This window comes from Ascidiella aspersa, chromosome 5 (assembly GCF_963924565.1).
Source record: "Ascidiella aspersa chromosome 5, kaAscAspe10.2, whole genome shotgun sequence".
NCBI lineage: Eukaryota > Metazoa > Chordata > Ascidiacea > Phlebobranchia > Ascidiidae > Ascidiella > Ascidiella aspersa.
This window is the reverse complement of record NC_139451.1, coordinates 15,111,609-15,183,697: the sequence shown is the minus strand read 5'-3', so window position 1 is coordinate 15,183,697 and position 72,089 is coordinate 15,111,609. Positions and strand designations below refer to the sequence as shown.

At 36.5% G+C, this 72,089-nt stretch overlaps 2 protein-coding genes across 2 annotated transcripts; both read right to left on the bottom strand.

Moving 5' to 3' along the window:
• Nucleotides 1–37,484: 37,484 nt before the first annotated feature.
• Nucleotides 37,485–58,299, bottom strand: LOC146145067 (uncharacterized). The gene is made up of 6 exons (XM_083390475.1): nucleotides 58,077–58,299; nucleotides 56,356–56,464; nucleotides 56,173–56,274; nucleotides 55,989–56,110; nucleotides 55,795–55,920; nucleotides 37,485–37,597 (listed from the first exon to the last, which is right to left on the bottom strand). The coding sequence occupies exons 1-6, from the start codon at nucleotides 58,297–58,299 to the stop codon at nucleotides 37,485–37,487; spliced, it is 795 nt and encodes a 264-aa protein (XP_083246601.1).
• Nucleotides 58,300–63,649: 5,350 nt separating this feature from the next.
• On the bottom strand, nucleotides 63,650–64,291 carry LOC146145066 (zinc finger protein 862-like). Its single transcript, XM_083390474.1, has one exon. It carries the CDS (start codon nucleotides 64,262–64,264, stop codon nucleotides 63,650–63,652), a length of 615 nt encoding a protein of 204 aa, XP_083246600.1. The 5' UTR covers nucleotides 64,265–64,291.
• Between the last annotated feature and the right edge of the window lie 7,798 nt (nucleotides 64,292–72,089).

Sequence of the window (72,089 nt, the reverse complement as noted above, 5' to 3'; positions counted from 1 at the left end):
GGAGCATGCAGTGAATTTTATGGGCTACAATTGGCTGGTGGTAATCGACGCATACTCTAAGTATCCGTGCATTCACCGAACGCAATCCATGTCAACCAAAACTACTATGGAATTTCTAGAACAGGATTTTGCGCATTTCGGGTACCCGCACACACTATTGTCTCGGATAATGCTCAAGCATTTCTTTCGGCAGAATTTCAAGAGTTCTGCAAACAAAGGGGAATTATACATTTAACAGGTGCTCCTTATCACCCTGCTACAAACGGTGCTGCCGAGAGGCTTGTGCAGACTTTCAAGAAAGCTCTCCGTAAGTCATCGAAGTCTCCCCACGAAGCGCTATTGGAGTTCTTAATCCAGTACCGACGTACACCTGACAGCAACGGTTTCTCTCCGAGTGAGTTGTTAAACGGACGTCAAATTCGTGCTCGGATCGACACCTTGTTTCCCACGCCAGCTCACGTAAAGCAACGCGAGCAGATGAAATGTGCATCGAAAGATTATCCTCGAAGGGAAATCATTCACAAACTACGACACTCGTTTAAAGTTGGCGATCCCTGTTATGCGTTATACTTTGGTCCAAAGCGAGACAAAGATGGACGTTGGGTCCCAGCTATTATAACCAAACGACATGGCAGTCGAAGTGTAAATGTCAAGGTGATTCCCCGTGGTCCGATATGGAGGCGCCATATCGACCAACTTCAATTTCGCTACACCAGCGACGAGGACGCTGATCCAGGAGAAAATAACTTTCCGGCTCCTCGACCCTCAACGAATTCTACGCGGCCAACCTTGGTTCTGCCAAATCCCAATTTGGCCACAGCCAATCAAGATGAGTACGGACCTCACAATCCACGACGCTCGAAACGCCCACGTAAGCCTCGACAGCTATATTGCTGTTAACGAGGCGTTTCTTTCAAATGGAGGTGTCATGGAGTGTTCACGTGGTTCTCCTGAGAGAGGTTGCCCGCGGCCCCTGAGCCGCGTGCTCTAGTCACGTGTTTTGTAATCATTGCTTGTGTTGTACGTTAATTGTATCGCAATGTAAATTACGCGACTACTCGCCTATAAATGCTCGTGCCCTTCTTGTGTTATTTCCATTCGAATTAAACCAGTTACTTACTTGGGCTCTGTTTACTATTCTTGCAAGGCAAACAAAGGTTAGAAACACAACAATCTTTGTTTTAGGATTAAACTCATCAACAACTAAAACATGAGTAAAGCACGAGTAGCTGAAAAAGCCTCCCAAGCAATTCAACCTATTGAAATTTTAGCGGTTGAAGTGTTGGCAGCTGTTTTTGCAAGTGCGTTGACGATATTTCCAAACGGAACACGTCAAACCACACTTTTGATTTAAATCAAAGAGCAAAAGTCGTTCAACTTCTTGACGAAATAAATCTATAAATTAAAAACAGAAGTGACCAAGTTTCCGAGCTACAATGTGCGCTTGACAAATCTGAAGAAAACCTTGGAAACTTGTCACAGTTTTTGTTTGATAGCGATAATGCAGATTCCGACATGACGATGCAAGAGAAAACGGTAGTGACGTTTACAAGATCAACATAAAAACGGAAGAAGCAAGCTCTCCCAAAATGGCGGAACAATCATGCACGCGTCAAGCGCACCACCATAATGAACCATTTTTTTTATAAACATTTATTAGCTTTTACTATGTATATTTTTAAATCAAATTTATCTGTTTTAACGTGTACAATATGTTTTTCAGAAATTATTACGCTGAAATAATTTGATATTTAACAAGAGTCACAATCCATCCTACTTTTAAACCAGGTTAGTTTTTTGTTTACATAAATATGTTGGTTACACTAATACTTATTTATTAATATTTTATAAGCTACGCGTTTTGCATGCAGTATTCATCTTAAAATAAATATATTGTGTTACTTTAGCACTAACAAATATCTATGGAACATAATAAAAGCTCCTATAAAATATTTGCAAAAATGGAAACTACTATTTTTGGTGAGTTAAATGTTGAGCCTCTTATCGGATTAGCGTTGGATTGGTAAAAGGAGAGCTGAAAGTGCAAAATTAACAGAATATTCGAGTATGGGGGAAACCATTTTTAACAACCTTGGCACAAAAATTGAAGAATTAGAAAAAACGAACAGTGAGCAACATGAAGCAGTTGTTTTACTGTCATAAGGGCAACAAGACAGAGATCAAAGTTTAAACTAACGAACTATTATTAAAACATATTTGTGTAGCGTTATTGGTTTATGTATTGTAATTTTCATGTCGTGTTGTCACCAACTCTGTTTTTAGATATTAGAGAAAACGAGTTTTACTGTAATCGTATCAATTCTGCACAACTTAGTGCAGAAGTATCTCCTTCAGCTGAACCAGGTAAACTTCTTACTTAATTTGGGTAAAGTTTTTCTGTTGCTAGTTACATCAATACTGTTTTCTTTAAAACGTCTATAACGTTCGTTTTATGGCCCCGGTCTATGCGCAGAACGGTATATGAGGCTAAGTCCTTGTAGCGAAACGCGTCTCCTCCTGTTACAGCCTATTAACAACCCCACACACAGTTTTAATTTGAAGCTTGTTGTTGAAATGAGGAAAGTCAAAAGAAGCTGGCACAATACAAGAAAGGGACGGTTTCTACGATTAATTCGTGGTACGAATTCAAATATTATGCTCAAGTAATCAGCGTCACTTACTTTTCAAACGCCTAAATAAAACAAGCAATTTAACAAACAAGACGTTTCATTTTTGAATGACCATTTTAATCAATAATTTGACGCCATTCATGAGACCAGGCTCTTTATATCAATACAAAATTTGTTTATTTACCAAATTGCGTAAACGAATTGAACGTCAAAAGGAACCTTATAATGCGTTTTACATTGTTAAACATCATCTAGATTTGCGTCATTTATTTATTTGATTTTACCGCGAGAAAACGCCACATACTATAAGAAAAATTCTCAACTTCTTGAAGAAAAATACAAACAGATTTGTCAACCTACAAAAGAAAACTTGTTATTGCTGATTCTTCCTTTCGAGTACAATCGCGTTACACGTTCGACTTTGAATTACGAAAAAAAGGGGAAACGAGTGAATGCCGACAATTCCTTATATTGAAATCGCGTTTCACTTCTGACTTGTAATTTCTAAGAAAAAGAATTCCTGAATCTTAGAAGCGCAAGAAGCATTTAAAAGATGTTGCGTCTAAACGGTATCACACAAACGAGTCACCAAAAAAACTTCAAGGATCCTTCAGTATAAAGAAAATAAACAATATTTAAAATTACATAATAAGTGTTTGCAAAATTAAAAAAAAAAATTGCAGTTTGCTGCTTATGTTGGAGAATATTTTTTTAAAAGCAAGTATTAATATTCCAATTGGATTTGTCATGCTTGCTCCCGACATTTAAACAAACGGCAAAGTTCCACCACAATTGTCTTGACCTAAAGGAAATACCTGAACAATTTAATAACATGAACAATCTTGAACGACATCTAATTTCTAAAGTTCTCCTTTTTATGAAAATTGTTCAACTACCTAAAGGATTCCAAAAGGTATAAGTGATTTGTGTACTACAATCAGATCTAAAGAAAATGGACTACCTCGACAATTATTAGAAAGCAGACGTTTGATTAAAGTCAAGAGAAATATTTCATACAAAGGCCACCACCCATATTTTTTCAAACTGTAAATCCTCAGAAGGTATTTTCAGCAGCAATTCAATATTTAAAGGAGAATCACCAACAATACAAGGGTATGACGATTTAATAAGATTAAAAACAAAGGTCACATAATCATATAACAAATACATTTTTCTAGACTTTACGGTTCAAAAGCCATATATCTTGACAATGAGAAAAACTAACAGTTTATTGATGCAGAAAATATAAAGGTAAATAAATATCATAAATGCATTTTTATAAAGAGGTAATGTCTTACAATTTCATAATTAATTAACGGAACAACTACTCAGAAATCGAGACCAATAAACCAACCAACGAAGATGAGTGATTTTGGTCTAAGTTCAATTATCATAAATATAGCCAAACCCACGAGCGTCCGCATAACAACCGTGCTTCACCGGGCAGAATAATAATTAACCAAGATACAACTTTTTATGATATTTTGATTTAACTGGTTGCATGCTTTCAACCTGTGAATTTATGATTAGCGCTAGGAGAAGGTATCACCCCACGAAAATTGTCCAATCTGAGAGTAGTTGCTTCCCTACACTCTTTCCAGACGGCAACACGTTCACACAAGAAAGAAATACCAATACGTCAACTGTCGTTTTATGTCTGCAGACGCACGATTCGCAGAGTTTGTCTTTTGGGTGCATACTAACAGTAGCTTCATCGATGTCAATTGCACTACGAAAACACGAGCCAGGTAACTCGAAAAATGCTACTTGACAAAGATTATCGTTCTCTGCGGAGCGTTAGGGGGAGTCCACCGTATTGGGAAAGCACCATGCGAGATTTGTTTGCAATGATTCGACAACTCGGTATTCAAACTTTTTTTGCAAGTTGTTTAGCTACAGACAGGGCCTGAGCTGGTCCAAGCCATTTTTTGTAAACAACAATGGAAGGATGTTCCTAAAGAATTTAACTGGGAAATATATTGCAAACTAATCGCAAGTAACCCAATAACTGCCGCCCGTATGTTTGATCAACGAGTTCATCATTTTTTTCAACGACGTCCGAATCACAAACAATCGGAGAAACTATTCATTTTTTCTATCGTACTGAGCTTTACCATGACTAAATATAATATTGTGCGTTTTACTTTAATAAATATTAAATAATGTACGTGGGGTGGCGTACTTCAAAATTATGAAGAAGAAAGGAACACAACTTCCAATCAAAAACTATAGATGCTGATTTTATTTTAAATGTTATCAATGTTATTCTTTGCAAAGCAGAACGTTGATTATAGTAATGTTACACTGAAATATAACAAATAATTTAAATTTTAGGAAGCTGGAGTAATATTTTCAGCGAGTTTTCTATGAATATACTCACTAAAAAGGAGACTATAATTTTAAAGCGTGATCCGTTAGAATAATGCTGGGTTAACGCTTACAATCTCCAGAAGAGTTGCTTCGAGCTTGGAACGGCAAGATGGACATTCAATATATTACAGACCCCTACAGGCTGCGTTATGTACATTATCTCGTACGTAACAAAAGCTGAAAACAAACCCAAAATGAGGCAAAGGAAGATAATTTGGATGCAATTACTAAACTTCGTACTCTTGGCAACAATAAGTCAGTATTATGAAAGCTTACAATCTCCAGAAGAGTTGCTTCGAGCTTGGAACGGCCCATTCAATATATTACAGACCCCTACAGAGCTGCGTTATGTGCATTATCATCTCGTACGTAACGAAAGCTGAAAGCAAGCCCAAAAAGAGGCAAATTAAGATAATTTGGATGCAATTACTGAACTTCGTACTCTTGGCAACAAATACCGGACGTACAGGGTCGGTCATAGGTTTGCATCTTCAGCAATCCTCAAGGATGGTTGTGGCTACGGATTCTGGTTGTGTACGACGGTATCATCCAATCAGGGTCACACAAGGTTTTCAACTTCAAAATGGATTAGCATCAGTTAAAAAAAGATAAAAGGCTGTAATAAGATTTCCCAAATTCCACAAAGACAAAGAGATCCGGAAAAGTATTATTTGAATTTACTTCGCCTTTACTTACCTCATCGCGGCTTGGTTCTGCCAACCCAATATAATTTATACGAAGAGTTTTTTCACTCCGGTGGCATTGTTATCGATGAAAAATCAGTTGCAATTTCACAATTCGTCATGATGAAATTCCCAAATACAACGCATTAACTAACGTAAAGTAATCCTAAATCAATTCATCCATATGTTTATTACTGGAGGAGCAGGTATTGTTGACGACCATCCCATGTATATCATGATCAGGAAAAAGCCAGTTGATAAAATGCATACATATATCACGAAAGTCAACAGTTGTTGTTCAGCCACATGGTTGAGTTTCCAGATACAGCAAAACTGTACTTTGTTGACTGTTTTTACAGGAACAGCAGCTTTTAATATGGAACTCTATAGTAATTCCTTAAATTTAAACCAATTGTGAAAGTATTTTTCCCTAGCATTTGCAATAGGCGGTATCTATTTCACTAATAAGTGCAATTTACTTCAGGGGGAACAATAATTCATTGAATAACAAAGCCAGGTCCACAGTATCAACAACCTCTTGGAGAGCAAAAATTAACTGATTTGCGACGAAATTTTGTTCTTTGCAAATCATAATTATAGATGAGGTAAAAACACTGTACGAAATGTTTCTGCTTGATGTTTGCTGGCAGATACCTTGGAAAAAATCTACTAGATGACAACGCAGCCCTTCCTCCGGATATCTGGATTAATTTAAAAAAAGTGGAACTCACAGAAATTAAGCGCCAGAAGGATGACCAATTCACCCTTATTTTAAACAGGTTACGGACCAAGATAAAAAGAGAGAATGTGAGTTGTCCACTGACCAAAGGAGAAGCCGTCAGTATCATCCTTCATATCAAAAAAAAATGTTTACACATTTTTAGTACAAACGCAGGGGTTGATAAACATAATCGAAAAATGCTTGACCAACAACTTTCTTCAAAGCAAATGTCTTGTAAAATACTACAAATATGAAAGGCCCCCATTACCTGATAGCGTTACCCTTCTTGGAGCACGTGTAATGATAGTTTGCAACATTGACGTCAATGATGGCTTGGTTAACGGTGTTATGGGCACTGTTGTGAAAATTGATTTGCCTGAATTAGTAGAATTTTTTTTTGACAATAGCAAAGTAGGTTTATACAAAAAAAACTAATTCAACAACGGTAAAACTGGAATATGGCAGGGATTTGTAAGGAATGGGATGTAGCCTTAAGCAGAGTAACTATCATAAACGGGCTTTTCATCAAAACCTTTTTGACCCCTCTACGATTTACACCAGTGCAGATATTTTTGTAATTCTCTTGATATAATAGCATGGAAGTTCTTAATATTTATGAACCTTTCAATGACGTTCACGGCGTTCATTTCAAAGTTCCTCATCACTACTCAATCCCTAGTAAAACATTTCAACGAATTTCGAAACACCAGTATTCGTGGCTATCTGATAACATTTCACTCGAACTTTCAAGACTCGTCAGGATCAGAATTCATTCTAAATTGTGTTGTGAATAAACCTTCAAGAGTTTTTCCACTAAAAGAAGCAAAAAGTTGTTGTTTTGGGTGATTTTAATGAAGATGTTTTGTCACAAACAACCACGACGCATCCATTTAACTCAGCTTTTAAAAGTCACAAGTATGAACAACACATCACACAACCACTGACGGAACCTTGCTTGACCACACATATAATATACCCTCAACATTGATCGAGCTCACACCGGTGTTCTCTCAACTTTCTACAGCTACCACGACCCTACATTTATCACGATATGCCTAAGCGAAAGTAACTGCGCGTTTAACCCGACACCACGCAAGTAATAGTGATTGCCTGATAAACTATAGTATTATGTTGTGCAACATGCCTGGAAAAATAAGTAATTAGAAATGTACGAGATAGTAAAACCATAAAACTGCTTTTTCCGTGACAAGTGCAACACTTTCGTCTAATGGTGTGTTCAAAACTTTATCACAAATTTCGTTTCGGGACATATCTTGTTTAGATTTTTGTCCGAAGCTTTATAGAAAAAGTATACATCGTAGAATTCTCAAAATTTTAGACAAGACATAGAGTACCCCACACAAAGAACAGTTTTTACAAAACTATACCCCGTGTATATACTGTGGCAGAAATAAATGCATCATACATATCTTCTGCCCAGCTGATGGTTGTGCTCTCTTCCGGCGTTGGATTTAATGCCCCGAAGAGTGGAGATCTCCTGTTTAGTCTCCTCCGTAAAGTTCGATCGACGAGATGCAGGGGCTCGAGCGATTGAACTACATTTCGTCTGAGGAGTAGAATCTTCGGTGTAGTCCGTAAGAGTGGCGAAGCCCCTCGACTCAAAAACAGCAAAAAGAAATGCTTGCAGGAGGAGCAAATCGCCTGCCTGTGGGAGACTGATTTCGAAAACGAAACGGCTGTGCGGCGCTTGGCACACCTCAAGCGACGCCTTGAACGAGATGTTGGACTGAAGGAAAGTTACGTGAATACGGTGCAGTCATATATCGATAAAGGGTATGCTAAAAAAATTCCCCAGGAAGAGGGGAAGAACGGTTGTGATGCGGTGGTTTTTGCCGGCTAAGCATAAGGGGACTTTTCTGAACGACGAACTAATGCAGGGCCCGGATCTTGTAAACAGCTTAATCGGCGGCGTCCTTACTCGGTTTCGTAAGGAACGATTTGCCTTGGTGGCCGATATAGAATCTATTTCATCAGGTTCGTGTTGCACCAAAAAGCCTTAGAATTTCTGTGGTGGCCGGGTGGAGATTTGACGAAGGATCCCATCACGCACCAACCAAATGACTGTCCACCTGTTCGGAGCTACGTCATCCCCAAGTTGTGCGAGCTTTTGCTTAAAACAGACAGCTAAAGATTTCGGTGACAATTTCGATTCTCAAACGTCTGCCATGGTAAAGAAAACATTTTACGTTGATGATTATTGCTTAACGTCAGCTGGAGGAAGGAATCCGGTTGTCGAAGCAGCTATCAGAGTTGCTGTCCCGTGGAGGACCACTTGACGAAATGGTTAAGCAACACCAAGAGATTCAATCCCAAATTCCGGACGAAGAGAAGTCAAAGGTTGTACGAAATCAAGGCTTCTTTAATGACGACGTGAGTATAATCGCGTTCTTGGAGTTCACTGGAACGTGCAAGAAGATATACTACCCGTTGTTACCCCGTTAACTCGTCGTGAAATTTTGTCGGCATTAAGCTCACTTTACGGCCCGCTTGGATTTGCGGCACCGTGCACACTCGGCGCTAAACTTCTGCTTCAGAACCTGTGTAAAAGAGGTCTTGGTTGGGACGATCGCATTTCAGATTTAGAGGAGGCACACATTGGAAAGAGTGGCTCTCGTGTTGCTTCGAGCCATCCGAAATTGGTGAAGTGAAAGGCTGGGAATTGCACCACTTCGCAGACGCATCTTCGGTGGCGTACGGTGCCGTTACCTCAGACTAACAGATGTGTATTGCGTGTTTCTTGTTCTCGACATTAAAGACTGCGTCGATCCCTCGGTTGGAATTGACAGCCGCTGTTTCTCTGTAAAGCCGGATAAAATGATGCGACGAGAGCTCGATTTGCCATTAAGCCTAACGGTGTTTTGGACTCGACTGCTGTACTGCAAACTATTCGCAATTCGCAGAAAAGATTTTTTCTACTTTTGTTGCTAATCGAGTTGCAAAAATTGAAAGACATAGTGATTTATCAAACTGGAGGAACACGTTCCCTCGAAACTAAATCCAGCAGACGAAGCGTCGCGTGGTTTGACGGCAGAGGCTTTGTTGACGTCTGGCCGCTGGTAACCATGGTCCACAATTTTTGTGGGAACATGAAAAAAAGACACTGGCCAGAAAGTCCAGTCGTTTCTCATGACTTACCGACCGACTTTAACGCTGTAAGGAAACATGAGGTGTCCGTTAATTTGGTTGTGGAAAAGCGATATGTTGTGGACAGGATCATTAATAAATATTCCTCGTTGCACGGTCTGAAAAAAAGCATTGCATGGTTGCTTCGGTACAAGCGGTATCTTCTGTCGCGTGTTCGACGTGACGACATCGTCATTGCAAAATATGGATTGTCGGTGGACGAATTGAACGGTGCTGAGGAAGTGATCAAATATACGTGCAGCGGAAGCATTTCAGTCCCGAGCTCGCTGCATTAGAAAAGGGGTCAAAAATGTCATATGTTCAAGCTGAACCCCCAATTCTCATTGATTCTGTGCTTCGAGTTGGAGGTCGGCTGGAAAGGGCACTGATTCCGCTTGATGCTCACCGACCTTATAATCAAAAGGCACCATGGCCTTGTCTGTCATTCTAGAATGGGACACACCTGGTGTTCGTTACGCCAGAAGTTCTGGATTATTAAAGGCGGCGTTGCTGTACGCCGTGTAATTGGCAATTGTCTTCTGTAAGCGACGGAATGCTGCTGTTGGAGTGCAAATAATGGCCGACTTGCCGTCGGCGTGGACTATTTCGGGCCCTTTCCAGTGAAGCAAGGGCGAAGCATTGTCAAGCGATACGGAGTGGTGTTCACCTGTTTGACAATTCGCGCTGTTATCATCGAAGTCCCACACAGCCTATCGACAGACTCGTTTATTGACGCACTTCGTCGTTTCATTGGTCGGCGAGGGAGTCCTGTTCGAATTTACTCAATTTTGAGAGGATCTATCGAGTCATGGAATCGTTGCCAGATAGAAGGCGACCTCCGGCAACGTGGAATTCATTGGTCATTCAATCCTCCGATGGCCAGCCACATGGGTGGCGCATGGTGCGCGTTCGATTCGGAAAATCCTGACTTCCTTGATGACTCAGCAAATTGTTTCTGATGAAACGCTGATGACGAGCCGATCACACCTATCCATCTCTTTGCTCATGAGATCGAACTCGAATTTACCTCCCGGAATGTTCGACAAAAAGGACTGCTACGTACGACGTAGATATGGGCGCAGGTTCAGTACTTGGCGAACCAGTTCCTGGTTCGCTGGGTACGAAAGTGCATCATCACCTGCCGAGCATCATTTCCAGACAGAAGTGGTTCGTGGAAAGGAGGGACTTCCAGATCAATGGCAGCCATATATCTCGCAGCCATGTTCCAGGTGAGAATGGGTCGCGTTGCGAATACGTTTCCCGACAAAACGGAAAATGTTCGTTCGGTGCTCGTTCAGACGCGGCACAGCCGTATGAAACAGCCAATCGCAAAACTCTGTTTGATTGTCGCCGCTGACTCCGACGAGTAATTGAATCGTTACCTTTGAAATGTATTTTTATCCTGGTACATACATTTAGGTGGGGGTATGTTACATCTCCACGTTCATGTTATAGCAGTCTTGTTGTTTACTAGCCTACGTAACAGTAACCCGACGTAATAATGGTTTCGGAATTGTCTTTGTTATCTCAATTGCTATGTTTGCCGTTCACTTGCCAAATAAGTTTGTTAAGTAAGCTGTGCTGTACCTTTGCTAAGTTACTAATTGTTGAAATATGTGTTAAAAAAGTATAACTGTAAAATAAAGACTGAAATTGAATAGACCTGTGTCGCAAAAATAAATGCTAAGTTTTAATTTACTCTGTAAATGCGTTTATGTGCGTTGCTTTGAAGTTGACTTTCTTGCTTAGAAACCGTGCTTCGTCCTTTGATGCTACGTGAAAGTGCTTCGTTTCTACTTGTGTACTGAATGAACTAGGCGTCATTAAACAAGATTTGAAGACTTTTCGTCTCTGTGCGTTAGGGCAAGGTGCGAGTTTCAACTGTGCTTACTGTGACGAACAGAGTCTATTATGACGTAGATTAACACAGTTAAGCAGCATATTGTGTTCACATAAAGCTAACTTTAAGTAGTATAGTAAGTAGACGTTCCCATTTAAACTTTGAGCAGTTAGTTTACGTGTTATAATTATCAAATATAAAAGAGCCATTTTCATCCACTTTTCATCCCCCAAATGAGCAAGTGGCGCCCTTTGAGAACCACTGCACTACCATCTGGGAGACGGCGACGACGCACAACGAGAGGTATGAAACAATTACCATACATAAAAAATCAACTTAAATAAATAGTTTTCGTTTTAAGTTGTAAAGGATGATCCTAAACAAAACCTGCTCATATATGAACTAAAAACTATCAAAATTTTAATTTTAGTTTCATTAGAAATTTACGTCGATGAAAATGGCTCACCTTTTATTATTTGATATTTAACACGAATAACTAACTTATATGTGAAGACAATATGCTGCTTTAACTGTGTTAACCAACTTTATAAAAGACTCTTGTTTTTTAATTGTACCCTACTTTTGTAATGTAGTGTTATCTGAGATAAATTATAAATACGCACCTTGCACATCATATCCATATAAGCTGAGAAACACTTTTAGGGAAACTGACAACACAAGACAGATACAAATTACGACCTCTCTCTTACGTTTAGAACGGTTTCAACTGAAGAAGAAGAAAAGGCTGGAATTTCTCGATGTCAATCATATTATGACAAAAAGCTCACCAAAAGGTTTTATTATAAGATAACCGACGGCAAGCGCGCATTTCGTTAACCCAAAAGGATAAAGCGATGGAGAGCCCTTTGCCTGCAACGCATACGTTTTCTCACAAATTTTAAAGGATGGCAATAAAATTAATTCTTAGAGTTCATGTGGTCTTTGTGGCAGTTTTGGAAAACACCAAACCATGGTAGTAGTACCACACACTCCGTTTTAAGTACACCTACAGGTAGTGTGCAGCTACGTCAAAATTTGACGTGTGATTTATGTGGCCCCACCACCTGCAATAAGTGTGACAAGCAGTATGTCGGTCAAACTAAAACCAAGTTTTCAACGCGATGTAAATGCTCATCGAGCAACAACTTGGAAGACATTTGATTATTTGGCCAACAACGACCGAGCTGCGCTCTTACGGCACTCTATGCAGATGGGTCAACAACATACTACCACATTGCAAAGAAAGCCGCCCTTACACCAATGTTTTTGTTGTTGTATTTGTACAAATGCCGCCGTCAGTCTTTTGGATGTTTTTGAAGATAAATGTCTTAATAAAATCAAAGCCGAAATAAATATCCAAACAATGATACTACCACGCGTGAGGTAATGTTTTTGCTCGGGGCTTGCTCTGCGACAGCGTTTGATAACATACTTGGCAGTTTCGTGCTTTTTTATCTTTCTTTCCGTTTTTTCACGTTTTCGCTTGATGCTAATTGTTACTTTTACATCTGACGTGTGACGTCTGCAGGTGTATTATGATTTTAGACCTATATACGCAATCCTACAATTTTTAATTTTATATATTTTACTTCTTAACTACTACCAATATCGGCATTTTTACTTGTTTGTTTTTTGTGCAGAAACTGACGTATAGGCGTAATATATTTCTGAAAGATTTTATGTTTTATCTGTTTCAATAAAATATTAAAGAAAAGTCCACAAATAAATCAAACTTTACTACCTATTCGATCTATGCGACACTTTAATGCGGAAAATTTTAAAGCAGACAAGTTTATCTCACTTAACAAAACAAGACCTTGATAAGAATTTCCACATCATTCATTAATATATTCACAAGTACTCTCACTGAACATGCTCCTTTAAGATCATTTACCAGAAGTGAAAAAAACTTAAACAAAAGCCCTGGATAACTAAAGCAATACTTAATTTTCGAGAGTGCTACAGATGCAAAATACAAAAAGTATAGCAAAAAATTAACTCAAATTAAACAAATAACAAACAACAGTACTTAAAAACAACTACAAGAAAGTAAATCATCAACACAGACTTGGTCAACCATAAAAATAATTAACAAAACACATAAACAGCATTACACAAGATGGGAAGCTAATTACAGACCACCAGGAAATAGCAGAGCAAATGAACAAACACTTCTCAACTATTGGGAAAACTTTGGCAGACAATATTGAACCGACACAACAACATTTTAGTGATTTTTTACAACATTCCCTACTCAAACTCCCTTTTCCTTGCCCCTATAACAGAACTTGATGAATACAGATAAAACAACTTAATAATAAAAAATCAGAGGGCCCGCACCACATTCCAGTACGATTTATAAAAATGGCTGTTGAAGTTATAACACCACATTTAACTGCTGCTCTATACAATGACTGCGTCATTTTGTTCTACTTTCCTCAAACACCAATACTTAAGATTACAACCCCTAATAAATGTTCTGATTTTCGACCTATTTGAAAAAATTCTACTACAACAAATGTTAAGTTTTCTAAAGAGAAATAAAACAGTAACAAAGTACCAATTTGGGTTTCGCCAAAAACATTCCACAGATATTCTCATAGCAGACTTTTATGAAAATATTTTACACAGCCTACCTAGACAGACAAACATATCACTGCACCGTATTTATGGACTTATCAAAAGCTTTTGACACAATAAACCATCAAATTCTGGAACACAAATTACAAAACTATGGCCTTAGGGGTGGACCATTGGAACTGCTAATTCGTTTTATTTCTGGAAGAAAACAATGCACAAAAGTTAATGGAATAATATCAAAACCCAGAACACCAACCTATGGCTTGCCACAGGGCAGTATTTTATCTCCACTTTTATTTCAACTATATGTTAATGACTTACCAGAAACAAATCCTTTACAATGTACAAACAAAAATAATTACCAAAACAGGCGTTACTAAATATCTTGGACTTTAGACTTAATATAGATGAAAAACTAACTTGGAAAAACCTCATATCATATTTATGTGAATTATATTTTTACGGCCACGCAGATAAATGCGATAATTTACAACACGCTATTCTATTAAATGCCACTCTTAAACAGAAAGGAAGCCTTCAGTTCACCGATTTTAGGTAAGTGTGTGTGTGATGCAATTTTTGCTTCTAGCGTGCTGCAGTGAGCTTTCTTGCCTTGAAACTAGGAAGTAAACGGTCGCCAAACAATAGCGGCGTCCAACTGCGTGCATTTTTCTCCACGGGGCGCGCGCGACTTCCCAGTATGAACCAGGGAGTCCAACCGTTTGACTTTTTCGGTTCGGGTTCAAGGCGTTTTTCGGAAAACGGTACAGTTCCGGTTCAGCTCTCCCGTTCAGCTCCCGTTCGACCATCGTTATTTCAAAACCGGTTCATAAAGTTCCGGTTTCATATTAAGTCATTCAATCGAAGTTACGTGACGTTTTAAAAAAACAGCAACTCATTGAAATATCTAAAAAATAAAAAAATAAACGTTTTTTTAATCAATATTCAAATTTGTTCATAAAATTTTAAACATCGCATAACTCGACTATTTAAAATACAAGTTGTGACGTCATGCTGGAGTGAACCGCTTTTGTTAACCTCAAATTATTTGGTTCAGATCCGGTTCAGCTCCTTAAAATCGTTCCAAAACCGGTTTATAAAGTTCCGGTTAGACTCCCGGGTTTAAGCAGTAAACAATTTTCATTTCAAACGGGTTTGTTGAACGCAACTTTTGCTTAACTGTATAATCAAATTAAAATCATCACTTTTTTCAAGTTACGACCTGTATGCTCTGTGTTTTCAGAACAGTGTGAAATTATAAAGAAATCAGAAATTGGCTTGTTAGTGACGACTTTTCTAAAGAAATTCATATTGTAGTCATGTTTGAATGCTGCGTATAGGCCTTTAAAATCGCCTTTAGCATGTTTACGCTGATATTATGTTAAATAAATTACGATTTTCCGAACGTGTTCGCCATGTTGCAAGGCGTCTTAATTTTGGTTTTGATAAAAAATTTTTGTAAGCTGTATTTAAAAGTTTTTTAAATTCTTAAAAAAAATTGTTTTTTTTGTTTATAGTCGATCAGTTGGTTTAAAAAGAACAAGCAAAGTAAAGGAAAAACAAGCCGCGATATCATCTGATACATTATTAACTAGGTTATGCTGGCCGTACGCCACCATGTTTTGCCTTTTTCTCCTCTGGTTGAGATGTTTTTCTATTATTACGTCATGATGTGTCGCAATAGTCAATTTTGTAACTTCCCGCCTTTTTTAGTTAAGCGCTAAAAGGAGTTAACAGGCATAGTTGATGTATTGACACAAATAAGCAACTAAAGCAGTTCGCAGTCAGTCTAAATATTGTGTAGTAAAAAACATTGTGCATGTAATTAGAGAATCCTGTTGTTTTTAGGTTAATCAGCATCTTTACCAGTGTTGTCAATCGGTCCTTGTGTCTATAACTCTATATTGTGGTACTTTTGTATCATGTCGTAATGCCAGAAAGGACTTCAAGTATTCTTTAAGAAAATGCATACTGGCAGAGGAGACTTCAAATCTTGATTCAAATGAGGATAAAGATGTGAGGAAAAGAAAGAGGCCGGCCGGCCCGTTTTTTAACTGAAGAATGTGACATTTCACCTTGTCTTCAAAAGAGTGGCATGCAAAAACAGATTAAACCTTATAACAATATCAAAGCCCATGCAGAAGTAGGTATCATTTTGGACGTTTCGAATAACTCTTTATTCATTCTCAACATGTTGAAAATGAATAAAGAGTTATTCGAAACGTCCAAAATGATACATACCTACTTCTGTATGGGCTTTGATATTCTTATTACGTCTTACTACAACCTCCAACCATTATGCTCCAAAGATTAAACCTTAATATAGTTTTAGGTATCAATTTGTGTAACATGTTTTGTATTTACCTTACACAAAGGTGGCATTTGATTCACTGTTAAGGTCAAAACTATATTTTAATTATTATAATATTTAACTTTACTTGGTCAAACTTATTTGTGATTTACCTTTTTTATATTTGATTTTCAGATGGAACTCAAGAGCCTATGGAGGGGCAAAGTGTTTCCACAACTATGACAGGTGTGATAACATTAGTTTATGGAATTGTTGCCACATCTTAACTGTTTATAAATTTTGTGTCAATTAAGCTTGATTATTGCAGAGGCAGGACCTTCAACAAAATGGAAAGAAGATAGTTTAGAAATCGGAAAAGGTAGGTTGGAGATGCTCTATTTATGATATTTTAAAACTAAAATAAAACCCAACTAAGTTTTTGGTCCCCTATGGACACATAAAATATTGGTTGGAATTATTAAATAAAACTTTCACATTTGAAATGATTTGTCATTTAACCTAGATATTACGAAAAAAATTAACGCATCAAAAGAAAGCACTTGGAAACAGCAAACAAACTATTTCCCGACGCCTAATTCGCATTGCGACAGGAATTCGTGGAAAAATGTAAGGAATATTTTGAAGCCGATATTACAACACTAGATTTTAGCGGTGATGCTGCAAATTCTAGATCTGAAATTAACCAATGGGTATAGACGCAAACACGAAACAAGATTAAGGATCTAATGTTTATGACTTGTCATTAGTTTCTGTTAACTGCACAGACTTATGTAGCAAGTGGGTAGATTAATGAGTCTCAATTAAATGTCCTCTTGCCCCGATCAATCTCCTACTTTTTCTACAATGGGTGTTGTGCTGTAGTCTGATTACAAATCCACACAGTTTTTGTTGGCTGGAAACAAACTGATTATGTTGATATAACGCGCTGCTTATACAAGGTGATAAATTGCATGAAAAAATGCGACATTTTACAGCGGCCTACTTCTCAAAAGGTGCGGATGTTTTACCTGGCGATTACTCATATCGTTTGTTTACAGTAGTATATGGCGAAACAGCACATCTATCGTGTGGACTGTGCGGTGGCTGTTTCACAGGTGAAAAACGGAAGCTTTGGTAAGCGATGTCGCTAAAAGGTTTTTTTATAGATTATTCGTGACAAGGGCAATAGAACGCTAAAAGTTGTGCATGTACAATAAATATATTTCACTACACGTGATTATACATTAATGACGCTACAGTTACCTTGCTGCCCCAACCAACCCCATTGGTAAATTTTTTAAACGATTTCCAAATTTGTTGATATCTACCCATTTTATATAACATGTCATTTTGCTGGGTTTAATAACCCCCTGCAATCACATTGTTAATTTTGGGCCTCTTCCTGAATAGGAACCATATTATTTTTACTATGTTTGTCAGATTTGGGTGAAACTTTTACCTCTGGCAGAAGTGGTCATGAAGTTGTATCATCTGTTGTGTTTAATCTTGTAGCTGCAAAATTGCTCGATTACCCCCTAAAATGGGTCAAAATATAAGTTTAATATCAGTGTTCTATCAAAAACACTGTTTTGCCATATGAAGTACATCTCTTACAAATATTGATTTAAAGTGCAACAAAAACATGCCTAAGATCACACTATTTCCAAGTTTGGTATAGAAAGATATGTTTCCACAGAAACAATCATCTACATAATAAAAGAGAAGATTTGTGAGATGTCTGTAACATGTTCGCCCGGTCGGTCGCTGGCAAAGCAACGTCGCCGTCGACTAACAAAAGGACCGGCGACTCCCCGTGGTTTGCTCGCTTCTCCAAATATAAATTTTAATGTTTTCAACTTGATGTATGACGTGTTTAGCCGTTGGGTATTTAATCCTTGCAGCGGTTTTAATAGTAACCCATTGTCAGTTTTAAGCGAGATTTTACCTATGTTGGAAGAAATATGGTACTAGGATTACGTAAAATGCACATCATATGTTAATAATTCATGTTAGCATACGTGTGCAACGTTCCAAGTAACGACTTAAGTTCGCGTTTGTTGTCGCAGTACGAAATAAAAAAATAAAATTAGGTATATTTCCTTAATAAAGTACAATTTTATTGTTTATGTTTAGGAACTTATTGATGTCTGTTACCGCGTAAAATTTAGGAAGAGTTCGCAAAATTACGAAGAACTGAATTTAGTATCGGTATGGTACCGGGATTACGTAAAAAGCACATCGTATGGTCCATGTTAACAAACGTGTGCAAAGTTCGAAGTAAAGACTTAAGTTTAGCAATGCCAAATTTAGGCAGAGTTCGCAAAATATCGCGATTGTTGTCGCAGTTTGAACAGTAAACAATTTATATTTTCAACGGGTTAAGAGGGTTTGTCCGACGTTGGACGCACCTTAATTTGGCATTTAGTGCAAAGGTTTAGCATTTTTTTTAAACATACTTAAAGCAGCAGAACAGTAGGCATTTGATACTTCCGACGTTTGACTGTATATCACGCTATTAAGCAGATCTAAACAATTGCTACTACAACCTAAAGTTTTACGTCTGAGAGTTATTCTCAATTGACAAATGTTACTGGGTTTCGTTACTTAAAATGTATCACATGCTTACCCAAGTGATGTGTGCATCACACAGCATTGCAAAAGGGCGCGAGTACGACTTCTCGCAAAACATATAGACGTATAAGGGTAAAAAACGCTTCCAAACATTTATAAGGCAATAACCTGCGTGACCGCAAAAATCAAGTCAAATACATAATCATTGCCTTGGTAATCTTTATGTTTTATAGCTTTTTGCAGTTTGTTTAACACGTAAATGGAGCCTACGTTCGCATAATATTGCGGGTATTGCAGCGTTTTCCTTAACATTTCTTTTTCATAAGACAACGTACAGCAACCCTAACCGAGTATAAACTACGCAACATTTGGACTGAGTTTGCATAATATCGCATTTATTGCAGCGGTTTGCACAGTAAGCAAATTTACTTTTCAAACGGGATTTTTTTTTCGTTGGATGCAGTGTGATATCTACCGGGATTACGTATTTGCTTTAATTTCGCGCAATTGAATTATTGCTTCTACGACATACGGTTTTACGTTTGTTAGTGATTTTTGATCGATATAAGTTACGGGTTTCCATTACATAAAATATGCGAGACGTATTTATAGCTAAGGTTGTCGGTTTAGTAGCTCCATTTTAAAAAACACACATCGTTGCAATTTGGTTTGAAGTTAAATATATTTTTTTAAATTATCGGCTGTAACATGCGCCTTCAGGAAAAAGGTTATATATACAATGCTGGTAACACGTGATTAGTGATTAAATGGTCAGCAGACCTAAAACGGCCTTTTATACGTTAAGTTTTCATTTTTACACTGTTTTAACCAAATGTAAAAATTATTGGGAGTTTACAGAAGCCAAGAATTAAATCTTTAGAGCCACGCAGATAAGTCACACAATTAAACACGTCATTGCATTAATGCCACTTTCACACAGGATGTGGGGTGTTAGTCTGATTGTGGAAAGCATTTACGTTAAGTTTTCATTTTTACACTGTTTTAACCAAATGTAAAATTTATTGGGAGTTTACAGAAGCCAAGAATTAAATCTTTAGAGCCAGGTCACACAGTTAAACACGTCATTGCATTAATGCCACTTTCACACAGGATGTGGGGTGTTACTCTGATTGTGGAAAGCATTAGGTTAACCGACTGACACACATTATGACATGATTTGAAATTTGTATTTACTGACGCGTGCAAACGTTTAGGCATAAGCAAATTTCTTATGACATTAAATTAATATATCAGGTTTGTAGAGCTCTTCTGGCAAATGTAATTTTTTATTCCGACGTTTCGACGTCCTATACAGGTCGTCTTCATCATGGTAAATAACACTGAATGCGACTAGTACACGATAAACAAAGCAAAACGGAAAAAGAATGGAACGCAAGCACGTTACAACGCAACGCAAACACCGCGCGATAACGAATGAATGGGCCTTTAATCTTTAAGCAGATGCCTGTAGCACGCTGAAAGTCTGTTTCACGTCTGTTTTGATGTTCATTGTGTTACCCCGTTGGTGAATATTCCATGACTCAAGAAATAGTCTTTTCTAGTCAGGCTCCCGGGCCACAACAGACGCCGCATTGAAATTGGCCTTGTGATACCGCGTGATTGGAGAGGGCCGACTTCGCGTCGCTGTTGGCAACATCCCGTTGATGTTCTTTTCGACGTTGAGTGACCTTCCAGTCTCCCCGATATGTATTAACTAACGGACACTCGGCGCAGGGAATAGAATATATACAATTGGATCTTTCGGGTGACTCAGTAGCTTGCGGAGAGTATTGGCAGGTCGGACGCCAACCGCTACACCAAAGTCACGCAACATACGCCGCAGAATATCTGTCAGTTTTGGTATGTACGGAAGTGTCACAAAACCCTTTGTTTTTGGATGAGTTGCCCGTTGGGGTAGCCATTATATTTCAAGGCCTTGCGAACGTGTTTGCCAGTTCCGCCTCGCAGTCGTCGCTATGTGTGCACAAGCGTCGTGCCCGATCTTTTCTGGTATGTGGGGTGATGAGATCGAAAATTGAGATACCTGTCGGTACTCGTTGGCTTGTGGTACACTTTCGAGTACAAGACACCGTCCGTCATCGGTTCTTGTGACCTGAACATCTAAAACACAAAGTATATTCTGTATTATTTTACCATATTATTATAAATAGGGATGTTAATTTTGTTGTTTATATCGGGTAGTTGTAACCTATATAAATTTTGTTTGGAAAAGCGCTTTTCAGAAGGCCCTATGTGACGTATTTGGACTGACCGCGCGGTTCGACTTTGGACTCATGGTAGTCGTAAAATACGCTGACTTAGCAGCAACTTAGAGCGTTTTTTAGACGGCCGTGTGTGACGTATTATACGCTGACTTAGCAACTTGACGTTTCAGTTGGTGCTAAGGAACTTTGTATCGCCATAGACATAGTTCTTATGCAAAAGCGAAAGCCTGTAAAGAGCCGGTAGACATTTTAAAATGGTGGCATGCCAACGAAAATGGAAAGCCAAACCTAAAACAATTTGCCAAAATATATATACCTTGTATTACCAGCCTCCTCTGCGTCATGAGAACGTTAATTTTCAAGTGCTCACCTAAACGTTCAGAGTAAGCTACGTTCAGTGCTTACTGGAAAACATTTAAATGCTTTGCAACAAATTTTTAATGTAGATGGCATTCTTTTTCCTCAATGCATTTAATACTTTTTGATTTTTGTTTATTATTATGTTTTGTTTTTTAATAATATATTCAATTATTTCAAATAAAATGGTGTCCTTTAAATTGTTGTCTTGCCATGCAGGTGCCAAATATTCATGAATAGTAAAAATTCCTCAACATATTTATTACATAAGAATATTCTGGATTCGTTATTCTAGATTCAAAATCTACTATTCTAGAATACCTTGGGATTACTTTAAACCACTTATTTTATATATCCCCTAATGATAATAAAGTCATTAAATTCTTGGCAAGTATGGGAGGCTCCTCAGTCGGAGAAAGAGTAAGAAGGATGATGACGGTAATCGGGACTAACAAAATGTGGTCCGTCTACAGCTTCAAGGGACGGAAAGGAAAAGTTGCCTTTTGCAAGACACGAACCAATAAGGCAATATTAAGTAAGTGTGTGGTGACATCCCAAATATAACTGCATTTGTCGAAAAGAACTGTTTTGTATCAGAGGCAAGTCTGCGAAGCTGCAATACTGCCAATGTAAAAAGTGTTGAACGAGAAATAGGAGAATTTTTAAAACATGCTCCACGGAGAGAAGGTGGTGAACATTACAAGGTAACAGCACAAACTTTATAAATTTTATATCAGTTGTTCTTGACCATCTGTATTGATAATCCAAATACCAGGGGCAACCAGCTCTTACCCTATGACCAGGTTGGGTTTCTTTAAACGAGCTATTTTTCTTGCATATCTGTTTTAAGCAAGAAAAGTTGTTTAAATATCTTAATTTTACCACATAATGCATATCGAAAGTTGTTTGCTTCTAAATTCTTACCCATTTGGTCCTTGAATAATTACTAAAAAAGTAAGCCGGCCATACAAGTTGCTTTTATGGGTGGATACAATGCAAAGTATTTTATGACATTGTTCAGACCAAATATATATTAAAGTTTGAAAAGTACAACGAACTGCTTGTACACATAACAGGTGTTCATTTTAGGCAGTCAATTTGGCATTTCTACTAAATTGAACGACAAATGATAGTCTCAACATGTTTGCTATTTTGCCATATAAAAGATCGTTATTGCAATTTATTTATTAAGTCTTTGGAACCATAGCGGGTCAACAAACAAGATTATTTTTACATTGTACGGAAAAACTGCGGCGCGCGACATACGGCTGCAAAGGGACGACGACCAGTGCCTTTGCTGTTTTACAATAGTCTATAACAAAAATGCCTCTCTAGTTATATTATCAGAATAAGTGTAATAATAATAAATAGAACATAATAAAACACTTTTGGTAAAAAGTTGCAACTGTTTTGATTTCGTTGACAGGGTGAACCTTCAAAAAGCTTACTCGACGACGTACACACGTCCGATTCGGAGTAAATTTTCGATTCGTGTTTATTACCATATGCACTGTTTTACGCAAGGCCTTCCTTGTCTTTCCACCTCAATATATTATTTTCATAATTCCCTGACATGGTAAATTGATTGCAATGTTTTTGCATTAGTAAAAAGCGCTTTTGAAGTAGGTTCGGTAGAACAAGTGTAGAAAGCTTACAGCCAGTTATGTCACAGCAAGTATACGTGTTGCATGCGTTGTTATGATGGTATTTGTTAGTTGTGCGTTAATAGAAGTATTAGTATTATTACGAATGTAACTTGTAACGTCATTGCGAAACGCAATTGTTACGCATGAAGACAAAACAATTATGCATAAATAACGTTCAAATAAACGTGTCCAATAACAATTTTGAACGTCGCATATACGCCGTCCTGATTGCCCCACTTTTACGTAAAAATAACGTGTCTGTAAATGTATAAATAACGTGGTCGTACAAGGTAACTTTCAACGTCGAGAATGTACACTGTCCGGAACCACATAACGTCGCTGAACATCGTAATTTACAACGTCGAATCTAAGTTTAACAGTTTTACCCGAGTGTTTAGTGGTGCGGGCCAAAAACCAAAGCACACCGCGGGCCGCAGGTTGCACGCCCCTGCCTTAGGGGCTAAACATCGTGAGGGAACCCTAAAGTACAATCACTCTACAACCGGCCCCTAAACAGTTATCCAAGTTTTTACAACTATACTTCGTTGAGACACAGGCACAGAGTTTTCTCCTTGATAACTACAATTACAAGAGATACGTGAAGTTTCAAGTGTTCAATGGAACACACTCTGTAGTCGTGTTGTCTTCAATGCACACAAGTGGCCTTCTGGCGATAACTCTCGATGTTTTAATAATGCACCAGAATGCAGTGAGGTCGATATTTTCATTTGTATGTTTTCCTTGTAATATTGTACGAGCGTTTGGTGTCATTCACCGCCGAAACGACCTGGGCGAACTCGGCGCGCCGGATTGTTTTCGAGAAATATCTCTGAAAGTTGTGACGATACAGTTAAGATTTCTACACAACCCTTTTATATTGTTTACATCTTTCCAACAACAGCAAAAAATATTAATATTCATTTTAATTGTCGACCTTTCTCGCTGATTTTTCACGGCATAAACTACACGACACACTCTTCAAAAAGAGCCATCGCTTATAGTCAATATCAATCGGGCCATGGTAATATGCGATCAAAAATTTCGTAACTGCTGAATGAAGTTCAACATATATGGCCTTTCGATTAAATGCCTCAAATAGCATTTAATATTTCACCTTAGAGATCTAAAATTTTTACACCCGCCTTGTTTAAGCATTCAGCAACCACACTTTTAGAAAAACGGTTAGAGTAGGGCGGCGCAAGTCGTCAACGTTATCAATGAACAAATGGTATATATCCATCGGTTAACCGAGACTCAAACCATGCTCTTTAAGAAACATTGTATTTATCAAATTCTTGTCAGCTTCTTACTTGCTTGAACATTTTAAAAAAATAGGATGAACTCGTCTCAATTTACCAAGGTAAGTGCTAAGTAGTAATGTTTGTTTGTTTTAGGGTCTTTGTGTGTTTTGAATCTTTGTGCGTGTAAAAATAAATTTATTTATTTACTAATTAGGTTGGAGTGCCCCCTTAAGGAGCGCTTGAAGCCTTTGCTTTTCACCCACCGACGGCACCCGACGAGTTTTCCAGAAAAGCTTCCAGGCGTTTTACGCAGTGACGTGCGGTGAGGTTCCTAGATGGTGAGGCACAATTTTTTCAAGTCACGTTTTTCTTTTAACAACCACAAAAACGAACTTTTTTTTGTTTAGCTTTTGCCATTGTATGAACTGCGTATCGAACACAAATACATATGCTAGCAAACCGTTTCGAGCAGCAACTGACTGAGTTTTAGCGCAATACTTAAAAAACATTCAGTACAGAGAGCAAAAACAAAATAACAACTACATTAGTATAGCAAACGTAATAATGACTACATCGTTTGTGACGTAACAGTGCATGACAATTGAAGGTGTGGCATGCCTGTGATCGACTGTTGTGGAGAGCTACAAAACAAATTATTAGTACAATATTTATAAATTTTTGGGTGGCCATGGCCCCCCTGGCTACGCCTATTCCACCCCCACATCCACTTTTTTTTTGTACAGTCGTCTGATGCAAAACTTTTAAATTTGCAACAGGTCTGCCTTTATTTATGATTTCAACTTTAGTGTACAATTGTACACGCACTATGCGGGCATTCAAACTGGACAAAGAAAGGTTTCATGGCGTGGACGTCATAATTGAGGCATGCCTCAAATCATAGCTAAATCGTTCATCATGTTTTCCGAGAGAATTTGCGAAAGAAAAAGGAACGCATAATAATGCAGTGTATGGCACTTTTGTGATCGAAGAGAGAGGCACGGCTTGGCGCTGCCTCTCTTCGCGTATTTCAATGATTTTAACCGCTTGAACGCTTGGTATGAATACCGCAACAGAAATATAGGAAAAATAAAGCATGCTACGTAAAATTTTCGGTAGAAATATAACTGATATAAGTTTTAATAAGAATATCAAAGCCCATACAGAAGTAGGTATCATTTTGGACGTTTCGAATAACTCTTTATTCATTTTCAACATAGAGAGAAGTCACTGATGGAAGTGTATATATAGTGCAAAGGCAGACATCAGAAAGAAGGAAACGTGGATAGACACATAATCTAAACCGGATGTGAGGCGATTAGAAGGTAGGTCGCCGATAGCAGATAAGGCCATCCACGTGATCAGATGTTGAAAAGATAGAGTGGTATAGAAGCTTGGTCTGCGTTAATTTCCGGGTTGTGCCGTGTTATTTCAACGGTTTCCAAGACGACGCCAACACCGACTGTCGCAAGAATCTTGGGGTTTTTAAAATCGATTTTGTGACCAGGATTTTGATGCAAATGCCTTACCACGTCTGTGTCCTGCGTGGACCGTGATGAAGGGTCGTGGTTGTCCATACGCACTTGTAGGTTACGCTTGGTTTGTCCAATATAAGTAGATCCGCACGAACATTGCACTTTGTATATAACTCCTGAACGACGTAACACATGCTGGTGGTCCTTGTGTATAAAAAACGAACTGATAGGTGTGGTTTCGTGGCTGAAAATAAATTTGACTTTATTTTCGGTGTTGCGCGCTACGCTACGAAGGTAGTAAGTTCTTTGCATATGTTCATCGATGTTTTACCAATAAACGGGAGCTTCATAGTGATGGTATACAACGTTTTGTTTTCTTCATGCTCTACCATTTTGTTTTGCACGTCCTTGTGTTTTTGGTCAAGAAACCTGTAAATGGCAGTATCAATAAACTGCTTGGGGTAACCATTCATCATCAACATTTTTGAAATTCGTGGTGCATCCCCATGTAAGTGTTACAAATTCTGTAAGCCCGGTGTAATAGGCTATTTATCAGGTTGCGCTTGTATTTAAATGGCACAAAACTTGACCATCTTGTTAGGAGGCCTGTATGGGTAGGCTTGCGATATACGTGAGTGCTGTGTCCATTAGGCATTTTCTTAACCAGTACATCCAGAAAGGGCAGATTATTTTCCTTTTCCCACTCACAGGTAAACTGGATATTTGGATGGATGCCATTTAGAGTGCAGAGAAAAGCTTCAATTTCATCACTGTTGTAGAATACGGCAAAAATGTCATCTACATAGCGGCATAAAAGATGGGGTTGTGCTGGGTTTTCCACGGTTTGATCAATTAACCAGTTCATGAAAACATCAGCAAGCAGAGGGGCGATCGGGGAACCCATTGCGACGCCGTCGATCTGTGTGTAAAATTTTTGCCTAAATTGAAAAGTGATGTCATTGCAGGTCCAATTTAACATTTTCTTGAACTCAGATTTCTTGAGTCCATGAAACAGCTTAACACCTTCCTTGTATATGTTGTTGAGAATCAGGTTGGTGGTAAATTCAACTGGAATGTTAGTGAACAGGCTTTTTACATCGTAAGATACCATGACCTTGTCATACAGTTGTGTGTGGTTAACACGGTTCACAAAATCAAAGGTATCTTTTATATTGGTGGGATGTGCGCGCAGTGGTTGTAGAACTTCACACAGCCATTCGGCACAGTCATAGCAAAAACATCCACGCGAGTCTAGAATTGGTCGAAGTGGTACGTTGACCTTATGTACTTTAGGAACGCCATACAATGTAGGGGTACGGGCAGCGGTTGGTCTAATTCTGGCGTACACATCATCTTCCAGTTTATCATTCTTGTGTAAACGATAAAGAAACCCTTGAAAACGACTAAGCTTGGAGAGATTGTTGTCTTCCTGGGTGGTGACAAACTTGCTTGAGTCGTTTAAAACGGAATAAATCTTCTCTTCATAATCCTGGCTGTCGAGAATAACAACACCATTTCCTTTGTCTGGCTTGCAGATGGTGATGGTCTTGTCCAGACTGAGATTATGAAGGGCCGTACGTTGTTCATCGGTGATGTCCATCTCAGTGTGACGCCTTTCATGGAAGAAGGAAGATTTATATTTGCTATATAAATTCATCAGCATACGTTTGCAGTCGATTTTCTTAGCAAATCCAAGCATCGGCCTTAATTGCTGGTAAAAGTTCTCAAATTCCGTTTGTACATGGGTGTAATTGAATTTAGTAGGAAAAATACCAAAATTCAATCCTTTATTAAGTACCGTTTTTTCCACAGACGATAAGTTCTTCTTGGATAGATTAATTATGACTGCAGGCTGTGTGTCATCAAAATTGGTGACAAGTCCGAGATTTTTTAGTTTCTTGTTGTGGATGGTTCTTGTGAAAGCAACTTGTTCCCGAGAACGAACGTCTAAGAATCTGTTGACGTAGACACGCGATAAAGCCCCAATCTGTTGGTTAAGTATTAGACGAATATCTTGCTCTTCGTGCAAAAGCATGTCTATTCGTCTATGGTGCGCTTTAATCTCATTGGTCAATAAGTTCTTTCGGAAGGTGGCTGTTCTTTCACAGTGTGCAAGTTGACGTTTGTACAGCTTGAATCGTACAAACTTCGGTGTAAGATTGTAGCGTAGGCAAGTCCGTAGAAAAGATACGTCCTCGCGCTTTTTGGCAAGCTTGCGGATGGTACTCTCCAGCTTGCGAAGAGTTCTTCTCGTCTTTTCTCCATAGTGGCTGACAATAAACTTTGGAGCATAATGGTTAGAGGTTGTAGTAAGACGTAATGAGAATATACGTAATAAGAATAGTCGGTGTTGGCGTCGTCTTTTGATTAAGGAAACCGTTGAAATAACACGGCACAACCCGGAAATTAACGCAGACCAAGCTTCTATACCACTCTATCTTTTCAACATCTGATCACGTGGATGGCCTTATCTGCTATCGGCGACCTCCCTTCTAATCGCCGCACATCCGGTTTAGATTATGTGTCTATCCACGTTTCCTTCTTTCTGATGTCTGCCTTTGCACTATATATACACTTCCATCAGTGACTTCTCTCTATGTTGAAAATGAATAAAGAGTTATTCGAAACGTCCAAAATGATACCTACTTCTGTATGGGCTTTGATATTCTTATTACGTCTTACTACAACCTCCAACCATTATGCTCCAAAGATATAAGTTTTGTTTGATGAATCTTTTGCTTTGCCAGATGTTGTCAGGTGAGGCACTACCTCTTTATGAGCTGTTCTTAATCCTAAAAGAACCCATTGGGACAAACGCGACATTAAGGAACTTTTTAAATGACGATGAAACCTTTCTACGAGGCCGTTGGCTTGTGGGTGAAAAGCGGTGGTTCGGTGCAGGTTGATACTGCGGGGGGGCCGCGATCTGCCAAATCGTGCTACCCAGTTGCAAACAAATATCTTTGTTGAGACCGTGCCATACAAATTTGAAAGCCACGAGTCTGCGGGTTGTCCGGATTGAGGGATGAGACAATCCGTGGACGACGTCAAAAACCTTTCGGCGCCAAGATTGTGTGGTACTACTATTGGTCGTGGGTTGCCCATGGAGGTGTCGCAAAGAAGCGTAGTGCCATTTGGCCCGATGGCGACATCCTCTAGTTTTAGGGCTGAAACTGCGGTTCGATAAACCTGAACTTCATGTACCTGTTGCGCCTTAGCAAGCTCGCTGTGTAGTCCAAGTCTATAGTGGCGCTGTGTACATTGCTGATTGTGGCGCGTGAAAGTGCGTCCGCAACATGGTTTTGTACTTTCCTTTGATGTGTTGAACGTCCGTCGTAAACTCCGATATGGCGTTGTTGACGACCGGACCATGGATCTGAAATATTTGCGAATGCGAACGTTAAAGGTTTATATGATCCGTGTACGCGGTAAAGATTCGACCTTCGAGGAAATACCGAAAATGTGTGATAGCTAAATGCAAAGCTAACAGCTCACGGTCGAAAGCGTTGTATTTAATTTCGGGTGTTACTAAAAAACGCCAATATGAACTGCTCGAGTACCCCACCGATTGCAGTTTCCGAAGCGTCGACCGTTAAAGCCGTTTTAGTATATGCTGTTGAGAGAGTGATTAAGTAAGGCCGTAGCCAACGCAACTTTAGCTGCCCCAGTCAAAAATTTATCTTTGGCCCTTACTTTATTTATGATTGATTACACAGGCCAACAAAAATTTTTTTTTTAAAGGCATGATATATTAGATCGATTTAGGGGTGTGTATATGAGGGGCTCTGAGTCCGAAAATGCCATTACTTTTTCCTATATACCATGAAAAATCTATGCTAGTGAGCAACGAGTTAATAAAAGCTGAAGCCATGTGAAGCAGTTATTTACTTTTGCCTTAATGTTAAGATGTCTGGTACAAATGTCTCGCTTGGGAGGTAAAACTGGACTTAGAATACTCTCTCTCTCTCCCATACGTGAGCCTAAAGAATCACCATGATGCAGTTTTTATCCTAAGAAGATTTTTTCTGTATTGTAATAACATCGAAGGACTTCGTTTATCTATGGGTCTACTTGAATGTAAAACAGAAGAATGAAGGTTATTCTTTCATTGACAGCTCCAAAAAAGTTTGAAATGTGTGATCAACGGAAATAAGTTCGCCTGTGTTCCAATTGGCCATATAATCGTTTTAAAGGAGCAATCAATCTACCAAAGTGTAAAGATGCTCCTGAAGAATTTCTTATAGTGAGCATAACGGTCAACTTTCTCTTAGGACATCAAGGCGGCTACCAAGTATCCCTGCTTTATTTGTTACTGGGATAGTCGGATCGCTGTTCAACACTGGATTAAAAAGGAATGGCCTATATATGTAATAGCTTGTGCATGGAGAACTGTTTTTTTTTTACAAATTGTTGTCTTTCTTGTGTAGGCTTAGAGGCATACTGGTGGTGTATAGGAAGATTAGTAGGAGCAGTGTTTTTGTGTTCAATATGTTGAAAAGAATAGATATATGTAGCACTTCTTCATCTAGGTATCACATTGTGTCTATCTTTCGCTCATTCCTCGGTAATTATTTTGTTAACACGATAAGCGAGTGGATTTACATGGTTCGGTGAAAACGGGTTAGGGAAAAAATGTTAAGCGAAAATGTCTGTGAACGCTAGCGTTGTGTGTTGGTTCTTAATGATTAGGCCCTATAAGAATTTCACCAAAAAAAGAATCTTTTAATTGTAATCACAGTAGTGCACGCATTGTAGTGGAAAATGCATTTTGAAAGCTGAAGACCCGGTGGCGCATACTAAGGAAGATTGAAGCATGCATAGATTTTGCACTAACAATAATTGGAGCTTGCTGTATTTTACATAATTTGTGTGAATTGTTAAATCGAAGCAGTGACATTCGGCCATCATAATCTACCAGCCTGCCAGTAGGATGGTGTGCATCAACGTGATATCTTGATGCAATTAGCAAACATCTGCCCCAAAGACAGTCAAGTCGGTTTTAGGCCTGTTTTTTGCAATTTTTTCTATTGTTGTGCATTTATAAAAAAACACAGTCAACTACATTTTGTTTTATGAAACATAGAAAGTTATGTTCAGTATTGTATTTTATCTGAAATCTTGAAAAAAGTAAAAGTGCATATACGTAGAACAGTAAGGTGCATATTAAGCACAGTAGTTAAATTAACTTGATATAAAAATAATTGCCACTAAAGAATCTTAAAAAAATAAAAACAGAAATGAAAGGATATTATGTACAGTAGTTCAACTGAATAGCCAAAACACAGTGCAATGTTAATCTCAAAAAAGGAAAAGTGCATATATGTAAAACAGTAAGGTAGATGATAACAAAGGTGAAAATTACAACAAAAAATATAAAGATATGCAGGCCTACAGCAGTTAAAGCTGTTCTTCATCTGATGGGTTGTTTTGTGGAACCATGACCTGGAGTTCCATGGGTGGTTGTGGAGACAGTTTAGGTTGTTGAAAATCCGTTCATGTTTTCCATCAGCACTCAATCTTTTTCAGAGTTGTTATTAAAGATTTTTCAAATGATGAATCAGTTAACTCTGTAAAGCCATACTAGTATTATAAAATTGTTTTAAATATAGATATTTATTTTAAATTAGAAAAATTTTCCTCAAGGCATTCATTGTACATACACAAGGGTGGCAAAGCTCACCTTTGTTTACAAGCCGGCGTCTCTTTGGTGGTCTGGGTCTTATGTTGCTGCTGGTACAAGGTTGATGGTCTGCAAAAGTACAAACGTTGTGAAATACAGTGTATCATAAAATGTACACTATTTAGCGGTCTACAATCAAAAGTTAATTACGCTAAACCACAATAAAACTATTCATCTTCTCACCTATGTTTGGTAATTCCTGCCTGCTCTTGTGGGGTTCGGCCAAATGATCAAATATTGGTTTATTTCTTTTGTTTTCGGCCATCTATCTGCCTAACGATATCTTTTTTGGCAATTAAATCAACTAAAAGCATGGCATCGTGATGGGTCCACAGGATGCCCGGGATGTAATCTGCTCCTTTTTCATACTTAAAAAAAACAACCTAAAACACTCTTTATAGATTATTACCATTATAATAAACCCAGATTAAATTAAGCTAGTAAAGTTACATTTGCTTTGCGTTGTCCAAATGTTATGCACAGAATTAAACCACGGCCTAGACTTCGAACAAAGAAATCGTAACCCACTAAACAAGTGCGTAACCTACCTGTTACGAGCGGGTTAACCCACTTAATTTCACCATGTAAAGAGGCTTAATGTTGGTCAGTAGCTCGAAGTTGTCGGCCACCATCCGTTGAATTGCTCTTTTTATTGCCAAGGCAATCTTTTCACATGCAACAATTCTAAACAACGCAAGAGTAACGTGTAAAAAATGATTTTTTACTGTAGTTTGTAATATACTCGATACACTTATTACATAAATACACTAGTGCAACGCAGTATGGCAGAATGCTGGCGACTATATCGGCCGAAGAATCAGCCAGAAAACCGAAGAAATTGGTGCAAAAAAAAAAAAAAAAAAAATTATTTTCCAACATCCAATTTACAAAATAAATACCTTGTGGTTGTTTCCACACATATTTATTTAATCACATCTATTTTTGAACAGCGGAAATATGTAATAACATTACATACTACAATATTAATTTTGTTTGTGTCATTTTGAAAAAAGTTATGGCAGTGTAAGGCATATATAGACTGTTTATTATTTCAAAAAGTACACACTTTTGATCATACTATTGTTACGTGTTGGCAGTTTTACTTACGTTTGAGTTGATTACATTGAGTTGAATTCCCCATTCCTGTTAAATGTACAGGTATAACATTTGCATCAGCATATTAAGGATCTAGCAGGCTATGCTTCTCCCCTAAAGTATATTTTTGGTTGTTTACAAAGAATATTTTTTCGTGCTTTTCAATCTGGTTTTGAGCAGCACGTTTTCACACAGGTTTGCCTGAAAACAGCAATCTATGTAACACTCTTAAAGCAAGAAAAGCAATCATGTGTACACACACGTACATCCCCAGGCCCCAGGTTGTACCTTCACATGTCCCTTTCTTGTGTACTACTCTTGTTAATAATGTCACAAACATTTTTTGTTGTCTAATTTACTTGGCAAGGTTCATAGATTCCTCAGGCGAACACATCAGGGTCACTTTAAGCTTGCACGTTCGCTGATAAAGGAGGCGAGGTACAATATTAGTTGCACCATCTTGAAATTTAACACACAAAAACCTCTTCATTCTTAATTAGCTATATATTTCTAAATGCACATAAATATACATTAGTGAAGCATAAGACACACAACAAAAACATCTTCATATGGAAAAATAACAGACTTTTTAACATTATTTTCAATCTGCACAGCAACACACTATATTCAGCATCAAGGACTGGAACTTTCCAAATTCTAACTTCTGTAGAGCAGCATATCGGCTCTTCAAAAAAGGTTCCATCTTTAGGAATTTTCGAACAATGAAAAACATAGCTGCTGTTTGACAATATCAAAAACTTTGTAAAATACACTGTTCAGAAAAATTGTTGATCGGCACATGTATTTGGTTTAAAGACACACACTTGGATGAAAAAGTTTCTGATACAAATGAAACTGTTTGATATAATTGCTCAATTATACTCTGCATGCAACTCTTGGAATTCCTATCAACATGAATGAATGTTTCTGATAAGCAAACCATGCACACTGCTGTAATGGTCGAAACCCTGATTTTATATGATTCTTTAACATGCCAAGATAACTTTCAAAAGAAAAACAGGACACATTATCCAAATTACCATATCCTCTAATACAATCATAGCACATTATAACTTACAAAAGCTTTTCCATACAATAAAGTAGAGTCTCCTAACAAATCTATACAAACAATCGGATGATATTTGCAATTTTGCAGTTGAAGTACTAGTTGAAAGTATCGAGAGTTTGAATATGGGAATATTACTGTAAATGAAATATGGGAATATTACTGTAATAAATTTTAATAGTGAGATTTTTCACATACTTTGTTGAATCTGTGGAATGGCACTTTTTTCTGGAGCAGCAGTTGAAACAGCTGTCTGTTTATTGCACACCCATCACCTGGAAATAAATAAATTCGTTTCTGTGTGTTAGTTAGTATCAGTTGATTTAAGTTTTACAATGCACCACAAGTTTGCAAGATGGTACAACATACTAATCGCTTTAACAAATAGTTCTGGTCCATTTGCTCCTGTGGTTGCAAAGTGGCCAATCATGGCGGAAATCTTTGAATTGTTAATACCTGTAAAAAAGCATAAGTAATAAATATGGTTGCAAGATGATAAAAGGGACAGCAAAGTCTGGACATTTTGCTTCCACATGTCGTCACCGAAGTTCAACTTGCAAATTTAGCAGACGTATCGGTCATTTGGAAGTAGCTTGGCGAAAGAAACCGGCGTCAACAAAACCTTTAAGCGTGGTTCATACGGTGAAGCCTATTTCAAGCATTGGGAGGTTAACTCCGAAACTGGACACATCTGATTCAAGTGCTAATTATTGAATTCAATTTGGTGGCTTCGGGAAACAGCACGGTATGAGAGTGCAGACTTCTTTTCGTCGTGTCCCTTTGGTGATACGCCGATATAGACCAAATTACAATCCGCACAGGGGATTGAATATACCACATCTCGTTGGTCAAAGGAACTGATGGGGTATTTGGGGTGACTCGAAGCTTGCGAAGAGTATTGGCAGGTTGCACACCAACCGCTATACCGAAGTCTCCCAACATACGTCTTAACACATCGGTTAGTTTTGGTATGTAGGGCAGCGTAGCAACAGAATTCGGTCGGTCGTGGAGCATCCAGTTGGGGTAACCGTTGGACTTCAGGGCTTCGTGTACCTTTTTAAGTTCCACCTCGCGCTGAAGTGATCGCACGACACCTCTCTTTTGGTTAATAGGGTGGTGATGCGAACGAAAATTAAGATACCTGCCGGTACTTGTTGGCTTGTGGTACTCGTGAACATCTAAAAATGAAAGGAGGTTTCCCCGTTGCATTTCCATGGTGAATCGAATACATTTCTGCGCCTGATTAAGATGGTGCAGAAATAGTTCCACCTGATCTTTAGTAATGACGGCAAATGTTGTCAGGGCTTTTCCTTCCAGGGCTTCTACAGGAGAAGAACCCATCGCTGTACCCTGTATTTGCTGGTAAAATTTCCCCCTGAATGTTAGAAACGCTTGCTGTAAACAAATTTGCAACCCAGTCACAACATCCGCCGGGAGCCATGGCGTCCTGTCTTTGAGGCTGTAGTCGGCCAAAATTCTGGATGACGCAATATCCATTGCCAATTCCACTGGTACACTAGTGAAAAGTGACCAACAATTTAACAAAATTTGACGAGTTCAGAACAGTCCACTCTGTGTTTCCCACTAGCGGAGAGATGACTTTCGCTATGTATTTCGCCAAATTAGATAGGTTGGCGTACAAACGAACGAAACAATAGGCCTGAATGGGATGCCTTCTTTGTGTATTTTAGGTAAGCCATACATGCGTGGCGCAGAACCGTCCGTGCTATGCTTCTGAAATACACCGCCTCTCCGTGTGCAAAGTAGCAACAAACTTATTAAGGATGCGTTCCGACTTTCGTGTTGGGTCACGACGAGGTAGGTGCTTGTATGTTGACGGATCCTGCAATAAGTTAAACATTTTTCTCTCGTAATCTTGGTTGTTCATGATTACGGTACAGTTACTACAGTTACCTTTGTCTGCGGGTAAAATCAAGATGTTTTCATTAGACCTTAGACTTCTGATTGCTTGGTGCTCGTTGTTTACTGAGGTTCCTATAAGTGCGGAGGCAGTTTGCAAGTATTCCTTGAATGATTGTCTTATGGTGCGCAGATTGCTGCCAAATACCTTTTTCGACTGCAGCATTGTTTTTCTCTTTCGGAACAAACCGTGGGGCAGTGGCAAAGTTCAAATTCCAAAACTTTGGTTTCATTTTCAGTTGGTTGATAATCCGACAAGTTCATAACCCATTTGTATTTCGTCCATCACACTTGGAGCTCATTGATGGTAAACGCTTTTTACAATCAGTAATTGAGCGATTGTACAGTGATTGAACCCCTACGTCTATATGGATTAGAAGCCGCTCAAGATGGTCTTGATGCTAAAACCTTTTCAGATCGAAAGTTGCATTGGGCTTCTTCGGCGAGACTGGTCAATACGTAGTTTTAAAAACGCTAACACGCATTCCCTCATAATCTTCCTTCCACTTGGCGAATTGTCAGGCGATTTAAATTGCAAAGAGCGAGACAAGAGATAAAATGCAGGTGCACCATGTGCCTCGTAATCGAGTGTGTCTATTGGCAACGTACTTCCTTATTATTGAAAGAACGCATAGACCTTTAAATTCAATATATAAACTGTTGCCACCAGGCATGGTAATATAAATCAAAAACAGCTCCTCTGGTAATTGTAATTGTTAACCAACGTTTCGGCCGCCTTCGTCAGGGTGAATGACACTAAACGCTCGTACAATAAATGGAAAGCAAAAAAAGGAAAAAAACAGAAATAAACGCGAGCAACGAAACGATAAGAAAATAATTAGCGACTGCCTCTAGTCCTTCAGCAGGTGCTTGTAGCATGCAGAACACGTCAGTTTTGACGTTCATGGTGTTACCCTTCTTATGGATGTTCCACGATTCCACAAATAATCTTTTCCTGTAGTTTGATTCACGTGCTATTATTGACAATTTCGTGGCTTCGGGAAACAGCATGGTATGAGAGTGCAGACTTCTTTGCGTCGTTATTTGCCACGTCCCTTTGGTGTTCTTTTCGGCGAGTCTTGAATGACCATCCGGTCTCGCCGATATAGACCAAATTACAATCCGCACAGGGGATTGAACATACCACACCTCGTTTGTCAAAGGAACTGATGGGGTCTTTGGGGTGACTCCGAAGCTTTCGTGGCAGGTTGCACACCAACCGCTATACCGAAGTCTCCCAACATACATCTTAACACACCGGTTAGTTTTGGTATGTAGGGCAGCGTAACAAACCCATCTTTTTTCACAAAACTCACGTAGCAACATAATTCGGTCGGTCGTGGAGCATGTTGACTTCAGGGCTTACCAAACCTTTGGAAGAAATGCTATTCAGTCGCTTAATATCAGTGGACAAATTGATATTTACCGTACGTGCTTTATCTGTCGATACTTATTAACCTGATATATTCAGTTGCAAACGGACTGCCGGAAACTTTGCAGTCAATTTCCGGACCTGTTTAAAGAAGAGTTAGGTTTTGTCTAAAGGACTTTGAATTAGATGTACAATTCAAATCCGTGACGAAGACTTGTGTTTTTTTAAGCTCGCTCAGTTCCGTTTGCTCTTCAGCAAGACGTGGGACAAGCATATATAATGTTGGCATCACTAAAGGTATCTGGACTCCAGCGAAGTTCAACGACTACGCCTGTGGTGACTATTCGGTGACGGTAAAACCCGCCACCCTTTGCCGCTTTCAGAAGATTTGTTACGCAAGTTGCAAGGTGGATATGCATTCATGAAAATCGACTTGGCTGATGCGCACAATCAGATACGTCTCGGACCAGAAAGCTGAAAAAGGTTGGCTCTTAGCACACATCGTGGAGTTCTTCTGCAAAATATTTTACCTTTCGGTATACACTCCGCTTCAGGATATTTTCAGGAAATAATGGATGACCTTATCTTTTAGTCGTGTGCAGAGGAACATCTTCGTCAAGTTTTCCAACGGTTGCATGACAAAGGACTTCGCTGCCGATTGGAGAAATGTCGCAACCCAAAGAGTAGTGGAATACTTAAACGTAAGCCGTAGTCGTTGGTCAAAAAGCAGCTTCGAAGGGCTAGATCTCAGTTATTAACACACATATGTGTGAATGTTTCATAGAATATAATCTAGGTAACCTTTTAACAATTTGTTTCTAGATTTTGTCTTTATGTTCACGAGAGTAGAAAAAACATTTTCGAACAAGTAAGTGGATGAAATAGCCACAACACCCACAATCTTATAAATGTACAAATATTTCGCCCAATGCCATTGAGTCCCTTGCATTAGAATTGCATTTTAGCTCCAAGAATCTCTTGTAAATTCTCGGGAAGAATTTCCTCGTCATACGCCATTCTGGGAGATGGGTGTCACTCAAGAAAAAAGCGTTCAAATTCTTGTGGCACTTCACTTCGGTCTTAAACTTGCCCTTCAGTTCAATTTGGATTTTCTCGAGGACATTTTATAATGTGCCGGTTACCATCTCGTGTCGTCTTTTACATGAACTGTAGTGTGCGTTGGTAGGCAAACTTTTTTCGTCACGGCCCACAGTACTCTTTTCGGGGCTGTTGAAGGGCACTCTACGTTAAACCATAGGATACTAATTACAAAGAAGGATCACTGGATAACGTCAAGCATGAGTAACACTGACACGATTTGTTAAAAAACGGGCTTCGGCGGCAATTACAGACAGTATTTCTGTCGTCTGTTAATCTCCGTATTATTTTGCGCGTTTTTGCGTATATTATTCAGCGTTTCAGGTAATGCACGAACTTTTCTAATTCTATCTAGGTTTATTGTGTCAGTTTAAAATATTTAACTTGTCAAGTATTGAACTGACAAGTGAGGTTATAGCCGAACTGCTTAATGTTCCCGAATAAGTGAAATTACAACAACTAATAAAGCCAACACCGGAAACAACCATCAGTTTTGTATCTCGTGTTTTTTCTAGAGAGATTCAGCTTTCCCCTCTTGGCTTTGAAGTGATAACAGATTGGTTGCAGTTATTTTAAGAAAAAATCAACCAGGGTTTTGTGTAATATCAAAATATCCGAAATACTGCTGTAACGCTGATAAGTTATTTTTGGAAGCTGCAAAGCAATCGTCAAAAACAAATACAATTTTACAATCCTATTCTATAAATTTCAATCTTTATTATTACAGTTTATTTACATATAGATAGATAGATAGATTTATAATTCTTTCGGAACAACGGTATATAGGCCTATATGCAAACAACAACAAAAAACGTCCGTAGACCCCAGGTGACGGCTAAGCATTTTTACAAGGAAAAAGAAAAAGTAAACGAAAAAAACAAAACACATTAGACACAATGGGATGGTTACCACCACTAGAGGCGTTGCGTGAGTCAGATGAACAGTCGCGAACGCCTATCTTATACAATCGTTATCAGTGGTTTTTAATTATGTTTTTTAACGCTTTGTTTTTGTAGAATCTTTCGTAAAGCTAATTATTCGTTTTGAGTTAACTTTAATTAATGTAAATAATTAGTTTTTACTTGTAATTTATTTAAATTCTCCTAACGAGAAGCACTTAAACATGGACTGTTGCAACTTGAAATTTTGTACTTAAAATACGGTAGAGGTTAAAACCATAAAGCATTTGCTACAACTTCAACTTGTGAATAAAATATAATTACAATATTTAAGGCTAGCTAGTTGCGAACAAAGCTGAAGCACGCATTTTCATAGGAAATATTGTAGTTTTCTGTAGTACATTATTGCTTTTTTTAGCTTTGCATTTTGCAAGTCATTTCATTCACACTTTTTCACAGTCATTTTTAATTTAAAATGTATCTTCTTTATAGTAATCTAAACGGCATTCTACATTTTCCTGAAAATTATTCTTGTACTTAATTTAAAAACCTAACATTAAGTAACACATTTTAATAACACCTTTCAAGATATCTCACATCTTGGTAAAATACCACTCACCCACATCTTTTTAAACAACTAATTATTTGTAATGTTGCATTATTTTGCAAAAGGTGTACTTTGATAAATGTTATCTTAATATTACTCTGGATTTATTTTCTTACATGTGGTTTTAAAAAAGTAATTAGGCAGAGCCTAGAGTAGACAATATCATGCAAGCTTGTGCCTTTGACTGAACGTTAGCTACCAGACTTAAATCTTCCATCTTGACAAAGAAACCTATGTTTTGTGGAACCACAGTTCCCAATGTTACAAACAAGTAGAAACTAATACAGTGAATCTTCATATCTTTGGCAAATAATAGCCACAGCTCCAAAATATTATTTTACTGATTGTTTTTGCTTATTTCAGGTTTGCAAAGCAACAATTTCATTCACAGCATTTATTAAATCAACTGTATAATTTCATTTTGTATCATACAAAAATAAGTGCCTATTATGAAGTTTAATAAAACAAGCACAACTGTTGACTTATTCAATTCAATTTTATTATTTTGGCACTTAACGTTGATACCACAACAAAAGCAATAAGATTAATATGCAAGGAGTTTATTCAGGAGTTAATATTCTATTAGGTGTGATCTTATCATACGACATCATGATTAAAAGTGTTTTTTTTTCAATGCAGACATGTTTAAAACTTTTCTCGTTGAAATTCCTTTTTCAGATCTCTCTGTTGATAAATATTTTTTATAAGAAAATGATTATATGTTACAAATACAACAGTATAGCAACTGAACAAGTGTTATTCCACCATTTTGCATTATAGATTATAAACTAAATCAAGCACAGATAAAAATTCCAACAACTTAATAAAAAGTGCATAATTATAACCAGGTAATTAATTTTATTTCGTCAGCGAGAAAAACAAAATAATAAACTTTTACCTGATATTGAATCACTTAGAAAGCAGCGTTTACTTGACTTTTATTGCAATCATATGTTGCTTGGTAATCCAGAGAGAAAATTCTAGAAGATTGCATAAAATTCTTACTAACTTAAGAAAATTAGAAACAACATTAATAGTAAAAGTTTATGAATATAAAATGCATGTTAGTTCAATGCAGTACAGAGCACTACTAACTTAGCTAAAGCTGCCCAAAAAACTGGCAAAGCCACAGTCACCTTTGAAACCAAATTTTTCGTGAGTGTTGTTTTGAATTTGTCAAGCTAAAATCTTAAACTAACTTAAATAACAATCCAGTCTTCGAATCGGGGATTTCAATACTGCGCAAATTACAAACATTTTTTGCCAGGCCGGTTTGATGACTTGAAATAGCAATATATATTCCCATACTTGCCTTGGCGATAAAAATAAAAAAAGCTGTGATAGTAACTACAGGGGTAAACTTAACAGTTAAACTGGTCAAAATGCCCCAAACGGCCTTACTGACTGAAATATCGAACAAATAGTGCCACACTCCGCACCGGCGCCATTGTAAAAATTTACGACTTCATCTGAGTCGATCCGCGCGACCCCTAGTGGTGGAAACCATCCCATTAGAGTTACATTTGGAAACTTAATTAACAGTTTACTTCTAAGCCGGCGCCCCCATTGTAAATAAATGCAATGATTTATAATAACCATTGATGCAGAACTGATTGCACGCAGTATTTTTTATCTAAAATTTCACCCGCTTCGTCAACAGTCACCGAAGCACATCGGTGAACTTACGAAAAAAAGCCCGTTTTGACTTCGGTGAAATTATAATTTTGTATCCCAGGATATAATCTCGCCCGATCGATTAGGTAAGTGTAAATCAGCGACGCATATCACAAAAAGTGATAAATGCTAGGGTTGTGCACAGGGTTGCCAGATGGCCTAATATTCGGATAAAAACCGATAAGTTGTCCTAATTTTACCAGCTGTGTTCGACGGTTTGTTAACATTAGAACAGTAAGTTTTCTCTCCTAAGTTGGCCGAATTTATTTGGAACATTAAATGAAGTAAAACCACGGGCTCATGAGGCCTCCAAACTTTGTTTATATACCAATTTTAAGAACGTAAATCCAAAGATTATTCGCGCTTCGCGCGATTTTGATGCGTAATTCATCAGTAATTCTAAAATTTTTATTTTTTTTGATAAATTAAAAAATATTAGCATTGTCTTAAAAATATTTTGGTTGCAAGAAAGGCATATATATGTAAGAATAAGTATAATAATGATACTTAGGCAACTTGACCCACCCAAACGCTAACTCTCACCCTAACCCAAATAATGTTAGCAATATAACTTCCGGATGGAATGTAGTAGGATTCTGGACCAGTGCCCAATTTTTTTGCAACACTGAAAAAAGTTGTAAAATTGAAATTACAAGAAAGAAACAATTATTCGAGAATAAATTTATGGTGCTGGTCTAGAATCCTACCTCTACTTTACCCACTAACTCAAATATTGTGCGTTGATTTGGCAGGTTTCTAGACCAGTGCCAATTTGACAACTATATTTGACCCACCCAAATGCTAACTTTTACTCCTAGCCCAATTAATGTATAGAAATGCAAATCCCTGACGAAAATGTGGTAGAATTCTAGAGAAGCACCAAAAATAAGATTTTAAATTATAACCACTCTTCTATTGTGAATCATGCAATTATTATTCAAGCTTAATTTAAGGCCCAGTTTTTTTTTGTTAACCTACGCGGGCTTGGGAGTTTAATATTCTTTATTATGATTTGTTTCAAGATTGTATACCAATATATATAAATAATCCCTTTTGAAAATTGTGACACAGTCATGATTACATGGTTTAAGTTTTTAAAACATGTCTTTTGAACCAAGGCTGCCACTCGTAGGGATATTACCCTACGGTAGGGTATTTTCGCCTAAAGTAGGGTATTTTGGTAAAAAGAAAATTATGGGGATCAGACACTTACAATGAAGTTATTTACCAAGTAGGCCTACTATTAAAGTATACAACTTGTTATTTGTTTTAAATTTAAGATTTTCCCATTTTTTAGGACGACTTATTTAAAATTGCATCATACAGGTTAATAATGTTATGCGTTTTTACCCTTTTTAAATAGCAACGGTGACGCCCGTCTGAATTCCTACCACAAGGCATATTATTTGGGTTAGGGTGCGCGGGTTAGCGTTTGGGTTCGGTTAGGTTAAGCAATATTATTGAACTTGAAATTTAACACATCCATCCACAACCAAACACTAAGCGCCATAACAACAATTAGAGAATATAATCCAGCCCAACTGGAACCCCGTTTCAACTTGGCGTGCTGAGATTGTTTATGGGCTTCATGTTTTTTTGTATAAATTTACTCCTATCTAAATGTCGTAGCAAATTTTCGTCATTCCGCATCATTTTTACTGGTTTTGTCTATTTCCTATTTGTTGAAACAGGCTATTTGCCCGGCTCACCTGTTTACCGAACTTCGCACTACTGTAACCGGATCTGCAAAATTGCCTCACGATTTATTGCTAAAGTTGTTTACAGTAGTGCAAATTTTAACTTCGTTTATGACGTACTGTAAACGGCTTTAGCAATGAATTGTATGTAATTTTGCAGATCCAGTTACAGTACGGTAGTGCGAATTTTTAAGTTCAATAAACGTATGGGAAAACTTCGGGCTACCACAACGAGATAATATTGTGCAGAAGAAGGCACTAGCCCAGGGGTGGGCAAATATATTCAACGTAAGGGAGTCATTTGAAGAAAATACAAGTACCAGAAAGCCTCAAAATTATTTCAATCCAAAATGGTAAATAATGCAAGGTTAGCAGCATATAATAACAGAATTGTAATATAACAAAACAAAACGGTAATAATCAACAATCACGGTAATAGCAAAATAATAAAACGCACAATATTTATTTAAATCAGTCTTTTGATTAACTAACTCTTCGGACTATATGTTTAGTGTTACGTCATAAACTAAATTCTGGACTAAATAAAGAAAAGAAAAAGAGAGAAAAGTTTATAAACGGTAGCCTACTCTCTGTAACCTTTAAAATGTGTTGGAATTTTATGATTCAACTAGAAGAGGCACGAAAAACATGCCGGAAAGCGTCAGTTTGCCCACCCCTGCACTAGCCGTTTACCGAACTTTAAATTTCGAACTTTGGGGACCCGCTCATTTTTCTAAAAATAGAAAATTAAAAAAATTTGAAGTACGGCAACAGGTTGCCAGGCTAATTGCCTCTTCCTATTTTGTTTTTTAGCCTACTTACGTCAATAGAGTCCCTAGATCAACCCGCCATAGCGTAGGGAAAATTGAAATAGAGTGGCACCCCTGCTTTGAACTCTTTGTGCGTCAACCCTTAATTGCACACCTTGACACCATAAAGTTTGTTTCTGTACAATTAGGAGGTTTCTTGTTAATTATATATCCAAATATAGGAAACAAAACCCAAGACTAAAAATATTGAATGTAAATGCCCGTTTACACTCCAGCTGCACTGAGCAAAGCGTAACTTGCATTTAAATTCTATATGGCAAACGTTTCACGCTTTGCTAAACTCAAGCCTCGTGCCGCTGGGAAAAAATACGCTTTGGAGAGATTTTCACGCTTTGCTAAAATTATTCCCAGTGCAGCTATAGAAAACCATTACATTTTTGAGCGACTTTTTATGCCCAGTGCAGCTGTAGTGTAAATGGGCCTCAAGAGAGTGTCATCCATACACACCTGTGACTGTCGGTCTCCATTTCATGACACTTTTTGCTGAGACTTGGTGTGTGCAGAGCCAAACTTTTAGGTGTGCAACCATGGTTTTATGTACAATTCAAAATCTACAATAACTCACTTTTAAAAAAAAATAAGGTTTTCAAATTACTGATTCATATTTACACACAATTCCAAATATTTGAATGTTGAACCTGGCATACCCCGCAACTTTAATGCAGGACAATATTCTATTGTAAAGATGCGTAAATAGTAGCCTAGTATGTAAAATGCATCACTGCTTGTAATTGACTCTCACATGCGTTATAACTTACCAACATTTAAATGCAATTAGCTATAAATTATGCTAAAACTGTTATATGGTCGCTGGATAGTTCGGGAACCTGGGAAACTATTTTGCTTGAAGTAATGGTGGCATTATTGAGTATATAAAATATCCTGTATCAGTAGTAGAATGTTATATGTAGAACTATGTTGAAAATATATTAAAAAAACTTTCACAATGATACCTTCTGCATGCGCTTTGATTTAAGTATTATAATGATATATGAAGAATCAAACATCCCTACCGATATCCAATGTTTGAAATCTGGGTTCTTAAGATTTTAGCGAAGACTTGTATTTTATTATCTACAACCACATGTGTTTTCAATGTATTGTGCTGTAACATTACAATACAAAGCCATACAACCACTCTAAAAACAAACCTATTCTTTATTACTAGGGCGGTTATTTTTTTTAAATGTTAAATTTTAACCTTAAAAATTAAAATTTTGACAAATTTTAACCAAAAAATATTTTTATTTCACAAAATTTTGATCTATATCAATACATTGATTTGAACAACATATTGTTGTTTGAAGAACTGCATTAGTATCTTGGTGACGACAACCACTTGTTTTAGATGTTTTACTGACTATACCGGTGGACAACAAATCAGTTATTTTTCGATTTTATGCGAAACTCATGCAAATGATTAGTTGATATTTTTGTCATTTTGATAAAGATGAACAACTATAAAAATCTCAAAGAAAAACAAGTCGCTTGTTTATTAAAAAAATGTTGTGTGAACAGTTGAAATAAAAGGTAAAAATATTTGCAAAAAATTAACACAGACCTATTTATTGAAATAGGACATGGGATAATTGCACATATCAAGCGAAAAAACGGCAAATACTGTTCAATATAATTGTCCAAATTAGAGATAAATAACTATAAAATGCAAAACCAAGTTCAGGCTGCATTTTTTATGAACTTGTTTCAGTTTTTTTATTTTTTTGCAAATTCCTTGCCAATATTCTATACTGCTAATAAGATAACCATATGTTATGATTTGATTCCAACCACTGTCAATAACCCCACCCATGCCCCCATTCTAATCGTGCTTCTAACCTTAGCATTAGCAATTCTAGCTGCAAGGCTTTCCTAACATTGCTCACCCTATCTTTGAGTGTGATCTCACCATGGACCATGGCGTTTCTCAAAATTTTAGTTTTTAAACCACTGATATCTAGGGCTAATATTTTTTGACGAAAAAATGAGAAATTTTAATGTAAAAAATTGAAATTTTGGCTTGAAAATTTTGACCTATTAGAAATACATATTGATTTAAACAACACATTGTGGTTTGAAGTACTGCAAAATTGTTTCGGCGTCGTCAATCACATGTTTTTGATGTTTATTTACTACCGGTTAAAGACAAATTTGTTATTTTTCGGATTTATCAAAACTAGTTAAAAAATGCTTATAGTTGATATTTTTATCATTTAAAAAAGAAAAAACAACTGCCAAAGAAAAACAAACCGCTGTTGTTTTTAGAAAAATGTTGTGTAAACAGTTAAAATACAAGGTAAAATAATTGCAGAAAATTACCTAGCATATTATCGAAATAGTAAACGGGATAACTGCAAATCATGAGGGAAAAATTTCAAACCTTATGCGATAAACTAGATCTGGGTGGTTAATTCTGCCGGCTCGCATATTCCGTAATATTGCTCTAATCAGATATATATAATACAGTCAAAATGTCATTAAATATAATTCAGAACTGATTTTTTAGGATAAAATCTTTACTTAAAATAATTTTAATCTAGCATGTAAATTTTGACAAAATTTTTACTTTTTTTGACAAGTCAAAGTATAATCGCCCTCTTGATAACCAATTTAACTTAACATTTTTTAGCCCATAAATCCATGTGAAAAACCTTGATGAAAATCTCCATTTATGTTGTAAATAGTAACTTGGAAGATATTATGTCGAAGTTTGTTTGTTTTTAAAAACTACTTACTTGTCATAAATAAACAACTCTCCTGCATTATATATATTTTTCCACTAATCATTGATGAATAGCCGCCAGCCCATGTCATTATACATTTATTATACAGTAAACAAAATTGTAAGTATATGCTCCACTGCTCCAGATCAATCTTATTTGTCACCATTAAGTGGATTAGTATAAGGTATGGCGTATAGCAATCAAAAAGCTCTTACTTTTGACTACTTCTGAATATAGCACTTCAACTTCTTAGGTAGTTGCACTATGCAACTTGTTTTTTTTTAAAGCTTTGATTTTATACAGGACATAGTATATATGCATTTTATTTTAAACTTAAAACCCAGCCAGCATTTAGTTTAGTTTAGTAAGCCTGTTTTAAGCTGGTTGTCAATATGATAAATAAAACTTCAGTTTTATGATATTTATAAGTGAAGAAAGGTGGTTTAGTTAAACTCCTATAAATTTTTTTTTTATTATTGGAGACTATTCCTGTGTAATTTTTGTAATTCACATTATATGTAAAAAAATATTATTACATTTCAGAGAAAACAATATGTATTAACCTGTTGATAGTATTATATACATGACTTTGTTTTGGAACAAAATCAGATCAGACCAACAAAAAGTTTTTTGAGCATTTTATTTATCCTAACAAGTAATATTTTGATATTAAAACTGCTTGACTTTTAGTAAAGTTAATTTTTTCCCCATATATTTGTTTTGCATGGTGGGGTCTAAAATTTACTGATTTATAAACAAAAACTTTAAATACTATTTGCACAACATGTTTTTTTTAAACAATATGCCAGTTCAAGGTAGATTATAATAGAGTAGTGTTTTTTAAACATTTTTTTGCATCAACCCGAATAATAAATGTAAATACAACAGCAAAGTTTTGGCGAACGAATTATCTTTACTGAAATTGAACAAAACATAAGACAAATAGCATAAATGAAGTTGAATTCCACCAATGTGGGCCGTGTGTTGTATTTTCTCCAAAGTATTCTCAAATTTTAAAGAAACCTTGCTTTGTGCTATTTGCAATTTTAGTCTAACTTGTGAAGGCAACCAAACCAAATCAAATTGTGACCCAATTCAGGCACGATACATAGGTTGAGAAACACTAATATGGAGCGAATGACTCTTACATTTCTATTTTCTTGGTCACCTATGCATTAATTAATATAGTTTAAATTTAATAGTCAGAAAACTACAACTTTGGGCGCTCGTCTAGAATCCTACCATAACGAACATTATTTGGGTTAGGGTGTCGGTTAGCGTTTGGGTTTGGGTGAGTCCAGTAATAGTGTTAAACAATATTACTTGACCTACCCACACCCAAACACTAACCGACACCCTAACCCACATATTATGCATTGCTTAATATTTATTTCAACGTTGTGGTAGGATTCTAGACCAGCGCCCAACTTTGTTTTATAGAAAAGTGTCAACTGTTTCAAAGATCTACAAATGTGGCAATTTGCTTGCTTAATGCTTTGATGATCATTACAGTCGCAATATCAGCAACTTTTATCAGCTTCATCAATCATTCATGAAAACTTACTCTGGGAAAGGACATAAAAACTTTTTTTACAGAATGTCACGCATGAACTCCCTTACAGGTGAAATTTAAGCCATACCCCCGACCTATTTTAAATATTAAAAAAATGCAGAAATTATCTCTTTTGGAAATCTTTTTATTATATATTTTTATTTGGTCAATGGCTAGTGCCAGTGGGAAATGGTGTCTGATTATATTGGCTTGAGGCAATACCATATAGCAATTGGTATATTTGTAGGTTGGTCGATGCTAATGCATTTCAAAATTAATATAGAAATAGTTTTTCTATTTTAAAAGGTCATTTCTTTTAAAACAGTATAGGTTAATAATAGAAAATTGCCTTTGAACATTTGATAATTTGTTTGTTTAGCAAAATAATGACGTCTTTTGGTATCCGTTCAGATCGAGATCTTTTTTTCAAAATTAGGTACTGGTATTGGGATAAAAAGTATCCCGTGATACACCCCTAGACGTGGAAATTAAAGCATTTTGTAAAAGTTATGCCAAATTACTTAATTTTTTTTTTTTTTTCGAATTGAAAAACATATTGAATAGAATTTTTTGTGTTTTGAAAAAATTGTGTGGCCAGGTGGCTTGTTCCGCTCTAAATAAAACGTAGAGCGGTGGTTCTTAACCACAGGGTTTGACGTAGAAGTATGTAGCCTTGATTTTAGCACATTTGCACACGAGTTCAGTTGGCTTCAGCACGATCCCTGTTTTTTGACGTCGCATAAAAATATAATTTTATAGGTGTTTTTTTTAATAAATGTAATTTATTTTGTTCTGTGACCCTCAACAAACGAAAAAAACACTTCAAACTCGTATCTTATCGCATTCTTAACCCTTATTTACCTTAACCCTACTTGACGACAAATAGTTCAGCGACCAAAATACACTGCTAATCGTCCCGTTCCCTGTCCCAGCTAGTTTAGTTGTTACAGCTGCGATTTAAAATATATTCTGATCGGATTATGTCGCACTCGATATTATTAGGTGTAGAATTTATTGAACAGAAGTTACTAGTCTGATGTATTTTTCATAATGTCACACTGATTTTTGTGCGATGTGTTTATTTTATTACGTTGTATACGTTATTCTGTCGCTTTCACACAATTTTTTCTTTTTAACATATTTTTGTTTTGTTTTAGTAGTACTGTGTTCTCAATGTTATCTAGTTAAATATCGAAACGAAACATACGCAGTTTCACGTGTTACGGTCTAAAAAAGATCTATACCTGTTACATATTTGTTTGCCAAAAGTGTTCACATAATCCGCTTAATACCTACCACATATTTCTATCTCCAGAGATTTAGATTTCAAGGTCGACTCATTTATTTCATAAGCGAGGTATACCTATCGAGGTCGACTTATTTATTTCACGATCGAGGTAGGCTTTACCTATCGAGATTGAATATTATTTCACGATTGAGATTTAGATTTTAAGATCGACTCAATTATTTCACGATCGAGATCTACTCGTTTATTTCACGATCGAGGTAGGTAGGCTTTACCTAACGAGATTGAATATTATTTCACGATCGAGGTTTAGATTTTAAGGTCGACTTATTTATTTCACGTCGAGGTAGGCTTTACCTATCGAGATTGAATATTATTTCACGATTGAGATTTAGATTTCAAGGTCGACTCATTTATTTCATAAGCGAGGTATACCTATCGAGGTCGACTTATTTATTTCACGATCGGGGTAGGCTTTACCTATCGAGATTGAATATTATTTCACGATTGAGATTTAGATTTCAAGGCCGACTGATTTATTTCATAAGCGAGGTATATCTATCAAGATCGACTTATTTACCTATCGAGATTGAATATTGTTTCACAATCGAGATTTAGGTTTCAAGGACGACCTATTTATTTCACGATCGAGGTTTAGATTTCAAGGCCAACTGATTTATTTCATAAGCGAGGTATACCTACCGAGATCGACTTATTTACCTATCGAGATTGAATATTGTTTCACGATCGAGATTTAGATTTCAAGGTCGACTCATTTATTTCACAATCGAGATTACGATTTCAAGGTCGACTCATTTATTTCATAATCGAGATATACCTACATCGAGGTCGACAAATTTATTTCACGATCTAGGTAGGCTTTACCTATCGAGATTGAATATTATTTCACGATGGAGATATACCTATCGAGATCGACCTATATTTATTTCACGATCGAGATTCATATTTCAAGGTCGATCGACTCATTTATTTCATAAGCGAGGTATACCTATCGAGGTCGACTTATGTATTTCACGATTGAGATTTAGATTTTAAGATCGAATCATTTATTTCACGATCGAGTTATACCTATCACGATTGACTCATTTATTTAATGATCGAGATATATGTGAAGCTTTATAGTTGTCTTGCGTGAATTTCCCGAAAAGCAGGGAATCAAAGCTCTTGACTTTTCTGGTTGAAAGTTTATTTCTGAATGCAATATCAGTCCAAAGCAATTTTAAAGATCCTGTTCGACCAAACTGTGTTAAAAACTGTTTAATAAAAGTTTCTGTACGAGTTTCAATAAATATCTTCTTTATTTTGTTTTAACAGGCGAACTTATCACAAAACATTATCGCAAATTAGCTATATCCTCGGTTTGAGACGGACAAAATTGCCAAGTTTCTCTTTAGGATACAGTTACTTATCTTTTTATAAGTTAAAATCACGCTAATGTGAATTTCGTGCTCAGCAAGCTAGCATCGAGTTGAACTTCAAGGGACTTAAATAAAATTAGGTTACAAAAAGTGGATTAAGCAATGGACCTACCTCGTAAAATCTAAAAAATTCTCAAATTTATCATAGCCTACGTTTAAACGCTAAAACTAAGTAATTCGTGTTTTGCCTTTTCCTCATAAAAAACGGCGGTGTAGCACGTAGTAAGTTCGTTGAAAGGTCAATTGGTTGTTTAGTTATAATCTTTAAACATAAAAACGTGGTTAAACAGGTTTTGCTGTTAAAACATGTTCAAGGATTCCGCAAGGTGGCACCAGAAGTCATCCATTTTTACGATTTTACTCTTAGCAATGTAGCATTAATAGCTGGATCACTGGTTTTCCACGCCACAAACATTACATACTACCAAAAGTAGAGGTTGGACTCTCAAATGCGGTTAATACTTTACATTAGGAAGAAATATGTAAAAACCAAAGACAAAAAAAATACTACTAGAACAGTCAGTCTTTCATTGACAAAAGTACAAAAGTGTTGTATTCGTAGAAGGTCATGGGCTCATGGGCATAGAAGTAATGTAGTATGAAAGATCGAAAAACACACACGGTTATATAGGACGCAGAATGCAATCATCATTCCAACGTAAACCAATAATTACTGCGCCTTAAGCACGCTATAGCGAAATAGCAACGCGGGCAACGTGTGCACAAGTCGTGCACATTCGTGTATGCTGTATGGCAGCAGATTTACAGAGTGCGACAACCAAATACAGGGTACTTAATTTGATACGATGTTATTACATACGGGAACACACAATAAGACCTAAAAAGCAACAATACCTAAAGAAAAATATATAAAGCCAAATACGCAGTAATATCCAGTACAGCATAATATCAAAATCGTCTGAATAAGACCTAAATCTGTCGGAATAAGGCCTAAATTGATCGGAAAAAGGCATAAATTCGTCCGAGCCGGGAGGGTATGGGAAGGTCTGGCATCGGCCGTTTTGGTGACTACGTTTGGACGCCCTAGTCTGACCGGCGTCGTCAAGGCGCCGGTGTTTTGGCACCGGATTTTTGGTCCTGTTCGGAATTATTGGTGGGTAATAGGTGGAGTTAGAACATGGGTTAGTGTTTAAGTTTTTAGGGTAGTTAGTGATGTACCGGGTTAGTTAAAGTGTTGTTTAGGCCTGAATATGACCTTTTAGGTCTTATTCCGAGAGATTTAGGACTTATTCCGATTTAGACAGTACTAATACCAAAAGGTATTAGTCTATTGCAGCTTTATTCCGAATTGTGTTTCATTCTGACGTTGGCCTTGTTTGGTCGTATGGCTGGAGTCCTTACATACCATACCAATAGAAACATCATAAAACGACTTTTTCGCACATAAATGACGTGAAAAATTGACAAAGTGTAGGCAAGAAGAATGTTGGGCAATGACCAATGACAGCATCAATTGTATACGTTGGCAATTGGCATATAAATAAATAAATATGAATAAAATATGAATTTACAGTGTGGCCTACAAGTTTCTAACCGTCTACAGCCCAATTTGATTCCTTACTACGCAGTAGGCTTACTCAAATTCAAGTATACTTGTTACCACTTACCAGGGTATAATTGAAAAACGACAATAGTAAGCAAGTATTCAAAACGATTAAAATAAATCCAGGTATCCAAAAGATTTTCCAGACAAAAATATAATCAAAAGAGCAAATTTGTGCCAATAATTTGTAGTGGTATTTATTTTCAGCATACAAAATCTGCCCTCATTACAAAATTGCTAACTTAGCAATCAAGTAAAAAGCAACAAAAATAAAATAGTATAAAAATTTCATACATATTAACATCTACACATAAGAGTATAAACTAATTCCGTAACAACAAAACAACCTAGAAGTTCGGCACAGTGATAAAAAACTACATCTTTTGAGCGTTGTCTAGTATTACAGGACACAATTACAAATACCTCAGATACAATATAAGCCTTTGGAGTAAGATTGAAATATTGTGGCATTTTATGGCATGTACCTTTAATTCATTACATAGTTGGTTTTTGCAGTAAGCCAGTGTATGAGACCCTTAATTCACATTCACTAAAGCCGTAGTCAAAGAAAAAATCTAGCTTCCATATCTAACAAATTCCAACAAAGTTGCGGTATATGGTAATCGGGTATGAAAATATAGTTTAATATTGCTCAGATAACTAAAGCTTTGGGGTATTCGACAACTTACTCATATACATTTTGGAGTGATATGCAAGTTGACAAGATGTAGTCATTTGACCACAAAGCAATCCTTACAGAAAGGAACCCTGACTATTTGATCTTTGATTTTGTTGACCAGACAAAGTCCATCTTGTTTAGAAAACTGGAAATGGTCCAAATTTTCAGAAATTAGTAATGATAGTTGTAGTTTTCTTTCTGTAAAATTAAAACCATTTTAAATAAAAGAAATAAAGTTCTTATCGATTAAGATAAAGGTAAAATGAAATAAATTTAGGAGAAACTAATTAAAATGTAAATAGCGTGTAAGTCAAATTTCAGACTCCTATTTCAACTAAATTTGGTGGATTTACAGCAATCCACTAATAGGGTTGTAATATAACTCCACCCACAGTATGTAGGTGAAAATCCCACGTTTACAATTTACAGTGTGGCCTACAAGTTTCTAACCGTCTACAGCCCAATTTGATTCCTTACTATGCAGTAGGCTTACTCAAATTCATAGTCTAACTGCAGACCAATAAGCAGAATGACATACCTTAAGTTTTTTAAAAACAATTTTACATACAAAATACCTGTTATTCTAGCTATGGACTTCTTTTGTCTTTCTCGAAATCTATGTTAAAGCAATGATACTATATAACCATGATGCCTTTTTCTTTTTCTCCCTCTCTCTTTCATTGTTTTTGACAACTCTCTCGTTTTTTTGTTTCTGCCGTTTCACGCTTCACTTAAGTTTGAAAAGAATCAACAACAAAACGACAATGGCCTTTGTTGACTGTAGTTCAGGTGGGAACATGGCTAATAATTTAATTTGAAAATTTGGAAGCATAAAATAACATTTACACAAAATTATTAAAAAGTTTTTTTACAAAATTATTTTTTTTAAAAAGTATAGGAATAAACTGTAGGGTATTTAATAAGGCATAAATAATATGGAAGTAGATGATACTTATTTTGGAGCGAACGTAGATCTAAAAGATATCTATCAAGCAATAGATGAAGTAATGATAGAAATAGAAACAATAGAAGAGTCCGTAAAGGAAACCATGTAGTTTGTGCTCGAGATCCTTTCGTAATTTTCGTGGCCTTGCAATCCATGAATGAAAAAAACATGGTGCTGTTGAGGCCAGGGCTGCGGAGTCGGACTCGGGACTCGGGTAAGACCACGTAAAACGCAGCCCCGGTTGAGGCAGTTTCAGCGGTTTATGAAACTTCTCTTAGCACAAAATAACTACAGTACTACTGGGAGGAAGCCTCGAAATCAGCAAGTAGCTATACAGGTGCCTCACTGCTACACACTCCACTAACGGATGATTTACGTGAATATGTTGAAAACGTCTTTTTTTTACTGATACAGAGTGGTTTATTTTGCACAACTGTCCAACGTGCGTTTAAAATATCAAGAAAGCAAAGTAAACGCAGATTAAAACAATTAAAGTTACTCACAAATGACACTGCCATTAAAACTACGCTTCAGAGATCGATTAAAATTAATAGTGTGCATTCTTTGGCCAAATTCACTTATGTTAGGATTCCTACTGTACCCCCCTGATTCACGAACCTGGCCAAAAAATGCCTCAAGTACATCTTGGGACAGTCGTTTTAAAATTACGTAATCGGCGCCAGCTGCCAATAGCGATCTTGTGACCGCTACCAGAGAACGAGCCGTTAAAATTATGCCCTGGTGAGTGGCCTTTGAAAGCAGCATCTTTTTCTGTTCCGCTGAAGTAAACGCCTCCCCATTTTTTTTTTTGTTGCGCCGAACCTCGACATTTTCTTGCCATTTATTAAAAAAGTTAACGAAGGGACCTTCCAGCCAAATAAGCCTTGCGTCATCAGATTGGTAAAAGGGTTCTTTTAATGGGTTATGCTGTCCTCGTGACGAATTACAAATGTCAAAAAAGTCGTTCATAATTTTCAAAAACCTGGCAAATATGGGAGAACCCTTAATTTTGACAGCATCAGAAACAGAATTTGATAAAATTTGCGAGGCAAACTTGACTTTCATTTTGTCAAAAGTATTAGGATAAATGTGTCTTATCGTTAACTTGTTTAATTTTGCTAGTGATTCAGGTCCTGTTGAGCTTGCGTCATGATAAAGATCGGATATTACGCTCCATGTCATGTCCTCACCGTTCCACAAATACTTTGTTCCGCAAGGTTTGCTGCTAATAAGGTTGTTGCGGGTCGTTTTTATCAAATGGGAAGGATCACTGATAAAGTAAAGTTCCCTAAACAAATAAAATTATTTGAATGGTGACAATAAAAAAATGTTTTTGAAAGCATGTAACAAAATTTCTTATTTAGCATTTATTATTGTTTTTTTGTTTATGCATTTTACAGTTTATTATTACTTTGTGGGATCAAGTGGGTGTGGAGCTTGGTTGGATATGTTTTCTTTGTTCGTTCCACTTAGTATTTGGAACATTTGGCGATTCCTTGAACATCCATCCCCTTTTTTCAAGTATAACCAAACTGTTTAATCTTGTCATAATTATATAATTTAGAAAAACAAATATTGATTTTTTTTATACATAAGTTCATTAAGGGTCCACTAAAATATTCGCAACCTACACTTATAAGTTACTTCACTTCTTTTTTTTGTAATTGAATACAACTCTATATACCTATCAGCGCGATGCACCACAGATTGGAAAGAAAATATAAACGACTAATGGCCTTCATTATAATTGAGACCAGGTCACCTCCACAAGTAACAGTTGTTGCAAAATGTCCCATCATAAAAGAAATTGATGAGTTTGTGACGCCTACAAAACAAAATTTAATTAGGAGAATGCAAACCAGTTAATCGAATATTTATAGGTTTATAACAGTAGGCCTGTTTCAATCTAATCATAAACAGGGGAAAAATTGTGGTGATACCTTTAACATAGATTCCTAAAGCATTAGTAGCCAATGTTTGTTTATCACCCTGTGAGGTTATCCTGTTCTCTGCCAAATCAACAAACCCAATAAACTTGTTGGTTGAAGACTGAAACACAAGTTCCTCTAAAACAAAAAAATACAATTAAGTATATTTGACACAGGCAATAAACAATAAAACAATATATATATACCTCTAACTTTCATTTCATCTAAAACGATCATAACTTGGTGACTATGGCAATCAATACACCCCTCTTTATATATAGATTTTAAAAGAATTTCATCAAAACCGATGTTAGGCCTTGATGCGTTTCTGTAATGCATTATTTTATGTATCGCAACAATTCTTTTGTAAGCTATGGTGTATAAAAATACCTGTAGCGCCTAAGAGTACGTTGTGAAGGAAGCAACAATAAGCCAGTTTCCTGCAACATCTTGTACGCTTTGGGGCCATTTGCATAGAGTTGTAAACAGTATCTGATACAATATAATTTTATTCAAAATTGGGAATTATAAGCCTATATTAGATGTATAAAGAAAAGTTATTTGAATACTAACTTGATTAAATCAGAATGGAAGCGGTGGCCCTTTCTTTCTCTCTTATTCAACTCTAACTGTTGAGACCAAAACATCTCATGGAACTTGTCTAAGTCTCCATTTTGTTGTGCTTAAAAATACAAAGCTATACAGTACTATATCTAACTGCTAAAAGAATGTTTTTTTTATTATACCTGACAGCAACAGTTTATATAGTAATCAGTGTGCCTATTATACAAACTACGCTTATCCAACAATATTCGATTAGATCAGATATTCGATGCAAAGTATTAATATCGGCATTTGTCAAACATTTAAGTGGTACGTAATAATATCAGTATGAACCACTGAAACATTTTATGAATAAATATAGTTGTACAGGAATTTTACTAAAGCAATAAACCTTCATGAAAACAGCTTTCAATGTCTTTTCCTTCATCTTCTGCTAAAACCATTATGCTGTCATGATTTTTTAAAAGATCATCAACTTGACATTTCAGCATAAGAATTCTAATAAATATATATATTTAACCACTTTTAATGTATAAGTGTAACTGGAGAAAACTACCTTTCATCTTTTTTTATTATTGTTTGCTTAATTCTTTCATCCAATGATCGATGCAGGCAAATTTTCTGCAATGGTTTTGATGAAACACTGTTGTGATAGCACTCTCGTTCTACCTCTCTTTTCAAAATATTGGTGGATAAAATTTGGCATTTTTCACATTGATTTGAAGATGTCCAAAAAATAGTACAATCTACAGACCTGGATGAGAAATAAATTGTGACTTTAGATTTATGCATTTTACAAACAAATTTCACAATAAATATATTGTATCACAAAATATATTGCTCTGCAAATAGCAATAATTATGCCATTAAAAATGATCTAAATCTTGTAAGGATAACTAACTAAATTGTTTTCTCTTCATAACTATAAGGGTCAATTTGCTAGTCAAGTTACACTTGTTTTTACCTTGTGGCATACTCAACTACTTTTGGGTACTCCTGTTTCTCAAAAGGTTTACTTCCTATGGTTAATATATGCTGGGCCATTCTGGTGTCCGTTCTTGTAAACTGCTGCTGAATTCCTCTACATTTAACTCATTAAAACTTCTTTTTTCTGTAGCTAGTTTGGCAATTTGTTGAACACCTGGCCATCCAAAATGATGAATCTCAACACTTAATCCTTCATTAACAAAAATAGAAAATTCTTCTTGATCATATTTGGAATCCTTTACTAAGTATAACTGTGTTTCTGACTGTGACTTGATTTTCCAACTGTTACATTTTTTAACAAACACTTTAGCTGCATTGGAAAATGATTGTAGTGACTTAAAGCGAAATCTTTCTGGTATATCTCGATCTTTAGGTGCTTTTCGCTCTGATAGCTTTACAATATATTTACTTGGCATATTCTTAGTTGGCATTGCCCCAGTTTGAAGAAACTTTCGTTTTTTTGCTGAAATGTATAAAACATAAAAACAATGATCTACAACTAATGTACAAATGCAAAAGCATTACAACATGTGTACAAATTTTAAAAAGTGATGATGCAAACAAGTAAACTAATACTCAAAGATAGACTGATATATCATTTTCCGATAATATTATTAGCTGACATTTCGCTCGTACTAGTATGTTGGTTTTACTAAATTTAGTTTAATATTGTATTTTATAAATACTACAGCATTTCTTTTAAACTTACAATATTTACAACTTTTGGAAAATAATACACTTACTTTGAACAAAATCCTTATCTGAAAAATGTTTTCCGCATATCTTAACGGAATCTTTTTTATAGAGCTGTTTTATGCCAATATCAGCTCTCAGGGAGAGTATAATACATTCCAGTTGTTCAGCCCATTCTCTTCTCTCTACTGAACAAAACCTTTTAGCAGGCACCGAGTATAGTGGGTCTGGCCGTTTACTTTCACATCCTGGTATGCAGCAATGGTTTGACATTGTACCATACTCAACTATAAGCTGTCAAAAATCTAAGAAAATCATTAGAAATTTTGTTGGTAGGCTTCATGCAATCAGATTGAAAGATGTGATGTAAAGAGTTACAGGGTGGGGCATTGTGAGTATTTTTATGACTTTGGGGGGCAGCAAGCCAATATAAGGGGCTTTCGTTAAATTTAATCTTATCCTGAATACTGGTTAAATGTAATGTCGCAGTAAAAACATCGCCTATATTTTAAACTATTTTTATAAAGGTATTAATGTATTAATAAGATCATCATGTCTTTTAATTAGAATAATATCAAGCTTCAGAGCTACTTTATACACAAACTCATCGCTTCTTAACCAGCGGCGCACTGATATGGCATGTACCGTTGCCAGGTGCGCCGCGGGCAAGTGGATACAATAGTCCTGTATAAAAACATATGCTTTTTTCAAGTATAAAACATATGTTTTTTTTAACAGTTTTTATTTTATCCTTTGACTTAGCCATTTACCCAACGGTTGTTTAAATATAAAGCAACTATATAACTTATAACATACAAACTTGCATGTATTTTAAAAAGAAAAAATGGTATAATAAAAATTAGGAAATCGCTTCGGTCACTAGTTGCACCACCAGGATTTTGTCGGTCTACAGAAGCGCCATTATGCAAAAAAGTTTGAAAAACACTGCACAAACTATGTTTTGATAAAGATTACACAACTTGTATTCTGATTGGTTGATGCATGGTAGTAGCCTAGACCAGGGCTCCGCAACCGGGGTCTGCTTTGAAACCATGACAGTGCCGCGCCGAAGGTTTTTTAAATACCTTTGTAAAATGATTGGCATTTTTGATCTGATTTTCATCCCGTCGGTTTGTAAAGTACATTTAATCTTTGCTGAGCCATAAAAAGAATAATGAAAAGTTCAACTCATAACAGTTAGGTTTTATTTTCCAAATGCTATCTGTTCGAAAGGACGAAGATTCTTGTCTTAATGCTTGTTTAAACAAAATCAGTTACGGACAAGAATGGCTTTTGATCTTGCTTAGACCATTATTTCCAGCAAGTATGGATAAATATCAAATATTTGAGGCAACATTTAGCCAAAGGTGCAAAGGGTTAAAAAAATTGGCACCGGCCTAGAATCCTACCACAACGTTGAAACAGTTATTAAAGCAACGCACAACAATTGGTTAAAAAAAATTAGCCCACAACATCAATAAAACCTCGGAAATTAACCAAAATGACTAAAATTAGACAAATCCGGCAACTCTGCCACATCTTTTGTCCATAACAACCAATAGAAATCATTCAACCTTAACCAAATCTATGTGGAGCGTGAAGCTGCAGAATGATCTGATTGGTCAACCGATAAGTGTCCGATCATGGTTATATAGTATCATTGGTTAAAGTGACATTTTTCATCAAAAGTCATAATTTCATTTCATCCAATGCCAACAAACACTTTAAAATTTCAAATACTATTATTTTTTCTAAAATTAAAATAAAACATAAATATTTTGTACCATGTACTAGATAAAATGCACACAAACAATTTAGAACAAAAAAGCAACACATCATTACAAAATATTCCATACCCATTACAAAAATATCAGCACATATCAACTAACCAACTTGACGATATCTTTAATTTACCAAAAGCAACATGCCAAACCCAGGCTGTAAAAAAAAAACTCATCCTTGCAGTTAAACAGTTAAATTTTAGAAAAATTAGTTTTAAGTTCTACAATGTTTTTTGAATTAACAGTCATTATCAGTCTAAATTTAATTTCATTGTTAAGGTTGTGCTAATCACTAACTGAAATATGAGTTATACCAATTTTAAGATGTAATGGAAACTAAAAGATAATTGAACATCAAAACAAGATTAACTGTAACCTGGTTATTGGTTGAAAGGGATAGCTTATAGCTTGGTACACAGTATTTATACCAATAATTTTAGTGCAGAGGGCAACGTAAAATCTGTTTACCAATTATATATGGTAATTATATAGGCCAAAATTTGGCCGCTTTATTTTTTTATTTAATTGAAATAACAAGACATCTTTGTGTCCATTCGCGTTTGCCTTAGGATTGAAGTTTAAAAACGGTTAATAACAGATATTTAAATATGAACTTGTTGGCTAAATATCTTTAAGGTGTCTTAAGTTAAAGTAATGTTAAAAAACATGCATGAAATCATTTGACAGGCCACCATTGATGTTAATTCTTAAGGAAATGTACCTTATGATAAGCATTTGAATTGTGACACAAATAAAGAGTCATGGAAAATAATACAATGTAATTGGGGTGGCTGCCCTTGACCTTGTTACCGGGATACCAAAGTGAAATGTAATTTTATAAAACTTGAGTCGATCAAAAACAGGAAAACTTTTGACATACATAAAAAAAATATACAAATTACACAGGGGCAAGAACCCAAAATTGATTTGCAGTAAAGTTGCATAGAATGATTGCCTGAAACTGAGATATGTTAACTAAATGTGATTTCTCAAAATAGGCACTAATGTGCATTAAATGTGCCCTATTTGACAACCTGGTGTATTTTGATGACCAGGATGTGCTTCTAATGTACACTGGTCATGCAAAGCAATTATGTGCATTGTGTACCTTGGTAAAAACTAAAAATTACAGCAAATGATTCTTGTCACATATACAGGCAAATTAGTCTACCCAACAAAAGAAGACGTGTTTCAGGATGATGTCTGCTCGGATTTATTTGACCATTGCATTTAAAAAATCATTTAGATGTCAATATTATAGGAAGGCATAGTAAATTTCCAATATATATCTAACTAGTAAATGGCTTTGAGTAGGGATGCTCAAAGTAGAATATCGAATCCAATTCTGCCATTTATTTCGGGTAATTGGAACTGATATAATTTAATGTTTTACCGCCGATTGTTGCGCCTAATTGCACAAACGCGTGTGGTAAGTTGGCCTGTCGCCGCGGCGACCAATTTGTGCTTGCTTTAAATGTAACCTCGTAGTGCAGTGTCAGCGTTTTTTCGGGCGACCAATTACCGCGTCTCGCGATAACGTGCGTCTAATAATTAAGTGTCAATCAAGCGTTATTGGGCGAGCGACTAACGTGTAATATCTGGTGCGGAGTTCGCAATTTCCCGAAATGCGTTAAGTTGCAACATAGCGTTGCAAAACGTGCTGGCCGTCCACAAAATGCGCTATGGGGTTACTTAAGGTCAACTTTAGGCCAATATTCAGGGAAGTTATGCAGTTATGCACAACGTAATTGTCAAGAATTCGTTATGTCAATAATAACTTTGTATTCTTTGCAGTATCATTATACTGCATAACAGATCATGTTAGTCAAAAAAGAAGCAATAAGACTTAACAATGCTTTAAAAAACAGGACCGAATTGCTTAAGACTTCTGTGTGCAGTGTTGCATTGTACTCACTATTGGCAAAAATATAAGTTTTGGCAACAACCTGGACAGTTGACATATTCCAGTTTACAGAACGGCTTCAGATGACAGTTGTTAAGAATGTTAAACATATGAGAGAGTTTTTTTATTATAATATACACATGTTAGAAAATTGTTTGGGAGATTTATTGCTGTGATTGTGGGCCCTGTAAGGAAGATTAAGATTAATCCCTTCCCAAAACAAAATCGAGGTTAAATAATTTAATAAAAATTTACTAGGATTCGCTATTCTGGATTCGTTATTCTAGATTCGAAACCTATTATTCTAGAATACCTTGGGATTCTACTTTGAACATCCCTAGCTTTGAGTTTATTACTCCATCCTAAACTTGAATTGGTTCCCGAAACCAGTGGTCACTTTTTTCTATATCTATTTGAATTATTTTTTGAAGCTCCCAATAGACGGCGCGCATTACTCCAATATTGGCATTTATCTAACAGGATTTATAACTCTACAGCAGGGGTTCCCAACCGGTGGTACGCGAGGAGCATCCGTTTTTTTCACAAAACCCTGGATTCACAACTTTATATTTTGTTTTCTGGTTTTATTTAAATAAAAAAAAATTCCCCGAAGCCCATTCTTATTTTTACGTAACTATTCCTGTTGTTTCGAAACAACGCAATCTTCAAAATACAGGCCATGTCAATTGTTGACAAGGAGCACAGTTGCTTTGTAAAGTGTACAACGCTGTGAGACTGTGGGCGTTAATTATGCCAATGCTCTTGATAGATATAATCTACTGTTTTATAGCTTAAGCCTTAAGCTACAAATAGCGTTGAATAATGCAGTCGTAAGCTAAAAATATGCTTCAATTAAATTATTTTTCTGCTAAAGTGGTACGCCTGACCACTACAGAGCGTCCAAGTGGTACGAGATCGTAAAAAGGTTGGGAACCCCTGCTCTACAGCTATATGGCTGCACAGTAACTATACCTAAAAAGTTTCGCAAACGCAAAAAATGCAGTGCGTATATTTTGATAAATTTTGAGTCTGTCCAATGGACACACATAAAATATTCACTAAAAACCGTTCTAGAAACGTCCTAATTTTTATCTAGTTTAATTTTGTAAAAGTTGGAACTTGAATTGGGCCGTTTTGCTCTCGATGTTGTGCTTGACGGCGAAAATGTCCAGTTGTGCTAAAAAAACCTAAGTTTGAAAATATTTGCAGCGTCGTTAAAATAAGCAGAATTTAAGTCGAAAATATATTACAAGCTTTGTTAAACAATTTATTTTTTCTTAAAGAACGAGCGATTCAAATGTACGGTACAGATTTAACTCGCATAGCTTATCCTTGTTTTTGTCCTCTTCCAATGTTTATAGACTTTGTCCAAGTTTATTTCTGAGTTTTGACAAATAGTTGATTCATTATCCCATTCGTAATCCTTGGTTGCTGAAATAGAAGTCAAGACAGATTTTACCATCATGAGTTGGTCCAGATGATATGGCTCGAGCCTGCATCTGTTCTGTGTTTTAATTCTGTTCATGAGGCTAAAACCTCTCTCACAATCGGCACTGGAAGCTGGGAAGGAAAAGCATATTTGAATTAGGCAAAGTATAGTTGAAAACTTGTTATCCCCAAAACATATTTCAGCTAAATCAGTTAAACCTACGCTGGCAGTTGACTTACTTTTCCTTTGCCAAAGACTTAAAATCATTGTAGGCATTTCTAGTATCATTCTCATTCCCAGGAAGTAAGAAGCTAAATTGCTTTAAGAGCTCATCTAATTCATTTAGACCAAAATTAAAATCGGCATGTTTTATGCAGCTGTAATCAAATATAAACTTGTAAGATAGTTTGTTATAATCTGGAAATCTGTCTGTCAAATGAGTACAGAGTTCAATAAATCTAACACTACTGGAGCCATTTCCTCCATACTAACTAAAAGATTATCAATCAATTATTTTACAGTAGCACTCCAGTGTCTATGTTCACCTAAGTACTGCGCATGAAGCTTCGCAATTTTGTTGTGAGCGACTGTTTGTGCTTCCATAGGAGTGATATTGCTTTTTTGGAAGGTCCTTGACAAATCTGCAAGCTCTGTTAAAATATCATTTAGAACAAACAAAGCAGCTTTTATTTGCCTCGATTCCAGTTTTGCACCGCAAAAAACAGCCACTGGATCACGAGTGCCTTTTTCTTTGCAATATTCAAGAAGTATATCATAGTTTCTCACTAGTGCTTGTATAGCAAAATGACGGGACAGACACCTTACATCATGTATGGCTTTAAAGGAGATTAGTTTATGACCAGCTGCCTGAGCAATATCCTGCAAACCTGGCTTCTTTACTGACGATCTGCTGAACATAGTATAAATGGTTCTTACCAATGTTTCAAAGTCCTGCATAATAGACACTTTTGACCAAGCATCGTCAATTCCCAGGTCTTCGCGGTGCGCTACGCAGTGCTGTTCGACCAGGTGGGGAATGGAATTCTGCAATAATTTTGCTACACCATTGTGCTTACCTAGCATGACTGCAGCACCATCACTTGTAAACATTATCATTCTTTGCATATAAATGTTATTAGTGGTGTAAAATTTCTTGAGTTCTTCTAGAATAGTTTGACTGTTACCAAGCAGAAAGGGCAAAAAAATACTGGCAAAAATTATCTACTGTACAAAACTTTATGTCCAAACATAATCAGAGTGTGACATTTTGCTTGCCTTATATGCTTTGTATTCTCTCTGGTGACATAGTCTATGCTCGTCTAAGAAATTCGAAACCGTAATTTTTACTTCGCCAGGAACGTGGTAATGCAGTGTTTTTTGACATATGGTTATTTATATCACCTGGCAAGACAATATTGATGAATTATAATTAAGTTTAATACTTAGAAGGACACTATCTACGAGGACCTTTACTTCACTTGACGGAGTTTTACAAACTTCACTTTCTTCTGCAGTTGGCGTTGTGGTGAAAAAGCTCACACTACCTCCCCTCACGTCTAAATTTCACTTTTGAGCCAATACACCTAATGCTTCAATGTGGAGCTTATGGTTTAAATGACGTTTTAGGTAGTCCACTTTCCATTCACTCCATGATTGGCCTTTCCCAAAATCGCTGTCAGGTGCCACTTCCTGACAAACTTTACAAGCTATCAAATCGTTCGATGCGGAATACTGGTAGATTTCCGATAGTTTAGCACAGCGGTTCCCAAACTTTTCTAAAAAAAATTGCCTGGTGGAACCTTTGCGATTATATTGATATTTCGCGGCCCCATAAAAATCAAGGGTCAGTTGAGCCATGTTTCTTGTAGTACACACTAATGCAGTCTCACAATAGATGCTTTATGATAATGTCACGAGAGACAATAAAACACGCTTTATTATCGAATAATAAAGCATAAACGAAGACTAAGATTGGTGAAAGACAATGCTTAAAACATAGACTAATACTAATGTTTAAAAACATTCGCTAAAGACTAATTCAATCGGACCCCAGTTTGGGAACCGCTGTTCTAGCATTTTGTTTTTTTAGCCTATAAATTCCGGTTTCAGGTTCCAGAATTAATTTTAAACATTCCACTGCTGTGTTCAGCCAACTCAATCTAAACTCAGTTCTTTTTCTTTTAGCTTGAGTTTCCTGTACGGACATTTTGCTTTCGTCTCAGATAAGAAACAAATGGATAAAGAAAACCAGTTAGTTAATAGAGTTCAATGTTGTACTAGCTATAATCAAAACGGAAGGTGCGAAAAGGCTAAAAACGGTGTACCGAGAAAAATGTAAAGATTTTTTTTACTTTTAATTAAAAATAAAGCAAGTGCGCAAAAGCAATTTTACTGCGCAAATTGTGTCGTGTAGCTGCGCAATAACACTGCTTGTGGGACACCGCATACAGGCATCGACGGATTAGAAAGAGTTTTTCCTATTTTTGTACTATGCTTTCTGCGCCTTAAAAAATTTTCTATTAGTTTCAGGGGTGGGCCTCTGATACCATAATGATTTAGTTTTTTAAGTAATATTTGGTTGTCTATGGTATCAAAGGCCTTGGCTAAATCAAGGAAGACTACACAACTATATCTGTGGTTTTCTTTATTAAATAGGTTTTCATATAATTCTGTTGCGGCAAGTGAGGTTGAGTGATATTTCCTAAATCCGTGTTGATGTTTACTAAGTTTTATGTTTTACAAAACATTTTTGAAGTTGATGGTGCATTACTTTTTCTAATATTTTTCCAAACATAGATGTAACCGCTATTGGCCTATAGTCATTAGGTGTTAATGGTCTACTTAATTTTGGTATGGGTGTTATATGTGCTTCTTTGAGACATTCTGGAAATTCTGAATTCGCTATGCATAAGTTGTAAGTAAATTTGTGTCAAAATTGGCGACAAAACCTGTGATTGCCATTTGTATGTATTTTATCGGAATATTGTGTGGGCCACTAGATTGCTTTATACGTAAACTTTTGATGTATTTTTTTATTTCAAATTCTGTGGTTGATGAAAAAAAGAATGAATCTGTTGTTGAGTTTATTTTACCAAGAGGTATTTGTGATTTGTGGTTGGAATTTGATTAGACATTGTTTATGAAATGTTTGTTTAACGTTTCAGCTATTTCATTTTTCTATACCGTGTTTTGGTTGGGTGTTATTGTGTATTGATTTTATTATTTTCCATGTGTCACAAGAGCTTCTGCTGTTTTTTAGCTGGTTTTGGAAGTAGATCTGTTTGGCTTTTCTTTTTACCCTTGTAAGTAGATTGTTGTATTTTTTGAAAGCTAGAATTTTTGTTGCATCATTTGTTTTATAGCAATTTCGAAACTTCCTATTTTTAACTTTAATTGATTTTAAAATTGCTTTGGATATCCAGGGTTTTGTTGCTAATATTTCCTTTCCTTTCTAGTCATTGAGCGCAAGGGCGCATGTTTATTTAAGATCGCTGTAAAAATGTTAATCAGCTTTTCAAATTGTTTAATTGTTTTGAGTTTCTATGTTATCTCCACTATAAAGATTGTTTTCTAAATCAGCTAAAAATTGCGCTGCAAGTGATCAGACATGTTGTAATATCTATTATCCCAGGGGTTATATGATTTAGTATTGAATTTGAATAAAAATGGTCAAGTAGTGAGTTTTTGCCATGTGGTTCAAAGTGTGTTGCCTTGTTTATAAATATTTGTCCCTGTACTTAAAACATTAGTTGTGTAGGTTTCTATGTTTCTGCTGGACTTCTTTAAAAGGTTTATATTAAAGTCGCCACCTATAATATAGTCGCTTTTTTCATTTTGAAGCGTTTCTAAATTAATAACAAAATTTTCCTCAAACTCATGGAATTTATCTCCAGGATGCCTGTATACGACTCCCACAACAGTTTTCATCGATTTTTCACAGTGGCTTTCTTTGTCTATTGTAATTTGTAGGTCGTCTGGTCTTGTTACTTGGTAACCTGAATCAATGTAAGCAGCTACCCCTCCCGATTTAGTTGGGGAATCCACATGTATAAAGTTATATCCGTTTATGTAATTGTCAAAAGGAATGCTTTGTTGTGTAATTTTGGTTTCTGCACTAATATTATGTTTTTTTTTTATGTAGCAAATTTAACAGCTCCTCCAGGCGATGTTTATTTATTCTTGCAAGGCTTTGAATATTAATATGTATTATAAAAAAGGTATCCTTTTTATTTGCTTTTCCAAAAGACTATTTAGTGATTTGTCATTATAATATGTACATTTATCGATATTTTCATAAAATATGTTTTTTGTATTAGTTTCTTGTGTATATTTGTTCGTAGTCATCATCAATATTTAAACAATAAATAACTATTTACAATATTTACAAACAACATATACATTACACTGTTTCTTTGTATATTTTGGCAATCTCAATCCAGTCGATATCCAATTGAGTTTGTAACAAATCCTCTGGGGAATCAATCCTGAACCATTTTTCGCCAACTTTAGCCATTATTGCTCCCATTTGAAGATCCTGTTGCTTCTACATCAGGTAAGCTTTTCAAGTAGTACATCAATTTGTGCCGGGTGTAGGTCAAGTCTTCGTTCATGTAGATTTTTTTGATGCCAGTGCCCTTCTTTTTTGCATAAAGTTTTTTAATCTTGATATTATTGGGCGATGTTTGTTTAGCTTCTTTTTGCCAATTCTGTGTGCTCTTTGTATGTCATGTTCAATAAGTGCAATATTTAAGTCCTTTGCTACCTTAAAAAGTTCCTTCTCTCCATCATCGTCCTGTCCGTCAGTCTCTGGAACACCATAGATTCGAATGTTTTCCCGTCTTCCATATTGTTCTAATTTGTCCATTTTGTATTTTGTGGAGTGTATTTCCATCTTTAGTTTTTTATTTTCATCCTTTAATATTTGGAGTTCTTTCCTTTGATGTTTGCCGTTCATTTTTTATCAGAATTACCTTATTTTTTGTTTCCAATGTTTCTTCTTTGATTTCTGTTATTGTTTCTTTAATGTCATGTTGTATAGATTTTAAAATAATCTCATATGAGGGCGTTTTTAGGATAAATTTAATCAAGTCTTATGACCTTATAAATAAAAATGATGTCTCTCAACTTAGACATATATGTCTTGAGTGGTGTTTTTATCTTTGATCTACTATTAGCATTTGTTAATTGGCTATTAGGGATCATTTAAATAGTAAAATGGTTATATTATTTAATTTCAGCCCATTAACAGCAATTTATTACTCATTCGTTACATCATGTTGTAGGAGCCAGAGCAGTGCACACGTCAGCTTGTATTTTCGAATGACCGAGCGAGTGACGAAAGAGCACGATAGAAAGACGTGTCGCGTGTAGCATGTCGCGTAACACATATAATAAAAGGATACGCTACAAAACCCCCCACCAGTGCGTTAGTCACGTTCGGTAACGAGCAGGCACAGTAATAACACGACCACGTCGAGTTAACTTCGGTCGAATGGGAACAGAGTGTTGCGGTGGTATGCATGGAATATCGGAACGTTGCGGTAAACCTTGGGTAAAAGTAGGGCGAGTATTTTCGATGTTTAATAAATCATTATCAGTGTAAGCCGGTTTAAGTCGGTCAATCGAGACAGTATCTACACGGCCATTAGCATTAATTTTGAATGTAAGGGCGATATCTATGACAGTCACGACGCACGAAAACAAATTTACACGTTTGAAGTATACGCGGTTCCCTACTATGCAATTGTCTGTGTCGTGATGTCGCAATGGCCCGAACGTTCTCCATTGATTTCCGGAAGTTGGACAGGAATGTTGTTAACCTCCGCTGGGGTTGTAATAACAGTTAGACACACACAATTACTTACAAAAAAACCGACATACAGAGCATAATGAAACTTAAAGTTTTACTTGCTAATTTCACAAGGCTTCACCCAGACGTCTATTGAGCTGTAGGCGGTCAGCCGCTCGTAATATACGCTAAAACAAAACTCCTTTTCACGGGAACCGACGCGCTCCCGGAAACCCCAGGCCCGCCTTACAGGGCGGCCGTTTCGTGGAAAGATAACATTGGGTGGACCTTTTCGTGAGAAGTTAAACCGCGCCGGAAAACAAGCGATAAATGATCGTGAGATTTGCAGAAATGTTTGGAGACAGGAAAAAACATGTCTAGAGTCCAATTAACGGCGAACACCACAGCGCACAAGAATATTACGTTAATATACATGTCCCGATATGCGAAAACCTAATTCCTAGCCCTACATTTAAAAACAAAGGCGCAAAATTAATAATGAATGTTAGAATTTACAGTCGGCGTAATTAGCAACCGGTGATAATTTTGTAGTGCTAATTAAGCACGTAACACAAATGCATTTCAAATCCAGTCTAATCACGCTGAAAAAATTGTTCTTATTTTGTGTACATTGGCAAAAATGTCAAACTAAGTATACTTGATGCATTAGGCTCATAAAAGAGAGTTTATTATTAAACTTATTAGGGGTAAAGCTAGATTTGTTTTATAAAGGTAATTTTTTATGAATATTATGGAATGTACAGTCTCGAAATATTTCATTTTCGAATGTTAATCATTAAAAAATGGTTATGACATTGTTGAAAACACTGATTTATTAACCTATTGGAAAATTTTGAAATAATTTGGTTGCAATAAATGAGATATCTTGCTAAATCTGTGGGTATGGGGTCACGTATAAGATGGGACGGGACTCCTAAGTACAATCTCAAGGCGATATATTCTTCAACGTGGTTCTTGTCTCCGAGCATAGACGGAAGGTGAGACGTCTGTCTTGCAAAAATGTTCTTTGTCTTGAAGTTTCTCTGGTTCTTCTTCTTTGGCGTCGACCATAAGATTCTAGACTATCAGGGTAATAATCTGAATCTGATTGGATTCTTCTGTCTTCTGGTGAACTTTCCCGAGACTTAGCTTGAGCTCTTGGTATGGGTGTTGGTATTTTCACTCGTCCAAATGTCGAGCTTGATGGCCAATCACTACCCAAATCTACAAATGGGTTGAGAGTCCGTTTTGCTGAATGCGCTGATGAATCTTCTGACGAAGGGCTAACAGCGTCCCTTTCGTCTAACTGTTCGCTTTCTATTGAACTTTGTGGACTGTAACCTGAATCCTTTTTATACACAAAATTCAGAAGAGAAATTTTCTGTGCGAGAAAAAGATTATGACGCAGCAATGACACGGCAAATTGTTATATTATTTAACAGTAATACGTCACACGGGTGTTGGCTTATCGCCTTTCTTTCTTAACATATCTCCTACAAGGAAGTTAGAATTTGTCCATATTAATACACGAAAACGGCTTCTCTAACTGTAAACACAATTTCGAATCATTGTTTTGAGATGTGGCTAATGTGCCAATTCTCAAAGCGGCGATTTAAGGTCGCACATTCGAGGACAATATAAGGAAGGATATGTGTCAATTTTGCTATTCGTTATCTGTGAACAAGTGGCCGAACTGTTTCGCAAGGCACTGGCAATTTACCGGAAGTTTTCACTAAAAACGCACACAGTAGCAATTCGTCAACATTACATTTTCGAGTTTAGACACATAAAGCTCTTTGATAAATAGATATATTATTACAATTTTGATAAATATACAACAGGATGTTTTTGGTAAGGATGCGTTATGACAATTTTGATAAATAGACAAGGAATAATAAAGGGGCGCATGTTTTTGTTATTCGTTAATTACTTAAAACGATTAATTAAACATATAAAAATGGCCACTGCCACCACAAATCTACCACAATTTTGCTTAAGTTAAGGAAGCGTATTTAAAAAGCTTTTTTTTCGTGTTTTGTGCAATCTTTACAGTTTCAATATGTTCTAATTTGTATACATATTTTAGCTTAAATTCCCTTATGATGGCATTGTATGTTTTGTGTCTTCACTCTTCATATACATATTATCAGAATATCTGGCCCCATACAAATTCAATTGTTGAAAAATTAGATAAAGTATATTCCGCCTCCTGGAAAATGATTATCTTAAATCTTTTTCTTTATTACAACAGGCTAGTGCCAGGGTTTGTTGTTCCCTATGCACGGGTCTGTAATTATTTTGCAATATTGTGGGTAACGCCATATGAAATAAGATAAATGCAATATATAATGTTTTTCTCTTCACGCTAAGTTTTTACAATTTTTTTATGCAGCCTTACAGCTTTGAGGTCAAATGCCCAAACACATTATAATGAAAAGCAAAAAAATAATATTGATAATATGTACTATATTGATCACAGTAATGTGAAATTGTTGTGTGCTCCCAAGCAGACTCCAGCCATAAGACCAAAATAACAACAACGTTGGACATAAAACACATCAATGTCGGAAATTAAACACATCAACGTGGGAGATAAAAGCATATCAACGTCGGAATAAAACACAGTTCGGAATAAGGCCAAAATAAGACTAATACCCAATCGCCTCTGTTGTTGATCCACTGTTCCGGTATTCCCGGAGGTCGTGAGTTCGAAGTTCACTGCAGGCTAGTTGATTTTCTAACCTGCCTGCTTACCTGCGTATGATATCAATCAATTTGTACATTCGCAAGATATTAAAGCAGACTTGTCGGCTGATTTCGTGAGGGTAATTTCAATAAGCTTGTTCGCAGCCGGATATAAATGCACGATTGTCGGCAGATTTCGCGCGGGTAACTTCGCTAGGCTTGTCAGCAGCGGGATAGCAATGGACGATTTTCGGCTGATTTCGCGCGGGTAACTTCGCTAGGCTTGTAAGCAGCGGGATATCAATGCACGATTTACAGCTGATTTCGCGCGGCTAACTTCGCTAGGCTTGTTAGCAGCGGGATATCAATGCACGATTGTCGGCTGATTTCGCGCGGGTAACTTCGCTAGGCTTGTTAGCAGCGGGATACCAATGCACGATTTACGTCTGATTTCGCGCGGGTAACTTCGCTAGGCTT

Coding starts and splice junctions, on each gene's coding strand:
- LOC146145066 (XM_083390474.1), bottom strand. CDS start 64,264: ATGCAAAGAATGATAATGTTTACAAGTGATGGTGCTGCAGTCATGCTA.
- LOC146145067 (XM_083390475.1), bottom strand. CDS start 58,299: ATGTCAAACCATTGCTGCATACCAGGATGTGAAAGTAAACGGCCAGAC. Junction 56,465..58,076: donor AGATAAGGATTTTGTTCAAA/GTAAGTGTATTA, acceptor TGTATTTTTAAG/CACAACAAAATGGAGACTTA. Junction 56,111..56,172: donor CGTACTCTTAGGCGCTACAG/GTATTTTTATAC, acceptor AATGCATTACAG/AAACGCATCAAGGCCTAACA.